Here is a 72,089-nt window from a genome sequence, read left to right on the forward strand (position 1 = left end):
TGTCCAAACGGACGGTTTAAATTACATGGTTTATACTTATACAAAATTATCACTTTAGAACACCCCACACTATATGAAATAGTTAATATAAGTGTATTAAGTTCGTACAAAAAGTCTCAAGTCTCTAGCATTGGTCATTATTTTTATAACCCAAAACATTTGCAAAAACACACGCTTAAAATCGTATTTACAGCATCAACTTCTGTGATTTTTAGAAAAATCATCGCAACTCTAAATCAGTCACCGCCAATTGGAGATGCGGCGTTTTTAAGTGAAGAATCTACAGAAAAATTCCTATAACCTGGTTCGAGTCAGATCAGACCCAGTTACAGAAAATGTTAACAGTGGTTCGTGCAGTTTTCAGAATTCAAACAGCATTTTTATTAAAATGTACCAAACTTTGAACGAGCGTAAAAGTCTAAAGAAAATTCGAATCGACCTGATTCTTGAGTCTAAATTCAATAGCTTTTCGACGCCTACAATCCTATCAACCCAGGTTTTTAATTACACCTCGTTAACCGTGTCAAAAATGCACTTTTTCAGCCAATCCCGAAATGTACCTTATTTTAATCCTAACTTTTGACCCGTTCGCCCAATTTACGCAATATCTATATGAAAATTTAACTAATTTTCGAGAGTAATTCATCTAACAACTTATCATAATCAGTTACTAAGATTTACCTGCTCAAAATCAGATAAGCAGTTACGAATTTTTATATCAAAATCTATTTACGCATAGTTTTTGATCCGTTAATCGAAATCAAACGATTCTTAAACCAAAAGTTATTAATTTTTCAAGAGCAATACATTTATACACATATCATAAACTGAAAATATCATGTTCATATCAGTAGCATACCATTAAAATTCGTGATCATTCATAAAAATGAGTTAAAACTTCAATTAAACATAACATGAGCATACGGTAACGAAAATTCGAAATTCCAAAGCCCAAACTTATTGGTTTTTCAAGAGGATTCTGATTATCTCATAATATTATACATTCAACAAGTTCAAGTTTCTGACCTCACACAAAACAAATTCGTGATTCATCAAAAAGTCATCAAACGATCAAATTAACGAATAATATCATGCATACATACAAGGACTTGAGCACTAGACACTATATCTTTCCTAATATGTAACAAAAACATGAAAACCCAAAAATTAGAGTTTTTAAAACCTACCCTAATCAAGAAATTGTTGGTATGGATGTGCAGAGCTCTTCGAGAGGAATCCGAATATGTAAACGATTTTATGATCAAGCAAGTATTGAAGGTGTTCTTGAGGTTTGAATATCGACGATGATGATGATGAATAGTATATGGGTGTTCTTGAGGTTTGAAGTGTCTGTGTGTGTTATGATAAATGAAATGAAATGAAATGAATTGGATCAGGATATAATATAGATAAGATAGAGTCACGGGTTTAAGTTAGGTAAAACTCAGGGGTATAGATACATTACGGGTGTAATAATTAAATAAACACGGGTTATAATTTTAGTAGTCACGAGTTTAATAGTAAGAAAATATAGATATAATATATAGTCAAGGGTGATAATTAAGTTTTTATCCGTTAGTTAAAATCCAATGTATCATATCTTAATATGATTCAATAATTTGTAAATTTTATATTTATAAAATATATATATATATATATATATATATATATATATATATATATATATATATATATATATATATATATATATATATATATATATATATTGTTCGAAACCTTTTATATTTAATTCCAATCAATTATTTAAATTAATAATCATACACTTTGTTGTCTTAAAATATATTTTTTTTTCGTTTTCACTAATCGCGGTGTTTAATTTATAATTAGTATATTCTAAAAAAAATGGAGTGGAAAAATCATTGAATCTAAGAAATAGTTGTTAAGTTTTTAATGGAAAGTTAATGAAAAAAGTCGGGTTATTACACTACATTATAATTATAATTGCTAATTGGTTTTGTTTAGTTATTAAAGGGTATGCTACACATGGACAACATCAATGAGTTGTTGGTTTATATAAATTGCTAATATTTTTTACATGCGTCGCACACAAAAGCAAATCCTAGTAATAGCTACTTACTTAATTAGCTTACACCATGAATAGTACAGAATCATCGGAATGTGTTTGTTAATGAATTTAATGATTTCGTCGAATTAAGAGTGAATTACCCGTCTTCTTTCACACCCACATCACAGAATCTTCCATATATTACAAGATACCTCCAAAGTACAAAATTAACAGGCATCAGTCCATGATTTTTTGAGAAAGACGACAACAAATAGTTAGGTTGATATTCTGGAGAAGAAGATGATGCATTTATCATGTTATTCCTGTGTGCATAGCAGAAGCTATGAATTAACGATAACATGTTAGTGGAAGGACTATTTCCGTGCAATTGTGCATTATGTAGAAATTCATTGACAATCAATGTAATAACATTATGTAGAAATTCATTGACAATCAATGCAATAACGAATAGATAAGGACAACCGCTATAATTTGATGTATCAAAGAGACTAATGATATGCTATTCGGCTAGCGTACATAGATTTCTACAGAAAAGTATATTCGAATGAAGAACCGATCACCATAAACTTGAGCAACATTTATATCTAAAATTTAATACTCCGTACGATTTTGCTAGCAGTATTAGGGTGTCATTATACTCGTGTTATTTTACAATTTGATAACCGTCACTTAGAAAGTGATTAGTAATCGGCATGTACAATCATGTATGCATGTTAACAGCTGGCCTAAGCGCTATCCTTAACAATTTCCATGAGAATTTTACTAATTACGTGGAAGTCGTTAGTACGTTTTGAAGTACCGTAAACTTAGATAACCGTCAATTTTTTATAAGTGATAAGTGTATCACATAATATAATCGCTGTATAAAACGATAAAATAAAACGAAATAAAAATAGGTAGCGCCCACCTTATCTTCTTCTTTCCGCTAGTTTACCCGAAAACAACCTCCCATCCACGAAAACGAAAAGAAATTAAAATTACATTTTTTTTCCACATAATCATCATCTTTTTCATATACTTTGAAAGATACTTCCCCATGCTCCTATACTTAGAATCAAACTTTGTTACAAAATTAATGTCTCGATTCATTAATCTATTGAGATTTCAGCTCATGATCTAGCTTCACTGGATTAGTTATAGAGAAGCTAGAGGATGAATCATTGTGTTCCTGATTCCAAAACCGATTACTTGCTACAAGCTTCTTCAATTTCAAAAAGGCACAAGAAAACATCAATGTATTGTTACATTTTTTAGAACATATATCAATTTATAATAGTTACTTATATATTAATTTATTTCAAACTCCTTTTAACATGTTTAACTGTTAATTATGCAGGGGAGATCAAGATATAATGGAATTGTTATGGCAAAACGGTAAGGTTGTAATGCAAAGCCAAAACCAGAGACCCGTAATTAGTAGTAGTAATAATAATAACAATAGAAGATCGGAAATGACGTCATCGAATAGAGATTTACGATTGATTGAAGATGAAACGACGCCGTGTGGTAATTTATTCATGCAAGAGGATGAAATGGTTTCATGGCTTCATTATCCTAATGAAGATAATAATTTAGATCTCTATCTTCATAATAACGATATTTTGTATCCAATTCTTCCGTCATCTGCTCCGGCACCATCGATAGTTACCATTCCACCTCCACGGCCGCCGGTACCGCCGTTAAAGCGTGTGGAGTATGAGAATGATCAAACGAAATTGCAGTCAGCGGCAACGGCCTCGTCGGCGATAGTTAGTGTTGATCAGTCTCAACGGCCGCCGGTACCGCGCGAGGAAGATGAACAGAATCAATCCAATTTCGTGAAATTTTTACAATTCACAAGACCTAATAACGGAAATTGCACCGTTACGGTCGACGGAGATGGATCGGACCCGGCTAATTCGAATAAGGCGTCGGAGGACGTGACACGGTTAACGGTAGTGGAGTCAAACGGTAAACCGGCGGTTGAACCGTCGCAATCTAGGGTTTCGAGAGTGACGGATAGTGGCGCGCTTTTTTCTGGCACGAATATGAGTAGTTTTGGAGGAAGAGAACCGGAAACTTTTGATTTATGTGCGTCCTCGTCACCAAGAACCGGCGGTTCAGGAGCTAGTGCGAGTGTTGAACCGGTGTTGAATAAATCGCCGCAGGTGACGGATGATCGGAAACGGAAAGCACGAGATACAGACGATACTGAATGTTACAGCGAGGTAAAACATCAACTGATTATTTACTTTTTTGTGCAATTATTGGCATGAAACCCAGTAATAACAATAACTAAGAGGTTTATTTTTTATCTTTTCACTTTAAATTATTATTGTTATAAAATATCTAGATTAGATTGTGTTATAAAATATCTAGATTGGATGTTAATTTTATTATTATTATATTTCTTGCATAGTAATATTTTATACTATAAATAGACATGTATGGTAACCATTTAAGGTTTACCATTTCTCTTGAAATATCAATATTTCTTCTCTCTTCTCTCTTTTTCTCTCTTTGTTCTTATAACCATTAAAGGTAGTTATAAGCCTACTGAATTATAACACGTTATCAGCACGAAGAGCTTAGTGTAATCAAAGGATATCTCAAACGATCACGAGTCACTGATCAAGGTATGAAATTATTAATAATTTTCAGACTCGAATATATCAAACTTTGGACTACTAACATTTTGAACTACTAATTTTTATTAAGTTCTTAGTGCATTTATATTGTTCTTATTATATGGTTGGCTCTGCCACCTAAATTATATATGGTCGACACTGTCGCCTAACTATCATTTATGTTTACTAACTTTTATTAACTTCACTAACATTTATATTTATGTTATTTAAGTTATATATGGCCGGTTATACCGCCTAAATTATATTTTCTGTAATCTAACTCTTATTAACTTCACTAACATTTATATTTATGTTAATAAGACCTCATGATTGTACGCAACACGTCATTTGACAACACGGTACTTTATGTACGCAACACGTCATTTGACAACACGGTACCATGGGTCGAGATTAATTCCGATCAATACGAATATGATGAGGTCTTTATATGTTATCTAACATTTATGATTACTTATGCAATTAATCATTATTTATTTCATGCATACTAATGTTTATTCTTAAATTTATAATTAATCTTAAAAGTTAAAATAAAAAAAGTAGTTTGTATTTTTATTAAAAGTAAATCTTAAAAGTTAAAATACAAAAGTAGTTTGTATTTTTATTAAAAGTAAATTTTAATAGTTAAAATAAAAAAAAAGGAATGGTAAAATAGAGTAGCTTTTTGTCAAAAATGAAGTATTGAAAATGAAGTGGTCTCCTTCTATAATTAAAAAAAATATACTTTCATCAAATGAATTTTTTTGTGGCTGACAATTCCAAACACGAGTCAGTGTTTAGTTTATCAAGAATACCTCTTGCTTTGGAGAAAGGTCACGATCACGATATCGGGTATTGTGAAAGAATTAAAAAAATTTAGTCAAGTGGCCTTTTAAAAACTAGAAAGTTTTTTTAAACAAAAAGTTTTTTATATATTTATAATTTACGGGTAACGTAAAAAAAAGGGAAGTTTTTTTAAAAAAAAAAACAAAGAAAGTGTTTAAATGAGTTTTACAGAAAGGGGGAAAGCAAAGTAAAAAAAAACTTTTTTTTCCAAACTTGTCAAATGTTTTGTTAAAAACGTGACCGTTGAAAAAAGGAGGTTGAATAATAAAACTTAAAAAACAAATTATTTTTAAAAGAGTGTGCATCAAAATGACCCGTTTAATAATGGGGAGTTAAAAAGATAGTCAAATTGTTTCAACGAACAAGGGTTCAATTGAATGTTTCTTAAAAAAAAAATTCCAAATTTCCAGTTATTTGATTTAAAAAAAAAAATCCGCGGGTACGGGTGATGGATCCAATGAATCCGCATCCACGACCCGCGGGTGCTATCCCTAATTGTGACAAGTACAAATCAACTAAAATGACGTTGGATCATGCTAAAATCACCAACATATTTTGTGCATCGTATTAGACGAAGTATAAGCTCAAAAGTTGGATATTTGTTTGCAAGTAACAAACTCAAAAGTATATTACCATTTCTAAAGACTCTTTTTATGATTAAAGAAACTCAGTAATCCCACATATTCCCACCTATATTAGTGTATTGAAAACAGTATCGTTTGCAAGTTTGCAACAATGCATTTTCTAATACTCCGTAGTTAATTGCTTCACATCTTGAGTTTGGCTGTAAGAAGGAAACATATATACTCACATATTTCGTACGAAAGTATTAATGTTACAATTTTTTTTTTTTTTTGTGTGTTATCATTCGTACGTTATACTCACAGGTTTTTTAGGCTAATCATTCGCGTGAAAAACTATAGTTAAGTTGCAATCTTTGCTAACAAGACAATTCACACTACCGTTATAAATGTCTATTTCAACCAACTTGCTACATTAAGCAGTTTTTGACAGTCACGTCCTCAATCATGACATAATTTTTATGTACATAGCTTCTACTGAAAATTAATATGCAAGGTACAACATATAACTATATGGTCAAATTTATTTGAGCCTTCGGAGTCACAAGTATATGATGTATATATATATTACTCAATTAACAAAATAGAAAATCGAAATTAATTCATATGAATAGTAAAACGAAATTAATTAATTTACTATTCACATAAAAAGCGCATATTATAAAAGCGCATATGATTAAAAGCGAATATGATGAAAAGCACAGCGCATATGATCAAAAGCGCATATGGTGAAAAAACACAGCGCATATGATTAAAAGCGTATATGGTGAAAAATATATATGATCAAAAGCGCATATGGTGATTAATGAAAAAGCACATATGATGATTAATGAAAAGTATATTGTGAAAAAGAATCACAAATGTTTCTTGAAAGAATTCAAGGTAAAGATATATGAACCAATTCATCCATCATGTGAACCATTTTGATATTTCATGGTTCTAATAGACGCATCTAGCGGATGGTCTCATATTTGTATGTTATCAAGCCATAATATGGCATTTGCAAAGTTTCTTGCACAAATTATTAAATTGAGAACACATTATTCTGATTACACCATTAAAAAGGATGAGACTTGATAATGCTGGTGAGTTAACATCTCAAGCATTTAATGATCATTATATATCTACAGGGATTGTTGTTGAACATCCAGTTGCTCATGTGCATACACAAAATTGGTTTAGCTAAATCAATAGATAAACGCTTGCAGCTAATAACTAGACAATTGATAATGAGTACAAAACTCTCAATATTTATATGTGGACATGTAAATTTACATGCTGCGACATTAATTCGCATTATACCATGTGGAAGTCATAAATATTTAACTTACTACTTGATTTTGGCCAAGAGCCAAATATTTTCCACCTTAGAACATTGGTTGTGCAGTGTATGTTCCAATTATATCACCACAACACGATAAAATGGTTTTTTCAAAGAAAGATGGTAATATATTTTGGATATAAAACATCTTCAATCATAAGATATACTAAACCCATGATGGGTGATATTTTTACAGCACGTTTTGCTGATTATCATTTTAATAAAACATTGTTCCCTAGATTAGGGGGAGAAATAAAAAAAATAAAGAAAATGATGTTTCATGATGTGAACATCAATTAAGGTATATTGAACTCACACAAAAGAATGTGAAACGAAAGTTCAAAAATAATGCATATGCAAGAACTTGCAAATCAATTACTTTATGCATTTACAGATATAAAAAAAGGTGACTAAATCATATATACCAGCGATAAATGCTCCAGCTCGAACTGAAATTCCAAAAGCTGGCAATAATGTCACTGTTGAGTCTTTGCCACGCATTAAACGTGGAAGATCAATTGGTTCCGAAGATAAAAATCCCCGAAAAAGAAAATCAGCTGATAATGAGGTAAAAGAAAGTGTTAAAGAAGAACCACAAATTAATATTCCTTCTGCAGAGGATATTGATAAATGTAAATACATAAATTGCGATAAATTATGCAATATTATGGAACCGAAATGAAATGAAAAATCTTGATGAGATATTTTCATATAATATTACAATGACATCATGAATAAAGATGATGATCTAGAACCAAAATCTGTCACTGAATATCAAAATAGACATGATTGAGCTCAATGGAAAGGAGAAATACGAGCTGAATTAGAATCGCTCAATAAAAAAAAGTTTTCGGATTAATCGTTATCACTTTTAAAGATGTGAAACGTATGGGATACAAATGAATTTTTATCCGAAAAAGAAATGTGCAAATGAAGTTACAAGGCAAAACTAGACTTGTAACTCAAAATTTCCCACAAAGACCGAAAATGAATTATGAGGAAAACTTATCCTCCTGTAATGGATACAATTACTTATTAGATACTTAATCAACCTGGTAGTTACTTAAATGCATCTCATGGATGTTGTAACTACTTATCTGTATGGATCACTTGATAGTGATATACATGAATATACCTGAAGGGTTTAAGGTATCATAAGCATCTAATGCAAAATCCAAGGGAATGTATTCTATTAAATCACAAAGATTTTTATATGGGTCTATACAATTGGGACGTATGTGGTATAACTGATTAAATGACTACTTGATAAAAAAAAGGGTATACATATAAACTTATTTTGCATGTATGTTTTATAAAAACAATGTTCGGATATGTGATCGTAGTTGTTTATGTCAATGTTCTTAACATCATATGAACAAATAAAGAGATCTATGAAATCATTCAACTTCTAAAGAATTATTTTGAAATGAAAGATCTTGAAAAAACCAAGTATTACCTTGGATTGCAAATTGAGCATATGCCTAATGGTTTACTTGTACATCAAACAACTTATACCGAAAAGATTTTAAAACATTTTTTTAAAAGACAAACTCATTGTTGTTAGATCACTCAATATTGACACTGATCTATTTCATTCCTGCGAAGATCATGAAAATCTTAACAGATCGGAAGTTCCATATTTTAGTATAATTGAGGTTCTTATGTATCTTATAGATTGTACAAGACCTGACATTTCTCTTGCAGTTAATTTGTTGGCAAGATTCAGCTCAAATGACAATGGGGCGGGATCAAACGCATATTTTGATACCCTTGAGAAACTGCTTATTTAAAATTATTTTATTCTAACGCTTCAAAACAAGATTTAGTTGATTATGTATATGCAGGTCATTCATCAAATCCTCATAAAAATAAATCTCAAACTCGATATGTATTCCTAAATGGAGATACCACAAAATCATGGCGTTCTTAAAACAAACACTTGTTGCAACATTATCAAATCATGACGAAGTGATTGCATTATATGAAACTACTCGAAAATGTGTTTGGTTGAGATCAATGACACAAATCATTATTGATTCTTGTGGACTAGAACGCTATAAAAGACTAACAACTATCTTCACCAATAACTATATATGAAGATAATGCAGCTTGCATAATACAAATGAAAGAAGAGTATCAAAAGTGACAGAACAAAATATAAATGTTGATGAGGACGGTCATAAGTTTGATGGAAAAGAATGGTATGTTGGTAAGGCTCAGAAAAGACTACAAGGGAATAGGAATTGAAACAAGGGTTTGAGCAAACCATGAAGGAGAATGTAGACAAATCACAGGGGCTAAACTTGTACATAAAAGATTTAGATGATACAGTTTCAGATGAAAACCTCAGATTCTTCTCATATACTCAAGATCTCGTAAAAGACAACCAGATTAAAATGAGATACGTTCAATCAACAAACTCTGATGATCTTTATACCAAAGCACTACCAACTGCTATTTTCAGAACACACGTTCATAATATTGGCATGAGGCATGTTCAGAAGATGTAACAACTCAGGCGTTGCCTACTTGAGGGGGAGTCAACTCTATGCTGCACTCTTTTTCCCTTAGCTAAAGTTTTATCCCAATGGGTTTTCTTTAGCAAGGTTTTTAACGAGGCAGTACTAGTTATTCTCTAATAAAATTGTCATCCAAGGGGGAGTGTTATAAAATATCTAGATTGTGTTATAAAATATCTAGATTGGATGTTAATTTTATTATTATTATATTTCTTGCATAGTAATATTTTATACTATAAATAGACATGTATGGTAACCATTTAAGGTGTACCATTTCTCTTGAAATATCAATATCAATATTTCTTCTCTCTTCTCTCTTTTTCTCTCTTTGTTCTTATAACCATTAAAGGTAGTTATAAGCCTACTGAATTATAACAATTATTTTTTTATTTTATTTGATGAACTTATACGGATAAAAATATATTCAAAAATCAATCGATTGCTAAAACTTTTATCGAAAATTTCTCTCTGTACTAATTTAATAGGTTTGTTTTTCTTTTTGGTTATCTTAAATAAATAGTTAATTTCTAAATATAGATATAAATAATAAGATAAAGTTTTTTTATGTCTTTGTTTTATTAATGTAAAATAAAAATAAGGTAAAAATTAAGGGGGGTAAAATAGAAAAATGAACAAAAAATTACAAATGATAATATTTCTTAATTTATGGTTTTTTTTTTTTTTTTTGGATTATAAATTTAGTACGGAGGGAGTATAAAGTTGGACATAAAAAACCAGGAAAAAATTGGACATAAAAACCCTATAAAATCTAATCATGACTGTTAATGTAGGACGGATGAAGTATCATTTGAAATGAAGAGATTATACTATATTATATTATATTATACCTAAAACACGCGTCAGATTTCGTCGTTTTACTTCTATCGGATTGTCATTTTGAGTTAGCGTTCACACTGCAAACGGTCCCTCAACTTCGGCTCAATTTACACAACGGTCCTCAACTTTACACTTTTTTAGGGGTAAAAAACGTAAATATATAATTTTATTAAAATAAAAGAAACTAATTTCACCCGAATTTTTAACGGGTCATATATTCTCGCTCGGTTCGAGTTAAATTTTTCCGAGACCACCGTTCAGCTCGAAAAGATCTAATGAACACAACGGGACTAACTAATCGCGAAATGGACATCGTTAAAAAAACACCAGATAACGGGCCATATATTCTCCCTCGGTGCGAGTTAAATTTTTCCGATACCACCGTTTAACTCGAAATAATTTTACGAACACAGCGCGACTAACTATACGCGAAACGGACATCGTTAAAAAAAACTAAATATTTCGGGCTATATTACATACATATACATACACGTCCAACAAACAACCCAACTTACTTTATATATTAGGTACCGAACAACGTATATCCAAATTCGTCCACACGTTGAATACAACCGCAGCAACGCGCGGTCGAATTTTTTTCTAGTTAGGTAACAAATATGACCGTCGAATATGAGGAAATGATTAAATAATCGGAAGTGGTAGTTTAAAAAAAGTAACGCCAAAAAGAAAAATATGTAAACATACTTTTTAGACAAAGTTAAAACGCCAAAAAAAGTAACAATAACTCCAACCCCAGATGTAGGGATGGTGCCCGCGGGTAACGAGTACGGGTTCTATATACCCGCAACCCGTCCGTCGGGTTGTTTTTCTCCTCTTTGAGACCTCTTACCCACCCGCGTGTAAAAAATCTTCACCCATGCCCGTATACAACTTTGTTAAATTCCCTTTAGAATAGTTATATAATTTTATTAGTTATAAACTATATGTACAAGCTACATGTCTAAAATGACGTGAAAATTAAGTTTTTTTTACTTATATATACAATTATATTTTTAATCATTATTGCATTACAAGTAAAATCATTTTTAAATTTGATAATTGTATGTATAAACTCGTGGGTAAATTAAAAAAAAGTCTCATGAATTAGCGGATCGGGTTTTACCCGCGACCCGTCAACGGGTATAATATTTTACCCGTACCCATACCAATACCCGCAGGTAGTATTTAATGATTTTACACGCTCATCACGGATCGAGTATTCGCGGATCACGGGTTTTTTCTCGCCCATTGACATCCCTACACTGATGGCCTATGTAATATTAATAATACTGATGTTGTTATATACAATAGTTTTATCATATTAAGACCACCATTAATAGTTTCGTCATGGGTCAAAGTGATAACATCACACCACTAAACCCGCTAGTAACGCAGCTTAATGCACTAAATTAAATGCTGGTGTGATAGCTTCCATCACTAGAAGCTTTTTGAGCGTGAACCATATTTCAACCAATCACATTTTAGATAATTTAACATAAACAAATTATAATTAAATGGGACATAAACTCTCATTACTTCATCACCACTACAAACTTTTACTCCATCACATTTGTCACATCATCATTATACCTTACAAAAATCCGCATCACACCTCATCACGTTTATCACCATTAAAAATGATCTAACGAAAACTTCATTTATCATATGTTTATCACTCTTTAATTCAATTAATATTGTAAAATACACATTAATTCAATTTTAATATTTATTTATTTTATACATATATATTAGTTATAATTGTGGTTATCATATGTTATATACAAAATTCTTATGGATTATAATTATATTTCTGTTATAGAACATGTTTATTATTATTATACATATTTATGTACGTATTGATGCTTATTGTTTTTTCTTCTCGTGGTCGGAAAAACGACATCCCATTTAATATAGGGTAAAAGAATGATATTATTGCCTTTTTTTGCCGAAAAACGACATTTTTTATAAAAAACGACCTTCGTCAAAAAGATGACGATTCGCATTAATTACAAACGAAAAGCTACACTGCTCAACAAACATACGTAACACTAACAAATCCAAACAAACGAAAAGAGTCAAAGACAAACAAACCTGCCGAAACAAAAGAGGCGAGTAAAAACTAGCCACCGACAAAAAAAAAACGGATACTATTATTGTTGTAGGAAAGTCACAGTTTAGTAGTTGCATTTTACTGTGCAGTATATACTCCGTATAAGTTAACAAAACCCTTATAAAATCCTCACAAATATGGATAATATTATCCATATGTGATATGTGTATATGAAATGTTACCATGTGTTTAGACCTACATGATAGTGTATGTAGCATTTTGTCTTTGTAGATTCCACATGTAGGTATAACAAGATCATAACATATATCCTTTATAATTTAGTTAGTCTAGTATATAAATGAATAGCAAAGGAATTCTGACCTATAGTAAATTAAAAGGAGTTTCATTATTTTAAACTTATGAGTTCGAGTCACGTGGTATAGTAAAAATGAGTGCGTTTGTCCGTGGCAAAAATCAATAAATATAAATAAATACATAAATATTCAGGATCAGGTGGTTGTAGTTTGTTTCATCAAATTATTGTGTCGTTATGTAGCAGAAGTGGACGAACCTATAACAATGCTCTTTGGAGAGCTTAACAAACGATATTGCCACGTCGAACGACTACTTCACACGTGGTTATAACTGTTGACACGTGTACCTTGTAAGACCACGCACAAACTCCACACATGCACCACCTTCATACTTTTTTGGAGATCCATCAATTAAGTTGCACTAGACGACAACTTTATAAAAATTTTGTACTGAACATTTTAACGTAATATTCAATTTTGAGATATCTTATTTATGTATATTACTTCTATAATCTACACAGTATATAGTTTAGACGTAAAGTTCTTCTTAAAGACAGAATATTTTGAATAAGATGTACGTGACAATTAATCAGTCTCCGTTTCTGATTATTTTAATAACCACTCAACCAACAATATGCTACTTGTGAGATTTGAAATTGAGACTCATTGTGAAATGTAAGAAAACGGGTATAAAACTGAAAATCTGGATTGGTTCCTGAATCGTGAAACGCTTTTGTAATTAAGTACGTTGCCCCTCACAAGCTTCGGGTTTACACGAAATCCTAATTGGTATAAGACAAGAACGATTTTGTTTTCAGACAAGAAGAAATTAAAATCAAGTATAAGAGAACTGTATGTTTTTTGTATATGTATTCTGTTTGAATGCAAGTCTGTCAAAACCGAAATTAAAAGTAGTTAATTACAGTTAATCATGAAGGGAGGCAACCCTTCAGTTTTGGCGAGAAAAACCGGTTGATAAAAGTCACACCTTTTGGCGGGGAAAGTTGTTGGAAGACATCTTTTCCTTAAAACGTATAGTGCCAAGGGCTCTGCCCCTTGGACCCGTAAGGGGCGCTGCTCCTTGACCTCGCAAGGGGGCGCAACCCCTTTGACCCCCGCAATTTCCGCGACAGCCGCTAGTCAACTCTTACGGGCGTGTACTCCACACTTTCTGAACTCCATTAATAAGTATAACTGACTAACTCTTGCATTCAAGTAAATCCCAATCAATTAAAATAAATGTTATAATCACAAACATGAAATATTACACGAACTTTAAATAATTTTGAGAATGGTTAATTAATCCAATTGATATATAGTGAAAAACATATACATATATAGAGATTTCATGTTTAGACATAAATTTCTTAAATGAGGGAAAACTATATGCGCACAGTGTTGTAAATCTCCCGAGATCTCCCCCGAGATCTCGTTTTTAGAAGGCAACCAAGACGAGATGTTCATCTCCCGAGATTTCTCGGTCAACGGGGTCAAACTTAGCCAAAGCCACGATTTTTCGGATTTTCTTGCTAATTTGTAAGATTTTCTTGAAAAATTCGTAATTTCTAAGATTTTCTCGCTCATTTCTTGGATATTTTTGTAAAATCTCGTAAAAACGTATATAAAATATACATATATTTATGTTTTTATGTATATTTTTATTAAAAAAACTATAAAGTCAACGTAAATCAACAGCCGAGATCTTCCCGAGATTATTCCGAGATGCCGATATCTCCCTAAAAAGTCCAAACGAGATCTCCTCGAGATCCGAATTCTCCAACCTTGTATGCACGTAGTTGCGTTTTAGCACGGTCTCTGCATATATAAGTGTGTACATATATGAAGATAGCTTTTATTATGCTAGCAAATTTATAAGCATGATCCAGAGCACTCCCAACGTATATGTTAAACCATTGCCAATCACTCATCCCCAATATTGGCACCATTGGCATCACTTAGCCAATCTTTTCTCGCCAACCATTTCGTCAAAATTAAGCATAATTCATCACGGATGTCTGGGTTTTAAATACTTGTACATTTTGCTTTTAAATTTGTATTATGATTTAATTAGTTAATATAGTGGTTGAGGAAGGGTGTGATGGTTGGGAGTAATATGTGATGAGTTAGTGAATAGGAAGAATTGAAAAGAAATGGTGATGTGGCGCTGATGAGGCAGAATGACGTCATGATTGAGAATGGTCTGATTATAGGTATAACTTAACGTTGTATGTAATTACATTATATGGAGGCGAATTATCAAACGTAAATAATGAAACAGATTGGTCATCATACATAGCATGCGTATGCTGCTCAAAATGTATCATATGTTCACTCAATTAAGTGGCAAAAAAAAAGTGTGGCCAATGTATGCTTTTTCTGCATCATACCTAATATCATTACCCACAATGTGTAATCCAATCTTCACACACAAAATAAGGTGCATTATGCTTCACTTCTTGCATGCACTGCACGTGGGTCAATTTCTACTTTGTGCAGGTTTCTAACTTTAGACTTGTATAGTACTATTGCATTCAAATTCTATGGTCTCAATAGGATTATATATGTATATTCTTTTATATCAGTCCTTTTTGTTTTCATTACCATAATGTTCAGTTTTGTTTGCTCCAAGTTGGGATCTTTTGTAATTCGATTGAATGTTAAGTTACCTGCTTCCTCCAAAATTCACAAACACACTTGATTTGCCAATTCTTGCAGGTTGTTTTTCCAATTTGGGATTGTAGAGTACAACTACTTCAATTCATGCATTAATGTTATGTCACAAGTACCATATTACCATGTGTATGCTTTTACTTTCCTTCATTTTGCTTTTCAACTTTAATCCAGCATGCCTCATTAATCTGTGTGATTAATTACTAGATGAACCTCGGTTATTAATGTAAACTTGATTGCTTCGGGGTAGTATTGAGTACGTAGTAATAAGAATCATACAATTAGCTGTGAATATATTATGTTAAAGTATATAATAAATTTGGTAGTTTTTCCAATGTTTGAAGTTATATAATCCATATGTTATCTTCAATGAAGGATATCGAGTTTGAGTATCACGATGCAAAGAAGCAATCACGTGGATCAACATCCACTAAGAGAGCTCGTGCTGCAGAAGTCCACAATCTCTCAGAAAGGGTTTGTACTTGTAATGAGTTTCATGTTATGTAACTAATTTTGACAGTTACTGTATATGTAACTAATATTGATATGTGTGCAGAAACGTAGAGATAGGATTAATGAAAAGATGAAGGCATTACAAGAACTAATACCTCGTTGCAACAAGGTCTAGTTAAAAGTTTTCTGTAACGATTTTTTGAAAAAGTTATAGTTTACCTACAAAATCCTGTTTAACAATTCAAATTCCAGTCGGACAAAGCTTCAATGCTTGATGAGGCAATTGAGTACTTGAAGTCACTTCAAATGCAAGTACAGGTAAATAGCATTATATTCATTTGCTCCATTCCACACTCATATGTTCATTAGTTTAAATTATAACAATCTTCATTTAGCTGAGTGGTTACCGCCCTTCTAGTCTCGACTTCGACTCTCACCTGGGATTTCATAATGCAATTTGCTTTGCAGTTGGTTATGAAGTCCTTTGGAGGCATCGATGACTAAGTCTGTCCTATGGTAGTTGTTCAGGGGGTGCTTCCTAAGGTTGGCTACACGCAGAGCCTGTCCTATGACAGTTGTTCAGTGGTACATCCTTGACACGTGGAACGGATATGATCGGGTGTTGGTAACTCCTTTGGTTGTCCCCCGTCAGTGACTCCAATCTTGCTGTTAAAAAAAAAACAAAAATTTTTAAATTATGGCCTCTTTTTTTATCTATATGCTTGTAATTTCGCCGGTTAGGTGAGAAGACGGGTCAAATGGTTGACATATATGACTGTTTATGCAGATGATGTCCATGGGATACGGCATTGTTCCCATGATGTTCCCAGGTGTCCAAAGATACATGCCAGCAATGGCTGCTGTGGGAATGGGTATGGGTATGGATCAAGTAGCAATGACCCGACCCATGGTTCCATACCCACCCGTTCTTCCAGCTTCAGCCATAATGCCAAATCCTGCTGTTGCAGCCGCTCAAGTTCCACGGTTTCCAGTGGCACAAGTTCCCATAATGGGCCCACAAAGAAGTCAAGGAGCTAACCCGTCAGATCCGATGATGATGATGAACTCATTTCCGTTACAAAATGTAAACCAACCACGGGTCCCGTACGCAGATCCATATCAACAATACGTTGGTCTCACACAAACAAAAATGCCACAACCCCAGGCACGTTAACTCTTATTTGAATAACCTTTTTGTGTGTGTGTGTGTGTGTGTGTGTGTGTGTGTGTGTGTGTGTGTGTGTCATCTTAAGTTTTCACTTATATATTCATATTGTTGATTGTTGATTGTTGATAATAGTATTACTTAAATACAATATTTTTATAGTGGCTAATTGTTTCATAAAAAAGTCCTTTTTGATATAATGTTATCAGTTGATAAACCATTTGAAACTTCTTAAGCATTTCAAATAATTGATGATCTAATATTATAACTTCGAACAACAGAAAAGCATCAAAACACCTCTTGTTATTAACCATTTTAATACAATTTCATTATCTTATCCTTATTACTCTTACCATAAACTCAGTTGCAAAAATCACATTGAAAGCCTCATCACTAACATGTACATATTTGTGCAGACTCTAACAGGTGTTGCAAGTAAGCCAAGCAGCAGCAAAGACGTTAGGGATCCTGAAAATCGCCCAACTGGTAAGCTTCGCCATTGTTGGTAGTAATATCATATATGAACTTGAAGATGACAACAGAGATCAATCTTTGTGCCGTTGCAGGTGATGTTCAGGGAAATTCGGGCTCTTAGCCGACTAAATTTTGTAGTTAAAAGTGCAACACGATATAAAATTCATTATAAGGTGGCACTGTTACGCTATATATAATAGTTAATCTGTAATTATACCATATTATAGATGCAAAGGTAGTTCCTTTAAGCACCACATTGTGTATAGATTAAAAGAAATGTAATAGATATTACTTAGGCTGCGTTTGATAAAACCGAATGATTAGCGTTGAATGGTTTATAATCTGAATGATTCAAAGTCAATGAATAAACTTGATTCTGAATGAAATAAGTTATTTAATGATCATTTTGAATGAACGATATGAAATGGGTAAAAAATACCTTATTGTTTTACACGAATTAAATATCCAATATACCCGTTTGTTAAGTATTTTGGATATGATTTGAGAATATTGTAGAAAATTTATGTGTTTATGGTAGGAGTGTTTCAACTCTATATGTCATTCAGATGTCAGAAACAAACGTGCTGAATGCTAAATGGTTTAGCATTTAGCGCTGAACCATTAAGTTAGGAGGTAAACAAATTGACTATTTGGTTATTTTCCATGACTTGCTTCAAAATACCCCATATAGTATAACTAGAATAATCAGTTACATTAAATGGCATCTGGAACAAGAGAGCTGGAAAATCTTCCATTCTACCACACCAAAAATGATTATACATATCTTTAACAACTTTGAGCTAATAACAAATTATTAGGGCAAGCTACATTAGAGGATAATATCCTTCATCAAACATCACTTCACATACATATAACTGTTACTTGCCAAACTCAGTTACCCTTGACAAGATCTAGCAACAAGAAAACAACAGATAGATATTATACATTACATGGGAAATCAAGAATTCACCAAGTAAAAAATTGAGCTATGAATGAACCATACCTTTTCCGTAAACAGGCGAAATACTTCTTGTTCCATAGCCTTGTCAAGTTCCTGTAAAATTTGAATAAAAGTTAGGGGTTACTTGTGTTCATCAAGAATTCGATTTATCCCTTTGAAAGCATAGAAATAAAGAGTATAAAGTGATCTTAAGTATGATACTACTTACTGTTTCAGCGTTAGCAGAGCAATCTATGTTGCATATGATTTTTTGTAGCTCTTTGTCTTTCAACGCTTCGAGAATCTCAGTAGACGTAGCTGCAGCCAAATCCCATAATTATAATATATCTCAACCAAATGGACCTTTTGTTGAATTACTAAGGTCATCTTGTGGTTGAGAGGTTAATATGCATGCATACTGGAGGTAGTAAACGAGAAGAGGGGTGTTGGGTAACGGGTCGGGCCGTGTTCGGTTGACAAGGAACAGAAGTTTCTAGAATAAAAAATAATAAAAAATATAGAAAAAAAGGTGGTGTCGACTCTAGCAAAATTATATCAGCTCCTTGATTATCTGACATTTGTAATGAATTCTAGGTAGTTTTTTAAGTATTAAAACTAAGTTTGATCCACTTTCAACCTGTTTGGCGTCTTTAATCTTAAACAAATGTAGTCCAATTTTACATTTTTACCTATTAAAGATACCATATTACCTGAAACCACCTATGCAACCTCTAATGCATACAAATTTAAGTAGGATTCCAAGAAGACAGTAGAAATTGGCAGCTATGAATAATCTTCTAGAATCTTATAGTTAGAAAGCATACCTATGGACTCTAGTTGGGACTGTGGTAGCACATCATCGAAATTATCGATATAACACGGTCTGTCAACATCAATTGGTAGAATAGGTGCACCTGAAAATTGAGTTAACAAGTGTTAGATCGTCAATTCAGTTTACGCTAGCAAGTAAATTCCTCATATTGTTGACCACAAGAGGAACATCTTAGTTTTTTCTAAAAAAATAAAAAAATTGTAAATTATTTAGTATGAAGATTAAAAAGTAATAAAGAAAAAGGTACCAATTTATACAATTTAACCCTTTTACACCAATACAGTATCAAAGTTGGTTCACAAGGTAAGCGTCAAAGGATTATAACAAGACAAATTCTAAGACAAAGTTACCTCCCATCGGGTTGTTTTTAACCTTGTGTGTCACATATTAAAACAGTTTCAGCATCAAACGCAACAAAATTCCGTGTCAATTGAGTGAGGTGGCCAGAGACATTAGAATACAAGAATGACAAGACGTCGCATCGCTAACTACTGTGAAAAAAATACTTGATTACATGGAAAGACATGATTCGTGTGCAATCAACAGACTCTATTTAACCTAATGCAGGGTACACACTGTTTTGCCATACATGTAATGGTGCATATGTAATATCAGCAATACATATTCCAGATGACTATTCTCATCAGATGCATTACTCGGTTTACAAGATACTTTAATAAGATATCAGTAACAGTATATTAAAGTCAGAATAGGCATACCATTAACCACTAATAAATATGTTTAGATATTAAAATGGTGGTTCAGTAATAATAACGATAATAATCTATTAAAGATTCACCTTATTACAAAAAATATCTCAATGTTCACTATTCACATCTACTTCTTTGTGAGTTCAGAGTCAAACATTATTAGGACCATGTATATGTTTACTCCTTAAGCATTTACTGGATTCTTTTATTTTGACATATCAACTCATGAACGCACCCAAAAAGGATGCAGATGGACTGATTAAGCAGTTCGGTTTTTTAATAGTTATCATTTACGTTATGGAGATTATCCTAAACCACAACGTAGCACAACATATCAAGTACTTGACATTAATGCGAGCGTGTAGTTTTTCAGTATACTACAAAGGTCAAAAACACATGTTTCCCTGTGGTAGAAAAATCAATAAGCAATTTAACCTTACTTGTATCATTCTCATTCTCAGGAGCTGGTTTAATACATGGATTTTCTGCACCAAATAGAATATATCTATATTAGCCAATACGAATGTGAATATAAGTTACTCATAAAAACATCACAAAACAGGCAAAGTACAACTTTGACTTGTATGCTTTTATTTTAAGTAATATAATCCTTCATTTCATATATAATATATATAAGTAACCACATAAATTAACAAGAATACATCGTTCTATTTAATTCATCTACATATCTACCTCACAGTCAATGCCTACCCTACAAACACAAAACTATGAATTCACACACTCATTTTTCCTTCCCCATCCAATGCTACCAGTATATCCACTTCAAAACTAGGACAAAAAATGCATTAAACTTCCTGAACTTTCTACAATGTCATGTCATATGTGATTATTCAATTTTTTTTAACTTTAATTAGTATTCATATGAATGCTCAAACTCTAATTACTCCCACCCAATCTTCATTAAAGTATAACACAAAACCAAAGCAGAGTTTTTCATACTCATATATACTGATACCAATTACAGTGGTTAAAACAGGTATATCTGTACATCATCACTCACAACTAGCACAACTGTAAGCATTCAAGTTCAATAAACCCTAAATAAAATAGACATAAGCCATAACTACCTGATAAAAACATCATTTCTCATAACTATCAACAATTATTACATGTACAACTAATCAAATAGAAATTAATTAACCGAGTTACACTAATAAAACATATGGAAAAAATAGGACAATTACCTTTATGTTTCTTAAAACAAGTGAGCGAACAACTGCAAACCTCAAACAAGTTAAAAAAAATAAAAAATAAGAAAAGATGATTACTTAGACATATGGTAACGAATTATGAACCCTAATTAGTAGGAATGAACACTTACTATGGAATGAAACAGGTAGGGCACTTGTATTTCGATTCAGTATTTTCACATATTTTACAGCATTTTTTGGGCGGTGCTTTAATCGATTCTTTCGATTTTTTATTTGGCTTCCTCCTCATTCTGATTCCGATGAAGACGTTATGTAAGTCTATCGATTTTTAGTGACCGAGGAAGCAGAGATTTCGGCAGTCGGGGGCGAAGGAGGGATTATTGTATAACCAAGAACAACAGGTTCTTATACGTTTTTATACTCGGTAACTTTTAATTTAACAATTCATTTATTGATTTTTCTATCGGTAGATAGATTTTTCTAAACTCGATTTTTTTTACCTCAGGCTTTTAAGACTCTAATTTAGCATGAATATGTTAATAAAAATAATTTATTATTTTTAATATTTAATTTAACAAGTAACAAATTATGAATAATTATTACTAGAAAAAAATACGACCGCGCGTTGCTGCGGTTGTATTCAACGCGCAGTCGAATTTGGATATATGTTGTTTGGTACCTAATATATCTAATAGGTTGAGTTGTTTGTTGTACGTGTATATATATGTATGAAATATGGCCCGAAATATTTAGTGTTTTTTTTAACGATGTCCGCTTCGCGCGTTGTTAGTCCCGTTGTGTTCGTAAGATTTTTTCGAGTTGAACGATGATTTCGGAAAAATTTAACTCGCACCGAGCGATATGAAATATAGCCCGAAATATTTAGTGTTTTTTAACGATTTATGTTACGCGCGTAGTTAGTCCCGTTGTGTTCGTCAGATTTTTTCCAAGTTGAACGGTGGTCTCGAAAAAATTTAACTCGCACCGAGAGAGAAGATAGGGCCCGTTAAAAATTCGGGTGGAATTAGTTTCTTTTATTTTAATAAAATTATATATTTACGCTTTGTACCCCTAAAAAAGTGTAAACTCGAGGGGGGCGTTGTGTAAATGAAGCCGAAATTGAGGGACCGGTTGTAGGGTGAACGAAAACTCAACGACAATCCGATATAACTGAAACGACGGAATCCGCCATGCCTTTTAGTATATAGGTATAATAATTAATTAATAAAATATTATATTATTATTATTATTATTATTATTATTATTATAATATTATTATTATTATTATTATTATTATTATTATTATTATTATTATTATTATTATTATTATTATTATTATTACACATAATATGAAAATAAGAATGGCCAAATGCTTGTTGGCAGTTTTATTATTATTATTGATGAGATTGATCATTCATCAATTGTCTCTCTCATTATTTTTTATTAGAAAAAATTATGTTGTTGGCACCTGTGATTTGTTAAATTAGCATCATAATACCTAAACATTTTTTTTACATAATTGGTACCTCAATTTTGTTTAACTATCGTGGTTGACACCTAACTTAACTGAAGTCAAAATTTAAAGGTCTACCTCCAGCCTTTTTCTTTGACACAAAACCATCCTCCATGATAACCTTAAATATAAATTTATTTATTTATTTAATCCCTTTTGATCTTTTCTTCCGACTTTTGTTGCACTTCTCCTCAGGAGCTTCCCAGTAGATTAGTAGAACCATACTTCTTGACTCCCAAACGTTCGTTTCTTTCAATTCTCATTTCATACATTTATTTATCATAGTAGATAACAACCTTTATATGTTCTAAGATTTATAATGCAAACACGTCTTAAACTTCCGAAGACATGTAAGAGAAGAAGACCCACGGTTTACAAGTATTGAAACGAGTATCACCGGTATCGCCGACCATATTTACAATCCGATGGTACCACTACTATTTTGTTGGTCGGAGGTAGGTTTTGCCTCGCCTATTAGTTACCGCCGTACCCCCGCTATTATGTCCGCAACCGGCGGTGGTCTCGTCTAGAACCAGAGATCGTGTCTGACATGGTTTTGGTCTGCCGATTGAATGACTTTTCTTTTTGGGTTCGGTTATACGGAGTAATTAAAAAAGGGTTGGTGACAACGAGAGTGAAATATTGAATTGAATTTACATTTATACTATAAAATACTGATAATGCTAAAAACGAACATATATTTCATAGCATTATTCCTCAAGAAAGACAAGCTTTTAGTTGCAATTGTTCTATTTACAAGTGATATTCGTTTAAATAATAAAAGGTGAAGACAAAAGACAGATTCGATGAATTGAAGACGCAAAGGTTCAAAAAGCTCAAAAGTACAAAGTACAATCAAAGAGGTTCCAAATATTGATGAGAAACGTCTCGAAATTACAAGAGTACAAGATTCAAAAACGCAAAGTACAAAATATAAAATTGTACGCAAGGACGTTCGAAAATCCGGAACCTGCACATGAGTCAACTCTCAACGCTCGACGCAATGGACTAAAAATTACGAGTCAACTATGCACATAAATATAATATAAAATATATTTAATTCTTAAAATTAATATATATATTATAATATATTTATAAATCGTCGGCAAGAAAGAAGCCAAAGGAGGGTGAGCTGTATTTTCAAACTCCGCGACTCGCGGAGTTTGAAGGCAAAAATTGCCGCGAGTCGCGGAGTACCCCTGAACTCAATTCCCTATAAAGCCAAACGAATTCTGATCATTTTTATCATCAAAATTCAATCTCTCTCTATATATGTATACGTAAATATATTTATATTTATATTTTAATTTTAATTTTAATTATAATTCTAATAATAAGGTTATGTTAGCGAATGTTGTAAGGGTGTAAGTCGAAATTATGTCCGTGTAACGCTACGCTATTTTTAATCATTGTAAGTTATGTTCAACCTTTTTACATTAATGTCTCGTAGCTAAGTTATTATTATGCTTATTTAATCCGAAGTAATCATGATGTTGGGCTAATTACTAAAATTGGGTAATTAGGCTTTGTACCATAATTGGAGTTTGGACAAAAGAACGACACTTGTGAAAATTAGACTATGGGCTATTAATGGGCTTTATATTGTTTAACTAAATGATAGTTTGTTAATGTTAATATAAAGATTTACAATTGGGCGTCCCTATAAATTACCATATACACTCGATCGGACACGATGGGCGGGGTATTTATATGTACGAATAATCGTTCATTTAACCGGACACGGGAATGGATTAATAGCCACTAGAATAATTAAAACAGGGGTGAAATTATGTACAAGGACACTTGGTATAATTGATAACAAAATATTAAAACCTTGGGTTACACGCAGTCGACATCCTGGTGTAATTATTAAACAAAGTATTAAAATCTTGTTACAGTTTAAGTCCCCAATTAGTTGGAATATTTAACTTCGGGTATAAGGATAATTTGACGAGGACACTCGCACTTTATATTTATGACTGATGGACTGTTATGGACAAAAACCAGACGGACATATTAAATAATCCAGGACAAAGGACAATTAACCCATGGGCATAAAACTAAAATCAACACGTCAAACATCATGATTACGGAAGTTTAAATAAGCATAATTCTTTTATTTCATATTTAATTTCCTTTATTTTATATTTAATTGTGTAGTGACCCGAACTTTTCCATGTTTATATATATTAATTGAGATTGATATTTACATGATTAAATGTTTCCAACATGTTAAGCAATCAAACTTGTTAAGACTTGATTAATTGAAATATGTTTCATATAGACAATTGACCACCCAAGTTGACCGGTGATTCACGAACGTTAAAACTTGTAAAAACTATATGATGACATATATATGGATATATATATATAGTTAACATGATACTATGATAATTAAACATATCATTAAGTATATTAACAATGAACTACATATGTAAAAACAAGACTACTAACTTAATGATTTTTAAACGAGACATATATGTAACGATTATCGTTGTAAAGACATTTAATGTATATATATCATATTAAGAGATATTCATACATGATAATATCATGATAATATAATAATTTAAAATCTCATTTGATATTATAAACATTGGGTTAACAACATTTAACAAGATCGTTAACCTAAAGGTTTCAAAACAACACTTACATGTAACGACTAACGATGAGTTAACGACTCAGTTAAAATGTATATACATGTAGTGTTTTAATATGTATTTATACACTTTTGAAAGACTTCAATACACTTATCAAAATACTTCTACTTAACAAAAATGCTTACAATTACATCCTCGTTCAGTTTCATCAACAATTCTACTCGTATGCACCCGTATTCGTACTCGTACAATATACAGCTTTTAGATGTATGTACTATTGGTATATACACTTCAATGATCAGCTCTTAGCAGCTCATGTGAGTCACCTAACACATGTGGGAACCATCATTTGGCAACTAGCATGAAATATCTCATAAAATTACAAAAATATGAGTAATCATTCATGACTTATTTACATGAAAACAAAATTACATATCCTTTATATCTAATCCATACACTAACGACCAAAAACACCTACAAACACTTTCATTCTTCAATTTTCTTCATCTAATTGATCTCTCTCAAGTTCTATCTTCAAGTTCTAAGTGTTCTTCATATATTCTACAAGTTCTAGTTACATAAAATCAAGAATACTTTCAAGTTTGCTAGCTCACTTCTAATCTTGTAAGGTGATCATCCAACCTCAAGAAATCTTTGTTTCTTACATTAGGTTATCATTCTAATACAAGGTAATAATCATATTCAAACTTTGGTTCAATTTCTATAACTATAACAATCTTATTTCAAGTGATGATCTTACTTGAACTTGTTTTCGTGTCATGATTCTGCTTCAAGAACTTCGAGCCATCCAAGGATCCGTTGAAGCTAGATCCATTTTTCTCTTTTCCAGTAGGTTTATCCAAGGAACTTAAGGTAGTAATGATGTTCATAACATCATTCGATTCATACATATAAAGCTATCTTATTCGAAGGTTTAAACTTGTAATCACTAGAACATAGTTTAGTTAATTCTAAACTTGTTCGCAAACAAAAGTTAATCCTTCTAACTTGACTTTTAAAATCAACTAAACACATGTTCTATATCTATATGATATGCTAACTTAATGATTTAAAACCTGGAAACACGAAAAACACCGTAAAACCGGATTTACGCCGTCGTAGTAACACCGCGGGCTGTTTTGGGTTAGTTAATTAAAAACTATGGTAAACTTTGATTTAAAAGTTGTTATTCTGAGAAAATAATTTTTATTATGAACATGAAACTATATCCAAAAATTATGGTTAAACTCAAAGTGGAAGTATGTTTTCTAAAATGGTCATCTAGACGTCGTTCTTTCGACTGAAATGACTACCTTTACAAAAACGACTTGTAACTTATTTTTCCGACTATAAACCTATACTTTTTCTGTTTGGATTCATAAAATAGAGTTCAATATGAAACCATAGCAATTTGATTCACTCAAAACGGATTTAAAATGAAGAAGTTATGGGTAAAACAAGATTGGATAATTTTTCTCATTTTAGCTACGTGAAAATTGGTAACAAATCTATTCCAACCATAACTTAATCAACTTGTATTGTATATTATGTAATTTTGAGATACCATAGACACGTATACAATGTTTCGACCTATCATGTCGACACAGCTATATATATTTCGGAACAACCATAGACACTCTATATGTGAATGTTGGAGTTAGCTATACAGGGTTGAGGTTGATTCCAAAATATATATAGTTTGAGTTGTGATCAATACTGAGATACGTATACACTGGGTCGTGGATTGATTCAAGATAATATTTATCGATTTATTTCTGTACATCTAACTGTGGACAACTAGTTGTAGGTTACTAACGAGGACAGCTGACTTAATAAACTTAAAACATCAAAATGTATTAAAAGTGTTGTAAATATATTTTGAACATACTTTGATATATATGTATATATTGTTATAGGTTCGTGAATCAACCAGTGGCCAAGTCTTACTTCCCGACGAAGTAAAAATCTGTGAAAGTGAGTTATAGTCCCACTTTTAAAATCTAATATTTTTGGGATGAGAATACATGCAGGTTTTATAAATGATTTACAAAATAGACACAAGTACGTGAAACTAAATTCTATGGTTGAATTATCGAAATCGAATATGCCCCTTTTTATTAAGTCTGGTAATCTAAGAATTAGGGAACAGACACCCTAATTGACGCGAATCCTAAAGATAGATCTATTGGGCCTAACAAACCCCATCCAAAGTACCGGATGCTTTAGTACTTCGAAATTTATATCATATCCGAAGGGTGTCCCGGAATGATGGGGATATTCTTATATATGCATCTTGTTAATGTCGATTACCAGGTGTTCACCATATGAATGATTTTTATCTCTATGTATGGGATGTGTATTGAAATATGAAATCTTGTGGTCTATTATTATGATTTAATATATATAGGTTAAACCTATAACTCACCAACATTTTTGTTGACGTTTTAAGCATGTTTATTCTCAGGTGATTATTAAGAGCTTCCGCTGTCGCATACTTAAATAAGGACGAGATTTGAAGTCCATGCTTGTATGATATTGTGTAAAAACTGCATTCAAGAAACTTATTTTGTTGTAACAAATTTTTATTGTAAACCATTATGTAATGGTCGTGTGTAAACAGGATATTTTAGATTATCATTATTTGATAATCTACGTAAAGCTTTTAAACCTTTATTGATGAAATAAAGGTTATGGTTTGTTTTAAAATGAATGCAGTCTTTGAAAAACGTCTCATATAGAGGTCAAAACCTCGCAACGAAATCAATTAATATGGAACGTTTTTAATCAATAAGAACGGGACATTTCAGTTGGTATCCGAGCGTTGGACTTAGAGAACCAGAAAATTTGCATTAGTGTGTCTTATCGAGTTTGTTAGGATGCATTAGTGAGTCTGAACTTCGACCGTGTTTTCTTTAAAAAATGATTGCTTAACATTTTTGTTGGAAACTATATATTATTAACATGTGAATATTATGTGATATATTAATCTCTTAACGCGTTTGATATTATGTGATAGATGTCTACCTCTAGAACAAGTCCCATTGACTCACCTAATAATAACGAAGAGTTAAATGTAAATTGGAATGATTCGTGGACTGATTCACAAGTTCCCGAAGAGAAACCGGAAGAAGAGTCGGAACCGGAAGAAGAATCGGAACCGGATGAAGAAATAGAACCGATGGGGGAAATAATAAAACGGTTAAGTAAAAGAAAATCCTCAACCAACCGACCAAGGTTAATTATGGTCAATGGTGTTTCCGCCAAGGAAGCAAAATATTGGGAGGATTACCAATTCTCCGATGAATCGGATTCCGACGAGAATTCCGATGATGTTATAGAAATTACCCCAACTGAATTTAAAAAGGCAAAAGAAAATAATAAGGGAAAGGGCATAAAAATAGAGAAATCTAATTCCAACCCCGATGAACTTTATATGTATCGTCAACCCCCGAAGTCCTTAAGTTGTAACAATGACCCGGGAACCTCTAAACCACCAGGTTTTTCTAAACCAATGTGGAAAACGACGGCTCGTATTAGGGGAACATCATATATCCCTAGAAACTTGGCAAAACGAACCAAAACCGAAGAAGAAGAAACAAGCGAGTCGGAATAAGATAGTTGTATTCGTGTGGTGTAATATATGTAATATAGTGTGCTTATGCTTTATGATATATATGTAAAAATTGCTTGTATTAATAAGTATTTTTTTTATGAATCTAACTCTTGTCTATTTTACAGTATAAAAACACAAAATGGATAGACAACCCAATATTTTAAGAGACCTACCTGGAGACATGATTGATGAAATCTTGTCTAGAGTCGGTCAGAATTCTTCGGCACAACTATTTAAGGCGAGACCAGTTTGTAAGACATTCGAAGAACGTTCCAAGAATGCCTTGGTTTATAAAAGGCTTTCATTCGAAAGATGGGGGATATCACATTGGGAAATCCATAAGTTACGATGTGTTTACTTTGACGCATATATTGCGGGGAACCCAAATGCTATTTTACGCAATGGGTTAAGAAATTATTTTGACTCAATATATCCGAATATTGGACTTCGTGATTTAGAAAAAGCGGCTAACATGCAACATAAAGAAGCATGTTATGCTTACGGATTAGTAATGTTCGCTTCTCACCAAAGTGAGAACAAGAACATCGGGCTACAACTATTAAACAAAACGTTCCCACAAGTGACGGAGTCGGTAATTGGGGTAAGAAATGAGGTTTTTAGATTGTTACGGGACTGTTGGACATTACGTAACCCTCGTCCCTTTGACGACGTTACAACACGCTGTCTTATCAACGGCCATAACGGTTATGTTCCACAAGACCAAGGATGGGAAGTAATCCTAGTAAAACCAGAATGCATGACTTGTTTCTGGACGTATGAATTACGTGTCTTTATTGCCTTTGCTGAACGACTTGTGTACTAGCTAGAATTATCTTCACAACCATCTTGTATCAAATTTATTGTGTGCTATATTTCATGCTATATGTAAAATAAGCGGTATTGTAAGTTTGTAAAATATTGTGTAAAAGTTTGAACGCGAAATATTATTATAATCAGTTTTTCATATAGAATTGTAGTAGTTGAATTGTATATTAGCTACTAAGTATGAACTTAACGGGTAGGTACTACCCAAATTTAAACTTATAAAACGCTAATATGAAGAAAAAGCTTTTATAAATGAGTTCATATTATGCTACGAAATACTATTAACTACTCTTAATATTCTGTATGATTAACTTGTTCCATTTGACTATTTTGAAGGAAATGGCACCGACTACTCGACACACCGTGAATATGAATGAAGAGGAATTCCGTACTTTTCTAGCTTCAAACATAGCCGCAGTACAGGCTGCGCTACATACCAACAATAACCTTGGATCTAGCAGTACAGGAAATCGTGTAGGATGCACCTACAAAGAATTCACTGCCTGCAAACCTTTGGAATTTGATGGAACCGAAGGACCGATCGGATTGAAACGGTGGACCGAGAAGGTCGAATCGGTGTTTGCCATAAGTAAGTGTACTGAAAAGGACAAAGTGAAGTACGCTACGCATACCTTCACAGGTTCTGCGTTAACATGGTGGAATACCTATCTAGAGCAAGTGGGACAAGACGATGCGTACGCACTACCATGGTCAACATTCAAGCACTTGATGAACGAGAAGTACCGTCCCAGAACCGAGGTCAATAAGCTCAAGACAGAACTTAGAGGGTTACGAAACCAAGGATTTGATATTACCACGTACGAAAGACGATTCACAGAATTGTGCCTATTGTGTCCGGGAGCATTCGAAGATGAGGAAGAGAAGATCGACGCGTTTGTGAAAGGATTACCGGAAAGAATCCAAGAAGATATAAGTTCACATGAGCCCGCCTCCATACAACAAGCATGTAGAATGGCTCACAAACTAGTGAACCAGATTGAAGAAAGAATTAAAGAACAGACTGCTGAAGAGGCCAATGTGAAGCAAGTCAAAAGAAAGTGGGAGGAAAACGGTGATAAGAATCACCAATACAACAACAACAGCAATTACAACAATAATCGCAACAATTATCCCAACAATCGCAACATCAATCGCAACTACAACAAACGGCCCAACAACAACAACAACAACAACAACAACAACAACAACAACTACAACAATCATCCCAACAACAATAATAACCGCAACAACAACAACAATCAGAAGCAGCTATGCCAAAGGTGTGAAAAGTATCACTCGGGGTTCTGCACCAAATTTTGCAACAAGTGTAAAAGAAATGGTCATAGCGCGGCGAAGTGTGAGGTCTACGGACCAGGGGTTAATAGAACGAAAGGAACAAATGGTGTCGGAACGAGTAATGGCGGAGCAAGTAGTGTCGGAGCAAGTTATGCCAATGTAGTTTGTTATAAATGTGGAAAACCGGGCCACATTATTAGAAATTGCCCGAACCAGGAGAACACGAATGGACAAGGCCGCGGAAGAGTTTTCAATATTAATGCGGCAGAGGCACAGGAAAACCCGGAGCTTGTTACGGGTACGTTTCTTATTGACAATAAATCTGCTTACGTTTTATTTGATTCGGGTACGGATAGAAGCTATATGAGTAGAGATTTTTGTGCTAAATTAAGTTGTCCATTGACGCCTTTGGATAGTAAATTTTTACTCGAATTAGCAAATGGTAAATTAATTTCAGCAGATAATATATGTCGGAATCGAGAAATTAAACTGGTTAGCGAAACATTTAAGATTGATTTGATACCAGTAGAGTTAGGGAGTTTTGATGTGATAATCGGTATGGACTGGTTGAAAGAAGTGAAAGCAGAGATCGTTTGTTACAAAAATACAATTCGCATTATACGAGAAAAAGGAAAACCCTTAATGGTGTATGGAGAAAAGGGCAACACGAAGCTACATCTTATTAGTAATTTGAAGGCACAAAAACTAATAAGAAAAGGTTGCTATGCTGTTCTAGCACACGTCGAGAAAGTACAAACTGAAGAAAAGAGCATTAATGATGTTCCCATTGCAAAAGAATTTCCCGATGTATTTCCGAAAGAGTTACCGGGATTACCCCCACATCGATCCGTTGAATTTCAAATAGATCTTGTACCAGGAGCTGCACCAATAGCTCGTGCTCCTTACAGACTCGCACCCAGCGAGATGAAAGAACTGCAAAGCCAATTACAAGAACTTTTAGAGCGTGGTTTTATTCGACCAAGCACATCACCGTGGGGAGCTCCTGTTTTGTTTGTCAAGAAGAAAGATGGTACATTCAGGTTGTGTATCGACTATCGAGAGTTGAACAAACTTACCATCAAGAACCGTTACCCACTACCGAGAATCGATGACTTATTTGATCAACTACAAGACTCGTCCGTTTATTCAAAGATTGACTTACGTTCCGGGTATCATCAAATGCGGGTGAAAGAAGATGATATTCCAAAGACTGCTTTCAGAACACGTTACGGTCATTACGAGTTTATGGTCATGCCGTTTGGTTTAACTAATGCACCAGCTGTGTTCATGGACCTTATGAACCGAGTGTGTGGACCATACCTTGACAAGTTTGTCATTGTTTTCATTGATGACATACTTATTTACTCAAAGAATGACCAAGAACACGGTGAACATTTGAGAAAGGTGTTAGAAGTATTGAGGAAGGAAGAATTATACGCTAAGTTTTCAAAGTGTGCATTTTGGTTGGAAGAAGTTCAATTCCTCGGTCACATAGTGAACAAAGAAGGTATTAAGGTGGATCCGGCAAAGATAGAAACTGTTGAAAAGTGGGAAACCCCGAAAACTCCGAAACACATACGCCAGTTTTTAGGACTAGCTGGTTACTACAGAAGGTTCATCCAAGACTTTTCCAGAATAGCAAAACCCTTGACTGCATTAACGCATAAAGGAAAGAAATTTGAATGGAATGATGAACAAGAGAAAGCATTTCAGTTATTGAAGAAAAAGCTAACTACGGCACCTATATTGTCATTGCCTGAAGGGAATGATGATTTTGTGATTTATTGTGACGCATCAAAGCAAGGTCTCGGTTGTGTATTAATGCAACGAACGAAGGTGATTGCTTATGCGTCTAGACAATTGAAGATTCACGAACAAAATTATACGACGCATGATTTGGAATTAGGCGCGGTTGTTTTTGCATTAAAGACTTGGAGGCACTACTTATATGGGGTCAAAAGTATTATATATACCGACCACAAAAGTCTTCAACACATATTTAATCAGAAACAACTGAATATGAGGCAGCGTAGGTGGATTGAATTATTGAATGATTACGACTTTGAGATTCGTTACCACCCGGGGAAGGCAAATGTGGTAGCCGATGCCTTGAGCAGGAAGGACAGAGAACACATTCGACTAAAATCTATGAATATAATGATTCATAATAACCTTACTACTCAAATAAAGGAGGCGCAACAAGGAGTTTTAAAAAAGGGAAATTTAAAGGATGAAATACCCAAAGGATCGGAGAAGCATCTTAATATTCGGGAAGACGGAACCCGGTATAGGGCTGAAAGGATTTGGGTACCAAAATTTGGAGATATGAGAGAAATGGTACTTAGAGAAGCTCATAAAACCAGATACTCAATACATCATGGAACGGGGAAGATGTACAAGGATCTCAAGAAACATTTTTGGTGGCCGTGTATGAAAGCCGATGTTGCTAAATACGTAGGAGAATGTTTGACGTGTTCTAAGGTCAAAGCTGAGCATCAGAAACCATCAGGTCTACTTCAACAACCCAAAATCCCGGAATGGAAATGGGAAAACATTACCATGGATTTTATCACTAAATTGCCAAGGACTGCAAGTGGTTTTGATACTATTTGGGTAATAGTTGATCGTCTCACCAAATCAGCACACTTCCTGCCAATAAGAGAAGATGACAAGATGGAGAAGTTAGCACGACTGTATTTGAAGGAAGTCGTCTCCAGACATGGAATACCAATCTCTATTATCTCTGATAGGGATGGCAGATTTATTTCAAGATTCTGGCAGACATTACAGCAAGCATTAGGAACTCGTCTAGACATGAGTACTGCCTATCATCCACAAACTGATGGGCAGAGCGAAAGGACAATACAAACGCATGAAGACATGCTACGAGCATGTGTTATTGATTTCGAAAACAGTTGGGATCGACATCTACCGTTAGCAGAATTTTCCTACAACAACAGCTACCATTCAAGCATTGAGATGGCGCCGTTTGAAGCACTTTATGGTAGAAAGTGCAGGTCTCCAATTTGTTGGAGTGAAGTGGGGGATAGACAGATTACGGGTCCGGAGATTATACAAGAAACTACCGAGAAGATCATCCAAATTCAACAACGGTTGAAAACCGCCCAAAGTCGACAAAAGAGCTACGCTGACATTAAAAGAAAAGATATAGAATTTGAAATTAGAGAGATGGTCATGCTTAAAGTTGCACCTTGGAAAGGCGTTGTTCGATTTGGTAAACGAGGGAAATTAAATCCAAGGTATATTGGACCATTCAAGATTATTGATCGTGTCGGACCAGTAGCTTACCGACTTGAGTTACCTCAACAACTCGCGGCTGTACATAACACTTTCCACGTCTCGAATTTGAAGAAATGTTTTGCTAAAGAAGATCTCACTATTCCGTTAGATGAAATCCAAATCAACGAAAAACTTCAATTCATCGAAGAACCCGTTGAAATAATGGATCGTGAGGTTAAAAGACTTAAGCAAAACAAGATACCAATTGTTAAGGTTCGATGGAATGCTCGTAGAGGACCCGAGTTCACCTGGGAGTGTGAAGATCAGATGAAGAAGAAATACCCGCATCTATTTCCAGAAGATTCGTCAACACCTTCAACAGCTTAAAATTTCGGGACGAAATTTATTTAACGGGTAGGTACTGTAGTGACCCGAACTTTTCCATGTTTATATATATTAATTGAGATTGATATTTACATGATTAAATGTTTCCAACATGTTAAGCAATCAAACTTGTTAAGACTTGATTAATTGAAATATGTTTCATATAGACAATTGACCACCCAAGTTGACCGGTGATTCACGAACGTTAAAACTTGTAAAAACTATATGATGACATATATATGGATATATATATATATAGTTAACATGATACTATGATAAGTAAACATATCATTAAGTATATTAACAATGAACTACATATGTAAAAACAAGACTACTAACTTAATGATTTTTAAACGAGACATATATGTAACGATTATCGTTGTAAAGACATTTAATGTATATATATCATATTAAGAGATATTCATACATGATAATATCATGATAATATAATAATTTAAAATCTCATTTGATATTATAAACATTGGGTTAACAACATTTAACAAGATCGTTAACCTAAAGGTTTCAAAACAACACTTACATGTAACGACTAACGATGAGTTAACGACTCAGTTAAAATGTATATACATGTAGTGTTTTAATATGTATTTATACACTTTTGAAAGACTTCAATACACTTATCAAAATACTTCTACTTAACAAAAATGCTTACAATTACATCCTCGTTCAGTTTCATCAACAATTCTACTCGTATGCACCCGTATTCGTACTCGTACAATATACAGCTTTTAGATGTATGTACTATTGGTATATACACTCCAATGATCAGCTCTTAGCAGCTCATGTGAGTCACCTAACACATGTGGGAACCATCATTTGGCAACTAGCATGAAATATCTCATAAAATTACAAAAATATGAGTAATCATTCATGACTTATTTACATGAAAACAAAATTACATATCCTTTATATCTAATCCATACACCAACGACCAAAAACACCTAAAAACACTTTCATTCTTCAATTTTATTCATCTAATTGATCTCTCTCAAGTTCTATCTTCAAGTTCTAAGTGTTCTTCATATATTCTACAAGTTCTAGTTACATAAAATCAAGAATACTTTCAAGTTTGCTAGCTCACTTCCAATCTTGTAAGGTGATCATCCAACCTCAAGAAATCTTTGTTTCTTACATTAGGTTATCATTCTAATACAAGGTAATAATCATATTTAAACTTTGGTTCAATTTCTATAACTATAACAATCTTATTTCAAGTGATGATCTTACTTGAACTTGTTTTCGTGTCATGATTCTGCTTCAAGAACTTCGAGCCATCCAAGGATCCGTTGAAGCTAGATCCATTTTTCTCTTTTCCAGTAGGTTTATCCAAGGAACTTAAGGTAGTAATAATGTTCATAACATCATTCGATTCATACATATAAAGCTATCTTATTCGAAGGTTTAAACTTGTAATCACTAGAACATAGTTTAGTTAATTCTAAACTTGTTCGCAAACAAAAGTTAATCCTTCTAACTTGACTTTTAAAATCAACTAAACACATGTTCTATATCTATATGATATGCTAACTTAATGATTTAAAACCTGGAAACACGAAAAACACCGTAAAACCGGATTTACGCCGTCGTAGTAACACCGCGGGCTGTTTTGGGTTAGTTAATTAAAAACTATGGTAAACTTTGATTTAAAAGTTGTTATTCTGAGAAAATGATTTTTATTATGAACATGAAACTATATCCAAAAATTATGGTTAAACTCAAAGTGGAAGTATGTTTTCTAAAATGGTCATCTAGACGTCGTTCTTTCGACTGAAATGACTACCTTTACAAAAACGACTTGTAACTTATTTTTTCGACTATAAACCTATACTTTTTCTGTTTGGATTCATAAAATAGAGTTCAATGTGAAACCATAGCAATTTGATTCACTCAAAACGGATTTAAAATGAAGAAGTTATGGGTAAAACAAGATTGGATAATTTTTCTCATTTTAGCTACGTGAAAATTGGTAACAAATCTATTCCAACCATAACTTAATCAACTTGTATTGTATATTATGTAATCTTGAGATACCATAGACACGTATACAATGTTTCGACCTATCATGTCGACACATCTATATATATTTCGGAACAACCATAGACACTCTATATGTGAATGTTGGAGTTAGCTATACAGGGTTGAGGTTGATTCCAAAATATATATAGTTTGAGTTGTGATCAATACTGAGATATGTATACACTGGGTCGTGGATTGATTCAAGATAATATTTATCGATTTATTTCTGTACATCTAACTGTGGACAACTAGTTGTAGGTTACTAACGAGGACAGCTGACTTAATAAACTTAAAACATCAAAATATATTATAAGTGTTGTAAATATATTTTGAACATACTTTGATATATATGTATATATTGTTATAGGTTCGTGAATCAACCAGTGGCCAAGTCTTACTTCCCGACGAAGTAAAAATCTGTGAAAGTGAGTTATAGTCCCACTTTTAAAATCTAATATTTTTGGGATGAGAATACATGCAGGTTTTATAAATGATTTACAAAATAGACACAAGTACGTGAAACTAAATTCTATGGTTGAATTATCGAAATCGAATATGCCCCTTTTTATTAAGTCTGGTAATCTAAGAATTAGGGAACAGACACCCTAATTGACGCGAATCCTAAAGATAGATCTATTGGGCCTAACAAACCCCATCCAAAGTACCGGATGCTTTAGTATTTCGAAATTTATATCATATCCGAAGGGTGTCCCGGAATGATGGGGATATTCTTATATATGCATCTTGTTAATGTCGATTACCAGGTGTTCACCATATGAATGATTTTTATCTCTATGTATGGGATGTGTATTGAAATATGAAATCTTGTGGTCTATTATTATGATTTAATATATATAGGTTAAACCTATAACTCACCAACATTTTTGTTGACGTTTTAAGCATGTTTATTCTCAGGTGATTATTAAGAGCTTCCGCTGTCGCATACTTAAATAAGGACGAGATTTGAAGTCCATGCTTGTATGATATTGTGTAAAAACTGCATTCAAGAAACTTATTTTGTTGTAACATATTTTTATTGTAAACCATTATGTAATGGTCGTGTGTAAACAGGATATTTTAGATTATCATTATTTGATAATCTACGTAAAGCTTTTAAACCTTTATTGATGAAATAAAGGTTATGGTTTGTTTTAAAATGAATGCAGTCTTTGAAAAACGTCTCATATAGAGGTCAAAACCTCGCAACGAAATCAATTAATATGGAACGTTTTTAATCAATAAGAACGGGACATTTCAGTTGGTATCCGAGCGTTGGACTTAGAGAACCAGAAAATTTGCATTAGTGTGTCTTATCGAGTTTGTTAGGATGCATTAGTGAGTCTGAACTTCGACCGTGTTTTCTTTAAAAAATGATTGCTTAACATTTTTGTTGGAAACTATATATTATTAACATGTGAATATTATGTGATATATTAATCTCTTAACGCGTTTGATATTATGTGATAGATGTCTACCTCTAGAACAAGTCCCATTGACTCACCTAATAATAACGAAGAGTCAAATGTAAATTGGAATGATTCGTGGACTGATTCACAAGTTCCCGAAGAGGAACCGAAAGAAGAGTCGGAACCGGAAGAAGAATCGGAACCGGAAGAAGAATCGGAACCGGATGAAGAAATAGAACCGGTGGGGGAAATAATAAAACGGTTAAGTAAAAGAAAATCCTCAACCAACCGACCAAGGTTAATTATGGTCAATGGTGTTTCCGCCAAGGAAGCAAAATATTGGGAGGATTACCAATTCTCCGATGAATCGGATTCCGACGAGAATTCCGATGATGTTATAGAAATTACCCCAACTGAATTTAAAAAGGCAAAAGAAAATAATAAGGGAAAGGGCATAAAAATAGAGAAATCTAATTCCAACCCCGATGAACTTTATATGTATCGTCAACCCCCGAAGTCCTTAAGTTGTAACAATGACCCGGGAACCTCTAAACCACCAGGTTTTTCTAAACCAATGTGGAAAACGACGGCTCGTATTAGGGGAACATCATATATCCCTAGAAACTTGGAAAAATGAACCAAAACCGAAGAAGAAGAAACAAGCGAGTCGGAATAAGATAGTTGTATTCGTGTGGTGTAATATATGTAATATAGTGTGCTTATGCTTTATGATATATATGTAAAAATTGCTTGTATTAATAAGTATTTTTTTTTATGAATCTAACTCTTGTCTATTTTACAGTATAAAAACACAAAATGGATAGACAACCCAATATTTTAAGAGACCTACCCGGAGACATGATTGATGAAATCTTGTCTAGAGTCGGTCAGAATTCTTCGGCACAACTATTTAAGGCGAGATCAGTTTGTAAGACATTCGAAGAACGTTCCAAGAATGCCTTGGTTTATAAAAGGCTTTCATTCGAAAGATGGGGGATATCACATTGGGAAATCCATAAGTTACGATGTGTTTACTTTGACGCATATATTGCGGGGAACCCAAATGCTATTTTACGCAATGGGTTAAGAAATTATTTTGACTCAATATATCCGAATATTGGACTTCGTGATTTAGAAAAAGCGGCTAACATGCAACATAAAGAAGCATGTTATGCTTACGGATTAGTAATGTTCGCTTCTCACCAAAGTGAGAACAAGAACATCGGGCTACAACTATTAAACAAAACGTTCCCACAAGTGACGGAGTCGGTAATTGGGGTAAGAAATGAGGTTTTTAGATTGTTACGGGACTGTTGGACATTACGTAACCCTCGTCCCTTTGACGACGTTACAACACGCTGTCTTATCAACAAATCAATTATGGAGAATCTGGAACCTTTAAGTATGGAAGACCGAATGAGAGCTAAATGCACTGGCCAAGGTCACGCAATTACTCATCCAGACATTAATGCGCCAGATTATGAAATCAAAGGACAAATTCTACACATGGTGACTAATCAATGCCAATTTAGTGGTGCACCAAAGGAAGATCTAAATGAACATCTACGTACCTTTAATAGGATCTGCACACTATTTAAAATAAGAGAAGTAGAGGATGAACAGATATATCTCATATTATTTCCCTGGACTTTAAAGGGAGAAGCCAAATATTGGTTGGAATCGTTACCTGAATGGGCGATCGATACATGGGACGTTTTAGTTGAAAAATTTATTAAACAATTTTTTCCTGCATCTAAAGCCGTAAGACTTCAAGCAGAAATTGTTACGTTCACACAGAAACCGAATGAAACTCTATATGAGGCATGGACAAGATTTGGAAAGTTATTAAGAGGATGTCCGCAACATGGTTTAGACACCTGTCAAATAGTACAAATATTCTACCAAGGATGCGACATCACTACAAGGAAAGACATCGATATAGCAGCTGGTGGTTCCATTATGAAGAAAACCGAAACTGATGCTTACAAAATTATTGATAACACTGCTTCCCACTCACATGAGTGGCACCAAGAAAAAGATATCGTTAGATCATCTAAAGCAGCTAGAGCCGATTCTAGCCATGACTTAGATTCCATTTCTGCAAAGATAGATGCTGTCGAGAGACGAATGGAAAAGATGACTAAAGATATTCACTCAATACGAATTAGTTGTGAGCAGTGTGGAGGACCACATTTGACAAAAGATTGTCTCAGTATTGAATTAACAATGGAACAAAGAGAGAATATTTCATACATAAACCAAAGGCCTGGAAATAATTATCAGAATAATTATCAACCGCCAAGACCGATCTACAATCAAAACCAGAATTATAACTGAAATATTCCATACAACAACCAACAAGGTCCTAGCAATCAACAAGTATCCAATAATACTTACAACCAGCAAAGACCTAATTTTCAAAACAAATCACCACAACAAACCGATGATAAAAAGCCGAATTTAGAAGATATGATGACGAAGCTAGTTGAAACTCATACGCAGTTTTTCACATCTCAAAAACAAACTAATGAACAAAATGCTCAAGCATTTAGAAATCAACAAGCTTCTATTCAAAATCTGGAACAAGAAGTAAGTAACCTAGCAAGGTTAATAGGTGAAAGAAAACCGGGAAGTTAACCTAGTGATACAAATGCTAACCCCCGGAATAAAACAGCTAAAGCCATTACCACAAGAAGTGGTACAACACTTAAACCACCTGAAATACCTGTAACTTCTGATGAAACTATTCCTACTCCACAAGAACCACAACCTGATCAAGATAAGGAAAAAGAACCGGTAGTTGAAAAGGTTAATGAAGATAACACAGTTAAGGCTAAACCTTATGTTAAACCATACCAACCACCACTTCCTTACCCGAGTAAAATGAAGAAAGAGAAACTTGAAGCCGAGCAATCTAAATTCTTGGATATGTTTAAACAGATAAATGTAAATCTTCCTTTCATTGATGTGATTTCAGGAATGCCTAGATATGCTAAATTCTTGAAAGATCTAATCTCAAATAGAAAGAAAATGGAAGAACTCTCGGCTGTTACTATGAACGCTAATTGTTCAGCAGTGCTGTTGAATAAGATACCAGAAAAATTATCTGATCCAGGAAGTTTCACAATTCCATGTTTTCTGGGTAGTCTTAGCTCAATAGAAGCATTGGCAGACTTAGGTGCTAGTATAAATTTAATGCCGTATTCACTATACGCTAAACTAGACCTTGGAGAATTGAAACCAACAAGAATAAGCATACAACTAGCCGATAGATCAATAAAATATCCTAGAGGGATAATGGAGAACATGCTAGTTAAAGTTGGTACTTTAGTATTTCCAGTAGATTTCGTTGTTCTGGACATGGAAGAAGATTCTCAAGTTCCTCTCATATTAGGAAGACCATTCTTAAACACGGCTAAAGCAATGATAGACGTGTTCGGTAAGAAATTGACCCTAAGTATAGAGGACGAGAGTGTTACCTTTTCAGTTGATAGAGCAATGCAACAACCACAATCTGCAGATGATACATGTTATTATATTCAAACTATAGATGCACATGCAGAATTGTTAGAAGAATTTCCAGAATTACAAGGAACAGGAGAATGTTCTTTAGGAGAAGGTAATGAACTAATTGATGAAGTTGAAATGTTAGCTACACTTATAGCTAATGGATATGAACCAACAACAGAAGAAATTCAAATGCTAAAAAAAGAAGACAGATATCGATATAAATCATCGATAGAAGAACCTCCGAAATTAGAGTTAAAGCCACTTCCAAACCATTTGGAATACGCTTATTTACATGGTGAATCTGAATTACCTGTAATAATATCATCTTCTCTTACTGAAAATGAGAAATCACAACTCATTTCTGTGTTGAAAACTCATAAACCAGCCATTGCATGGAAGATTCATGATATTAAAGGAATAAGTCCTTCGTATTGCACACATAAAATCCTTATGGAAGAAGGTCATAAAACGTATGTGCAACGCCAATGAAGACTAAATCCTAATATGCAAGATGTAGTTAAGAAAGAAATTATTAAACTGCTAGATGCAGGTTTGATATATCCAATTTCTGATAGTCCATGGGTAAGCCCAGTTCAATGCGTGCCTAAGAAGGGTGGCATGACTGTCATTACAAATGAAAAAAATGAGCTTATTCCTACAAGGACTGTAACAGGATGGCGTGTGTGTATTGATTATAGAAAATTAAATGACGCCACCAGAAAAGATCACTTTCCCTTACCTTTCATTGATCAAATGTTGGAAAGGCTAGCCGGAAATAGTTACTATTGTTTTCTTGATGGATTTTCCGGATATTTTCAAATTCCAATAGCACCCGAAGATCAAGAAAAAACCACATTCACGTGCCCTTATGGTACTTTTGCTTACAAACGCATGCCATTTGGACTTTGCAACGCCCCTGCAACCTTTCAAAGGTGTATGATGGCGATTTTTCATGACATGATAGAAGAATGCATGGAAGTTTTCATGGATGACTTTTCAGTCTTCGGTGATACATTTGAAAGATGTCTAGCTAATCTTGAACGAATGCTTATTAGATGCGAACAATCAAATCTAGTTCTTAATTGGGAGAAATGCCATTTTATGGTTAAAGAAGGCATCGTTCTTGGACATAAAATCTCAAAGGAAGGAATTGAAGTGGATAGAGCTAAAGTAGATGTAATTGCTAAACTTCCACATCCCACCAATGTTAGAGGAGTTAGGAGTTTTCTAGGGCATGCCGGTTTTTACCGACGTTTCATAAAAGATTTTTCTAAAATTGCCACTCCTATGAATAAACTCCTAGAAAATGATGCTCCATTCATTTTTTCAGATGAGTGTATCAAATCTTTTAATATTCTTAAAGATAAACTAACTAATGCGCCGATCATGATAACACCAAATTGGAATCTACCATTTGAACTAATGTGCGATGCAAGTGATTTTGCAATGGGAGCCGTTTTAGGACAAAGGATTGAAAAACGATTTCAACCTATATATTATGCTAGTAAGACGTTACAAGGAGCACAAACAAATTGCACAACTACTGAAAAAGAACTCCTTGCTATTGTCTTTACTTTTGACAAATTTCGTTCATATCTCGTTCTAGCAAAAACGGTGGTCTATACCGACCATTCTGCTCTTAGATACCTATTTTCGAAACAAGATGCTAAACCAAGATTAATCCGTTGGATCTTACTCTTACAAGAGTTTGATATTGAAATCCGAGATAAAAAAGGAGCAGAAAATCTCGCCGCTGATCATCTTTCTCGTCTTGAAAATTCCGAATTAGAAGTTCTAAATGAATCGGCCATACAAGACAACTTTCCTGATGAATATCTATTGAAGATAGATTATAAAGAAATTCCATGGTTTGCAGACTATGCAAACTACTTAGTTTGTGGATTCCTTGAAAAAGGATTATCGTATCAAAAATGAAAGAAATTCTTCAGTGATATAAAACACTATTTTTGGGAAGATCCACATCTGTTTAAAAGTTGTCCGGATGGAATAATACGCCGATGTGTATTTGGAGATGAAGCTAGTAAAATTTTAAACCATTGTCACACAGGACCAACAGGAGGGCATTATGGGCCTCAACTAACAGCAAGAAAAATTTATGATGCTGGATTCTATTGGCCTACAATTTACAAAGACGCACACCTTCTTTGCAAATCCTGTGATGCTTGTCAAAGGGCGGGAAAAATAAGTCAACGTGATGAAATACCACAAAATGTCATCCAAGTATGTGAAGTATTTGACATTTGGGGTATTGACTTTATGGGTCCATTTCCAAAATCTCATAATAATCTCTACATTCTCGTTGCCATTGATTATGTATCTAAATGGGCGGAAGCACAAGCTCTCCCAACTAACGATGCACGAGTTGTAGTCAACTTTTTAAAACGTCTTTTTGCAAGGTTTGGAACACCGAAAGCTTTAATAAGTGATCGGGGAACTCATTTCTGTAATAATCAACTTGAGAAAATTCTTAAAAGATATGGAGTAACTCATAAAATCTCCACCGCATATCATCCACAAACAAGTGGACACGTTGAAAATACCAACCGAGCTTTAAAACGTATTCTAGAAAAAACCGTAGGATCAAATCCGAAGGAATGGTCCATTAAATTGGAGGATGCACTCTGGGCTTTTAGAACAGCCTACAAAACTCCAATTGGAACCACACTGATGTTTATGCGAGGTATATATAAAATACTATTATATTTTACAAGAAAATACTATTAAATACGATACAATTTTACACAAGATATTTATTTATTTAGAGAATGTATATACTTAAACCTTGCTACAACACTTATAGGCAGTGTACCTAATCGTACAGTAGTGTAGTTTTTAGTAAGTCCGGTTCGTTCCACAGGGAATCTTTTTAAACAAAGCTTAACGCTATATTAGTTTACTTTTATAAAAATACAAATATATATATAAGTAATATTATTATTATAAAGGGGGGTTTTTACAGTTTAATGACCGGTTTGTCGATTTTAAAACTTTAGTCGCAGTTAAAACTAAATGTAAAATAATAAATAAATACAAGACTTAATTTAAAGCGTAAAGTAAATAACGATAATGAAATTGCGATTAATAAAAGTGCGATAAAATAAACTTGCGATAATTAAAAAGTACGATAATTAAAAGTGCAATTAAATACAATAACAATAAAAATGCGATAATTAGAAGTGCAATTAAATATAAAGTAAAGGAAATAAAATATGAAATAAAATAATTATGCTTATTTAAACTTCCGTAATCATGATGTTTGACGTGTTCATTTTAGTTTTATGCCCATGGGTTAATTGTCCTTTGTCCTGGATTATTTAATATGTCCATACGGATTTGTCCATAATAGTCCATCAGTCATATTTATAAAGAGCGAAAGTCTTCGTCAAATTATTCTTATTCCCGAAGTCAAATATTCCAACTAATTGGGGATTCGAATTGTAACAAGGTTTTAATACTCTGTTTAATGAATACACCAGGTTATCGACTGCGTGTAAACCAAGGTTTTACTACTTTGTTAACAATTACACCAATTACCCTTGAATGTAATTCACCCCTATTTCAACAAGTCTATTAACTATTAATCCAGTTCCGTATCAGGTAAAATGAATAATTATTGGTATTTATAAATATCCCGCCCACCGTACCCAGTCAAGCGTATGTGGTTATATATAAATACGTCGAATTATAAGTTTGTATATTAAATTAACAAGGTATTGTTTAGTTAATATAAAACCCATTAATAGTCCATTGTCTAATTTCCACAAGTGTTGTTCTTTTATCCAAACCCCAATTATGGTACAAAGCCCAATTACCCAATTTTAGTAATTAGCCCAACATCATGATTACTTCGGATTAAATAAGCATAATAATAACTTAGCTACGAGACATTAAATTAAAAAGGTTGAACATAACTTACAATGATTAAAAATAGCGTAGCGTTACACGGACAGAATTTTGACTTACACCCTTACAACATTCGCTAACATACCCTTATTATTAGAATTATAATTAAAATTAAAATTAAAATATAAATTATAAATATAAATATTACGATATAGATAGAGAGATGGATGGATTATGATGATGAAAAATGATCAGAATTCGGTTGGCTTTATAGAGAATTGAGTTCAGGGATACTCCGCGACTCGCGACATTTTTTGCCTTCAAACTCCGCGAGTCGCGGAGTTTGAAATTCCAGCTCACAAACTTTGGAGTCTTTCTTGCCGACGGATTTTTATTATTTATATAATATATAAATAATTATAAGAATTATTTAAATATTATATTATATTTATGTGCATAGTTGACTTGTAATTTTTAGTCCGTTGCGTCGAGCGTTGAGAGTTGACTCTGGTCCCGGTTCCGGATTTTCGAACGTCCTTGCGTACAATTTTATATTTTGTACTTTGCGTTTTGAATCTTGTACTCTTGTAATTTCGAGACGTTTCTTATCAATAATTGGAACCTCTTTGATTGTATTTTGTACTTTTGAGCTTTTTGGTCGTTTGCGTCTTCAATTTGTCGAATCTGTCTTTTGTCTTCACCTTTTATTATTTAAACGAATATCACTTTTAAATAGAACAATTGCAACTAAAAGCTTGTATTTCTTGAGGAATAATGCTATGAAATATATGTTCGTTTTTAGCATTATCAAATATTCCCACACTTGAGCGTTGCTTGTCCTCAAGCAATATCGTCTTGAAATACCAGAATCACTTCTTTATTCTTCACACTTTGTACATCAGTGATTTCTATACGGCGGTATAAACAATGGTAGTAACAATATGGTTTACAGTCCCACATGATTATAAAAATTTAGATCTATTAAGGAAATTGGATCTTTATGAAAACATTTGATCTTTTGAAAATTAAATCTAGTTTTTACCCTAGATAAGTTTTCCGGAATAACCCTTCACCGGTGTTTGCAAAATATTTTTGTGGGTTTGGTGGGTTTCAGATTTGAAAATTTTAGCTCAAAACTTATGGTTTTGTGTCACCTACTTGCTAACCTTGTATTTGGAAAGCAACACGTCCAGTTTACTTGTCCCGTATATTACCTTTCGGTAAACTACCGTCCGGTTGTAAAGGAAAGCGTTGAACAAGCAACTGTTAAGGCAATGTCCCCTGACATGCTTTTAATTATGGTCTATAACGTGTCGGACGCAATTACTATCCTTGGTAGGAGCAATAGTAAAGCTCACCCTTATGATTTTTCGGTCTGGCACAAGGTCCTGTCTTTGACCACTATGCAACCACCGTTCTTACGGTTGACACCCGATTTGGTTCAGGTGACCTAATGAATTCTAGGTGAATTCCTAGGATTTTACGTTCAATGGTAATGAACGCATTGAAAATGGTTTTTCAGAAAACAAATCGGTTTATAATTTTGATCAAAATATTTTCTCGTTCAAGCTCGAGTTTAGATATCATCGAATTCCATGAGTTTGAATTCTCAATCTTTAAGGTCAATCTCTAGGATTGAGTAATATCAGGCTTAAAAGCTGATTTTTGATCTTTTAAGGAGATTATCCTTTCTGGGGATCTGATTCATTAGTCTTATCCAGTTAATTTGCATGGTGCCCCCCATTGTACGAGATAAATCCTTCTCATGGTTAGGATAAATCTGACCACTTGGCAACCCTGTTTAATGCTGAGGTCCGTGGATTTCCTGCTGATTTTAGTGATGACTTTTCTAGATTTTTCGTCAACCTACAGCTGGTCTGGACGACAACTTCTTGACCTAAATCAAGAAGCGCGTGTCTTTTTTGGAAGACTTTACTTCCTTTTAATGATGGAATTGATTCATCGTGTAGATCCATCTTTCTTACAGTAAATCAGGTAAAACTTTTTAGTTTAGCCCAAAGCAAAAGTATTTTCAGTTATTTGTACAAAAATATGTGATATATGTTTTGAATAACTTGGAGAATTTTCCCACACTTGGCTTTTATTTTCCTTTTTATTGTCCTCTATTCCATTTTAAATGAATTTTAACATTTTGGTTTGTTTCTCAATTTATGTCCTTTCCGAGGTTACAATAATTTCGGTGTTAAAACCTAGTTTTATCGTTCATAAATATGTATAAACATGATTTTGAGTTCATTTAATTGAAAATTTTGAAATTTTTTACTAGAATTGGGTAGTCAGTATATAAGACTAGGGCTGTTCTTTATTATCAGAGAGCACTAGATTCTAATACAACTACTGCTTTACTAGTATTTTTAATGGTAACCCAGTGTTTAAGATAAAAATTTTAAAATCCGAAAGAATTTAACCCCTTCCCACACTTAAGATCTTGCAATGCCCTCATTTGCAAGAAATCAGTAACAATTTAAATTATTGAGGGTGATTTGTGTGAAAATGATTAAATTTTACCAAAGTTTCCAAATATATTGGCGTTTGTTTGATGAATGATAAATGGTGCACATCATTTGTTCATTCCGTCTTGTTGTTATTTCACATATATTTTGCATCTTGTCGTCAAAATTAGTTGCTTTTGCTGAACTTAATGCCAGTCTTTGAAAATGCGTTGTTTTACCCTGTTGTGTACATAAGATAAACTGCAAACATATATACATATTTTTGAAGTTTGGTATATTACCCCACATTCAAAAATTATTAAAATCTAAGAATAAAAGTTAGAAAATTATAAAAACTATTACAATATTAAATAAGTATTAAACGTATCAACATTACAAATTACAAAATAAATAAAACTAAGTAGACTAGGGATGATACTGATACCAATAGGGGTTCCATGCATAACCATAGGTGCTATAGAATGCTTCGGCTGGGTTATACGTAGGATACGGTGGTTGCATCTCTATAGACCAGGGAGGGAATATGGGTTTTGGAGTAGGAATATAGTTTCTACCTATATGTTGGCAATGAGCTATGATTTGGTTTTGATGAACTTGCCAATCTTCAAATGCTCTCTGTCTAGCATTTTCGTACTCCTGTGAAGCTATAAACCTTTGCATTTCTTGCATTTCATTTTGTAACATCCCGTTTTTCTTCATACATGTCTGAGGTACTTGATTGATCTTTAGAATGTTCATACTTGGTTGTATAATAGTATAAATATGATTGTACGATGAGTGCATGAAGTGTACCAAGCGTACACGTGTTGCTTGTTCGAATGTCGAAGAAAACTGGACGTTGTTTGAGTTACATGATGTGTACGTACCTTTTCGATCCCAAATAAAGTTTGAGTTGACATTTCAAAACCTTACCATTAGAAAGGAAATCTTATTACGTTTCCAACGATATTTGATTCATCGAAAACGGAGTTACGGTCAAAAAGTTATGGCAAAACAAGTTTGCTGAAGTTCGGATGAAACAGGCAATTGTCACGGCGCGACAAATTGCTCCGCGGCGCGACAAATGCCTATGTTGAAGGTCAGAAAGCTTGAAAAACATGTTCTAAAATCACCCTTTGGGCCACGGCGCGACAAATTGCTCCGCGGCGCGACAATAGGCACGTTCTGGTACTTTTTAGCCTTTTAATGAGTTAAATGAGGGGCAATGCTGGTATTTCACATATGGACGGGTCTTTGGCCATAAAACTGATCCTAATCTTATCTAAACCTCATTTCCTTCTCATTTCTTCCCTCCCACTCACACCCCAAACCCTAGAGAGAGAGTAAAGGGTTTAGAGAGAGAAAGCTCGAATCGGGGATGAAGAAGAGTGATTCGGGTCGGGTCTCAAGAGTTAAAGTTGTTCTCCTCATTCACGGCTACGTTGTGATAGTGATGGTAAGTTCTAACTCCGAAATTCATCTTTATGATTTAATATTCAAGTTAGGGTTTTTAGATTTTTAGTTGTAAAACCCATTTAGATGATGAAGTGGGTTTATGGAAACTAGTTATTTTTGATACATGGCGGGTTTTGGGTTGATTGATGTTTTGGCCATGATTAGGCTTTGGTTTTGGGTGTACTCACTTAGTTTAGTGATTTTGGAAGCGTTGGAACCCTTTTGGGTGTATTCGAGTTGACTAATTTTGAAATGGGTCAAAATTAGGGTTTATGTGTCAAAGTGGGTTTCGAGTGATGAAATTATGAGTTTGGGTCTTGCGTATGTTGGTTAAACGTTAGAACATTTATGTTGACTTGGTTTTTGGGTGTAAACCCTAATTTAGGTCAAAACGGGTCAAATGGGCATTTCGGGACAAGTAAGCTCGATTCGTTGTCAAATTAAGTTTTAAATCAAGTTTTGGTAAATCAAGTAGGTAAATACTTGATTTAAGTGTTAGTGGTCGTCTTGGAAATATAATCACTAGTCGTTAGTGATTTTGGGGCGTTTTATGACTTTGGTCAAAATGAGCAATTTGAATTGGGTCGAAATTGAGGATGACACTAATTTGGATTAATTGGATGTTAAACACTTTTGTTGAGTGTTAAATGATGCTTTTCATGTAATTACTCGCGAGAAGTGATTTTAGGTTAAAATTTGGTGTTTTAGCAATAAGGTCAAACTTGGTCAACCATGAAACGGGTTTTTGGGCAATATACAAGATAGTATGCATTTAATGGCTAAAGTTGATGTATTTGGGTATTTCGGGAACGCGGGAACTAGTCTCGTTAGTTTTGGACCTTCGGGTGTCGTTAAATGTATAAAAAGGTGTATTTTGCACTTAGGTGTCTAAATGGGTGGATTGTGGAGGTAGGTATAAACCCTTGGTTAAGGGTGTTTGCGTCAAATTCTCTTGAAGGGAATGTGTGTTGATTGTGTGAATACCTATATGTATATTATAGGTAAAAGCTTGCTCGGTTGCGTTTGGTGGCGACTTTACATACATGACTTGTGCATGCATCTCGAGGTGAGTGGAATAATTATGCGTGTACGTATATAATGTATTTATTTGTGTGATATGAATGTGGAATTGTCACGGTGTTCAAGACACCACATTCTAAGTAACGAGTAGCATTGTCGCGGTGCTCAAGACACTACTCATTGTTTGATTGACATGTGGTATTGTCGCGGTGTTCAAGACATCACATTGTCATGGGAGTGGAATTGTCGCGGTGTTCAAGACACCACTCATTGTTTTGATTGACATGTGGAATCGTCGCGGTGTTCAAGACGCCACATTGTCATGGGGGTGAGTTAGACTCGGTGTTCAAGACATCACCCGGGGGATTAGTGATTACGCGGTGTTTAAGTAACACTAATGGATGTTATGAACTCCGATGGTCTTTCAAGTACCGTTCCCTTGTACGATTGGTTAACCATGGTTGAGTGAATTTGTATTTAGCATATTAAATTGTGAACTGTATGCTATTGTTGTTGCTAGCTTCTTGTGAATTGTGGATAGTAGTTTATGCATGATGTTTGCATGGCTGTCGAATTGCTAGCTTGTATGCGGTATTGTGTAAGTGTTTGCAAGTAAGTAGATTATATATGTATATGTATAATTATTGCATTCACTAAGCGTTAGCTTACCCCTCTCGTTGTTTACCTTTTTACAGGTATTGTGATTGTGAAGCTAGCTAGTTGATAGACTAGTTGCGTAGTAGCGCTTGGGCTCTATGGGGTAGCTTTCGGATATGGATGTGGATTGGGGATTTTGTAGATCCTCGGGATTATGCTCTTGGTATCGGGTTGGGCTATTGTGTCTTAACCGTGGTGTTGTATAAATGTTTCGAGGTCGCATCGTTTGGTTGTGTCGAGTCAAACCTTGTATGTGAAATACATTCTCGTAAGGATGTATGGTGTCATTGTAAACCAAGAGTCGAGATAAAATGTTTAACGTGTTATTATGATAAATTGTATATGGATAACTATTTCGAAATGGTTTGTATACTTGGGTGATATTGGGACCTAACAAAAAAAAAAAAAAAAAGTACTCCGTTTTTGGTTAAACGGTTTGGGGTTGTTTCAATTTCCCCCTCCTACATTACCTTGCTGTTGGTTTCTCTCAACCTGTGGATGTCTACCATGGTATTATACTGCGGCGTTATTTCGCCTCTTCAAAACTTTCGCACCATGGTATATGATAATGCTAAAAACGAACATATATTTCATAGCATTATTCCTCAAGAAAGACAAGCTTTTAGTTGCAATTGTTCTATTTACAAGTGATATTCGTTTAAATAATAAAAGGTGAAGACAAAAGACAGATTCGACGAATTGAAGACGCAAACGACCAAAAAGCTCAAAAGTACAAAAGACAATCAAAAAGGTTCCAATTATTGATAAGAAACGTCTCGAAATTACAAGAGTACAAGATTCAAAACGCAAAGTACAAGATATTAAATTGTACGCAAGGACGTTCGAAAATTCGGAACCGGGACCAGAGTCAACTCTCAACGCTCGACGCAACGGACTAAAAATTACAAGTCAACTATGCACATAAATATAATATAATATTTAAATAATTCTTATAATTGTTTATATATTATAATAAATAATAAAAACCGTCGGCAAGAAAGACTCCAAAGGGACTGAGCTGTAATTTCATTCTCCGCGACTCGCGGAGTTTGAAGGGTATTTCACCGCGAGTCGCGGAGCCCCAAATTCAGAAACCCCCTATAAAGCTCGCGCATTCTGATCGTAAAATATCATCTTTTTCTTCTTCTCTCATATATACGTAAAATATATATATATAATTTATATTTTAATTTTAATTTTAATTATAATTCTAATAATAAGGATATGTTAGCGAATGTTGTAAGGGTGTAAGTCGAAATTCTGTCCGTGTAACGCTACGCTATTTTTAATCATTGTAAGTTATGTTCAACCTTTTTACATTAATGTCTCGTAGCTAAGTTATTATTATGCTTATTTAATCCGAAGTAATCATGATGTTGGGCTAATTACTAAAATTGGGTAATTGGGCTTTGTACCATAATTAGGGTTTGGACAAAATAACGACACTTGTGGAAATTAGACTATGGGCTATTAATGGGCTTTATATTTGTTTAACTAAATGATAGTTTGTTAATGTTAATATAAAGATTTACAATTGGGCGTCCCTATAAATTACCATATACACTCAATCGGACACGATGGGCGGGGTATTTATATGTATGAATAATCGTTCATTTAACCAGACACGGGAATGGATTAATAGCCACTAGAATAATTAAAACAGGGGTGAAATTATGTACAAGGACACTTGGTATAATTGATAACAAAATATTAAAACCTTGGATTACACTCAGTCGACAACCTGGTGTAATTATTAAACAAAGTATTAAAATCTTGTTACAGTTTAAATCCCCAATTAGTTGGAATATTTAACTTCAGGTATAAGGTTAATTTGACGAGGACATTCGCACTTTATATTTATGACTGATGGACTGTTATGGACAAAAACCAGACGGACATATTAAATAATCCAGGACAAAGGACAATTAACCCATGGGCATAAAACTAAAATAAACACGTCAAACGTCATGATTACGGAAGTTTAAATAAGCATAATTCTTTTATTTCATATTTAATTTCCTTTATTTTATATTTAATTGCACTTCTAATTATCGCACTTTATTTATTATTATTGTATTTAATTGCACTTTTAATTATCGTACTTTTTAATTATCGCAAGTTATTTTATCGCACTTTTATTATTCGCAATTTCATTATCGTTATTTACTTTATGCTTTAATTTAAGTCTTGTATTTATTTTTAATATTTTACATTTGGTTTTAACTGCGACTAAAGTTTTAAAATCGACAAACCGGTCATTAAACGGTAAAACCCCCCCCCCCCTTTATAATAATAATATTACTTATATATATATTTGTATTTTTATAAAAGTAAACTAATATAGCGTTAAGCTTTGTTTAAAAAGATTCTCTGTGGAACGAACCGGACTTACTAAAAACTACACTACTGTACGATTAGGTACACTGCCTATAATGTTGTAGCAAGGTTTAAGTATATCCGTTCTCTAAATAAATAAATATCTTGTGTAAAATTGTATCGTATTTAATAGTATTTTCTGCTAAAATTAATAACTATTTTATACCACTCTGCTACCACATCAAGTATTTTTGGCGCCGCTGCCGGGGACACTCTTAAACGCCGGAAGCGCAACGCTAATATAAAAAAAAAAAGATTTTTTGTTTACTTTTATTAAAATTCGCTTTTGTAAAAATACGTTTTGAATATTCGAAAATATAAAAAGAAAAAAATAAAAATTTATATATTTTTAAGAGTTTGTTAAAAGTTTTATAAGTTTCTTTATTTTTATTTTAGTTTATAAAAATATAAGTTTTATTTAAATATCTTTTATTTATATTAAAACAGAAAATTAGAAAACATAAAAGAAAAAAAAATATAAATAAAGAAAAACGCGTCGAATTTAAAGTAAGCTGTCATCTGAATTTCTGAACCCCGCGACTCGCGGGGTTTGATGCTTTAAATACCGCGACTCGCGGAGGGGACCTGACACACGACAGAAGCCCTAATCCTGCATTTATTACGGAGTATTATTAATTATTATTAATTAAATTGTATTAGGGTTAAATAATTAATTAATTTAGTAGTTAATTTAAGTTTTAATTAATTTGTATTATTTAGTTTAATTAGTTTAATTAATTTGTAAAATTAGTAGTTTTAATAAATAATTAATATAAAAATAATATTTTTATAAAAATTGTACTTTTTACAACTTTTTGTATATTTTTATATTTTGTCCCTTTTTAATCGTTTTAGCGTAACTTTTGTATTTTTAGCTCATATTTAGTTTTAAACTTAGTTTTTGCCATAGTTATTTTTACTTCTAGATTTTTAGGCTTTGCCGTAGAATTCCTTAAGTGCTTTTTCTTTAGACTAAGATTTAGGTGCTTTAGAATTTTGCGACGCCTTTTTAAGTTTTAGTTTCTTTTTAAGTTATTTTCATTTGGGATTTAGTTTTCCTGTAAGCTTTAATATTTTTAGACACCTTTTACCTATGTATCAATTATCATTCCAATTAGTAATCTCAATTTGCGATTATAATTTTAAGTTAGTTGTAGTAATAAGGTTAGGTTAGTCAAGTATTTTTAAGTTTTATAAGTTTCTTTTATTTTTCCGTCACCTTTTATTTTTCAACCATTTTTCTTTTTCGATCTTTTTCCGACGAACTCTTTTTCTTTCTTATTTCTCGCTATTCTAGTTTTAGGACATAGATTTTTATTCTACTTCTTATCTAAATTTCTTAAAATTACGAAAATTTATTTTAAGTGGTTAAATTGATAGACATCAAAATTTTCTGGTTCGTAGTAATAGTTGGATTTGTACGTGGACCGGGTTATTGGAGCCAAACAGTCCTTAATTATATTGAGACCAAACGAATCCTGCCCCTCTGCTGCATCTTTTGGCTATTCGAAACGTGGGCAAAATCAGAAAAGTCTATTGGTTGGATAACTTATTATAATTTTTCTTTCCTTTTAAAAACTAATAGGATATTCAGTGAATGCACCGAGCAAGACGTTCACCACCTTTTGTACGTTCACCACCTGTAACTAGATCAAGACATTTAGCAAATATAACCGCCGTTGATTTTTCTTTAGAATCGTCATCCAGTCAACCAAGTACTTCAGTTCAAATTTCCGATAATCCATTTTTTGAACCCGACCTCACAATTGAGAATCCGGAGAATATTCAGGAACGGTTCGTAGATCCTGAACCATTAAACTTTTCTCCGGAACCACCAATAATTCAAACAGAGATTGTTGAGGAACGAACCATTAAATCAGAATCCTCTAGTGATTCCGATTCAACAAATTCAATTATGGAGAATCTGGAACCTTTAAGTATGGAAGACCGAATGAGAGCTAAACGCACTGGCCAAGGTCACGCAATTACTCATCCAGACATTAATGCGCCAGATTATGAAATCAAAGGACAAATTCTACACATGGTGACTAATCAATGCCAATTTAGTGGTGCGCCGAAGGAAGATCCAAATGAACATCTACGTACCTTTAATAGGATCTGCACACTATTTAAAATCCAAGAAGTGGAGGATGAACAGATATATCTCATGTTATTTCCCTGGACTTTAAAGGGAGAAGCCAAAGATTGGTTGGAATCGTAACCTGAAGGGGCGATTGATACATGGGATGTTTTAGTTGAAAAATTTCTTAAACAATTCTTTCCTGCATCTAAAGCCGTAAGACTTCCTGCATCCAAATGAAACTCTATATGAGGCATGGACAAGATATGGAAAGTTGTTAAGAGGATGTCCGCAACATGGTTTAGACACCTGTCAAATAGTACAAATATTCTACCAAGGATGCGACATCACTACAAGAAAAGACATAGATATAGCAGCTGGTGGTTCTATTATGAAGAAAACCGAAACTGATGCTTACAAAATTATTGATAACACTGCTTCCCACTCACATGAGTGGCACCAAGAAAAAGACATCGTTAGATCATCTAAAGCAGCTAGAGCCGATTCTAGCCATGACTTAGATTCCATTTCCGTAAAGATAGATGCTGTGGAAAGACGAATGGAAAAGATGACTAAGGATATTCACTCAATACGAATTAGTTGTGAGCAGTGTGGAGGACCACATTTGACAAAAGATTGTCTCAGTATTGAATTAACAATGGAACAAAGAGAGAATATTTCATACATAAACCAAAGGCCTGGAAATAATTATCAGAATAATTATCAACCGCCAAGACCGATTTACAATCAAAACCAGAATTATAACCGAAATATTCCATACAACAACCAACAAGGTCCTAGCAATCAACAAGTATCCAATAATACTTACAATCAGCAAAGACCAAATTTTCAAAACAAACCACCACAACAAACCGATGATAAAAAACCAAATTTAGAAGATATGATGACGAAGCTAGTTGAAACTCAAACGCAGTTTTTCACATCTCAAAAACAAACCAATGAACAAAATGCTCAAGCATTTAGAAATCAACAAGCTTCTATTCAAAATCTGGAACAAGAAGTAAGTAACCTAGCAAGGTTAATAGGTGAAAGAAAACCAGGAAGTCTACCTAGTGATACAAATGCCAACCCCCGGAATGAAACAGCTAAAGCCATTACCACAAGAAGTGGTACAACACTTAAACCACCTGAAATACCTGTAACTTCTGATGAAGCTATTCCTACTTCACAAGAACCACAACCTGATCAAGATAAGGAAAAAGAACCGGTAGTTGAAAAGGTTAATGAAGATAACACAGTTAAGGATAAACCTTATGTTAAACCATACCAACCACCACTTCCTTACCCGAGTAAAATGAAGAAAGAGAAACTTGAAGCCGAGCAATCCAAATTCTTGGATATGTTTAAACAGATAAATGTAAATCTTCCTTTCATTGATGTGATTTCAGGAATGCCTAGATATGCTAAATTCTTGAAAGATCTAATTTCAAATAGAAAGAAAATGGAAGAACTCTCGGCTGTTACTATGAATGCTAATTGTTCAGCAGTGCTGTTGAATAAGATACCAGAAAAACTATCTGATCCAGGAAGTTTCACAATTCCATGTTTTCTGGGAAGTCTTAGTTCAATAGAAGCATTGGCAGACTTAGGTGCTAGTATAAATCTAATGCCGTATTCACTATACGCTAAACTAGACCTTGGAGAATTAAAACCAACCAGAATAAGCATACAACTAGCCGATAGATCAATAAAATATCCTAGAGGGATAATGGAGAACATGCTAGTTAAAGTTGGTACTTTAGTATTTCCAGTAGATTTTGTTGTTCTGGACATGGAAGAAGATTCTCAAGTTCCTCTCATATTAGGAAGACCATTCTTAAACACGGCTAAAGCAATGATAGACGTGTTCGGTAAGAAACTGACCCTAAGTATAGAGGATGAGAGTGTTACCTTTTCAGTTGATAGAGCAATGCAACAACCACAATCTGCAGATGATACATGTTATTATATTCAAACTATAGATGCACATGCAGAATTATTAGAAGAATTTCCAGAATTACAAGGAACAGGAGAATGCTCTTTAGGAGAAGGTAATGAACCAATTGATGAAGCTGAAATGTTAGCTACACTTATAGCTAATGGATATGAACCAACAACAGAAGAAATTCAAATGCTAAAAGAAGAAGACAGATATCGATATAAATCATCAATAGAAGAACCTCTGAAATTAGAGCTAAAGCCACTTCCAAACCATTTGGAATACGCTTATTTACATGGTGAATCTGAATTACCTGTAATAATATCATCTTCTCTTACTGAAAATGAGAAATCACAACTCATTTCTGTGTTGAAAGCTCATAAACCAGCCATTGCATGGAAGATTCATGATATTAAAGGAATAAGTCCTTCGTATTGCACACATAAAATCCTTATGGAAGAAGGTCATAAAACGTATGTGCAACGCCAACGAAGACTAAATCCTAATATGCAAGATGTAGTTAAGAAAGAGATTATTAAACTACTAGATGCAGGTTTAATTTATCCAATCTCTGATAGTCCATGGGTAAGCCCAGTTCAATGCGTGCCTAAGAAGGGTGGCATGACTGTCATTACAAATGAGAAAAATGAGCTTATTCCTACTAGGACTGTAACAGGATGGCGTGTGTGTATTGATTATAGAAAATTAAATGACGCCACCAGAAAAGATCACTTCCCCTTACCTTTCATAGATCAAATGATGGAAAGATTAGCCGGAAATAGTTACTATTGTTTTCTAGATGGATTTTCCGGATATTTTCAAATTCCAATAGCACCCGAAGACCAAGAGAAAACCACATTCACGTGCCCTTATGGTACTTTTGCTTACAAACACATGCCATTTGGACTTTGTAACGCCCCTGCAACCTTTCAAAGGTGTATGATGGCGATTTTTCACGACATGATAGAAGAATGCATGGAAGTTTTCATGGATGACTTTTCAGTCTTCGGTGATACATTTGAATCATGTCTAGCTAATCTTGAACGAATGCTTCTTAGATGCGAACAATCAAATCTAGTACTTAATTGGGAGAAATGCCATTTCATGGTTAAAGAAGGCATCGTTCTTGGACATAAAATTTCAAAAGAAGGAATTGAAGTGGATAGAGCTAAAGTAGATGTAATTGCTAAACTTTCACATCCCACCAATGTTAGAGGAGTTAGGAGTTTTCTAGGGCATGCCGGTTTTTACCGACGTTTCATAAAAGATTTTTCTAAAATTGCCACTCCTATGAATAAACTCCTAGAAAAGGATGCGCCATTCATCTTTTCAGATGAGTGTATCAAATCTTTTAATATTCTTAAAGAAAAACTCACAAATGCGCCGATCATGATAACACCAAATTGGAATCTACCATTTGAACTAATGTGCGATGCAAGTGATTTTGCAATGGGAGCCGTTTTAGGACAAAGGATTGAAAAACGATTTCAACCTATATATTATGCTAGTAAGACGTTACAAGGAGCACAAACGAACTATACAACTACTGAAAAAGAACTCCTTGCTATTGTCTTTGCTTTTGACAAATTTCGATCATATCTCGTTCTAGCAAAAACGGTGGTCTATACCGACCATTCTGCTCTTAGATACCTATTTTCAAAACAAGATGCTAAACCAAGATTAATCCGTTAGATCTTACTCTTACAAGAGTTTGATATTGAAATCCGAGATAAAAGAGGAGCAGAGAATCTCGCCGCTGATCATCTTTCTCGTCTTGAAAATCCCGAATTAGAAGTTCTAAATGAATCGGCCATACAAGACAACTTTCCTGATGAATATCTATTGAAGATAGATTATAAAGAAATTCCATGGTTTGCAGACTATGCAAACTACTTAGTTTGTGGATTTCTTGAAAAAGGATTATCGTACCAAAGCCGAAAGAAATTCTTCAGTGATATAAAACACTATTTCTGGGAAGATCCACATCTGTTTAAAAGTTGTCCCGATGGAATAATACGCCGATGTGTATTTGGAGATGAAGCTAGTAAAATATTAAACCATTGTCACACAGGACCAACAGGAGGGCATTATGGGCCTCAACTAACAGCAAGAAAAGTTTATGATGCTGGATTCTATTGGCCTACAATTTACAAAGATGCACACCTACTTTGCAAATCCTGTGATGCTTGTCAAAGGGCCAGAAAAATAAGTCAACGTGATGAAATGCCACAAAATGTCATCCAAGTATGTGAAGTATTTGACATTTGGGGTATTGACTTTATGGGTCCATTTCCAAAATCTCATAATAATCTATATATACTCGTAGCCATTGATTATGTATCTAAATGGGCGGAAGCACAAGCTCTCCCAACTAACGATGCACGAGTTGTAGTCAACTTTTTAAAACGTCTTTTTGCAAGGTTTGGAACACCGAAAGCTTTAATAAGTGATCGGGGTACTCATTTCTGTAATAATCAACTTGAGAAAGTTCTTAAAAGATATGGAGTAACTCATAAAATCTCCACCGCAAATACCAACCGAGCTTTAAAACGTATTCTAGAGAAAACCGTAGGATCAAATCCGAAGGAATGGTCCATTAAATTGGAGGATGCACTCTGGGCTTTTAGAACAGCATACAAAACTCCGATTGAAATCACACCTTTTAGACTTGTTTATGGAAAAGCATGTCATCTTCCAGTAGAAATTGAACACAAAGCATTTTGGGCTTTGAAATCATGTAATCTTGATTTACATGAAGCTGGACGTCTACGATTAAGTCAACTAAACGAATTAGAAGAATTAAGACATGAAGCATACGAAAATTCGTTAATCTATAAATAAAGAACGAAGAAATGGCATGATAAAAGAATCAGAAGTTCAAAAGAATTTAAAGAAGGAGACAAAGTTCTTCTTTTCAATTCACGATTCAAGCTATTTCCTGGAAAATTGAAATCAAGATGGTCTGGACCATTCATAGTCAAAAGAGTTTTCCCATACGGAATGATAGAATTAATAAATTCAAATGGGATTGAATTTAAAGTTAATGGTCACAGAGTTAAACATTACATACATGGTCCGATGGAAGTCGACAACGAAGTTAATCACAATTTCGACACCACAGCTAACTAAGTGTGGGGAGAATCAAGTCTTTAAAGGATAATATGTATTTATGTTAGAGTTAGATTATCTGTTTTCGTGTAGTTCTCGAAAATGGAACCCGAATGGTCTTTCCCTAGCAGACCCTAAAGAACTAGTCTTCTCCCCCCATTCTGAATTTTTATTTTTTTAGGTTTTTACAAAATGAAGACTGCCTGTGAACTAAACCATGGTCTAATGCTACACGCTTTGATCACTAAAAGTAATAATTACATACTACCAAGTGAATTAGTATCAGTAATCAGAGAAAGAATGGACGGAGTTAGAAAAGAATCCAGATGCGAAGATAATAAGTTACAATTTGGTAAAGGAAAATCAAAATCCGCAGCGAAAAGAAGAGCACGACACCTAGAACGATGTCACAAATGCGGAAAATGGTCACATGGAGGTAAATGTTCAAATAATCAAACCAATTCAAATACCGAATTTGTTACTTTATGCAGAGACGGACCGTTCATATGTTTAAAAGAAAAGACACTGAATGCTCGAGGTTACGCCTATGTAGCTATGGAAAACCAATTAAATCGACTATCTTATGAATGGGATAGATCATATAACTAAGAAATCCATTTCACAGGTATGTCTGTACAGTTTTTATTTTTATTTTTATTTTTAACCTTTTGATAATAAACGCTAATTTGTTCGCTAAAAAGTATTAAATTGGTATTGAATAAAATTAGGTTTGGCGACCGAAATTATTGATATCATTCAAAAATTTATTACATCACTGCGAAATTTAACGTTTATTCTGAAGGTATAAATATCTTTAATCAATCAACCCAAAATATTTCAAAAATTCGTCATGAGTTAAATTAGGTTTTGGAACCGAAATTACTTTACCGAAAAGAGGGGCGCATATTTTTGATAATATTTGATTGATTAAAGTGGGATAAAAAGACAAAAAGATTTTTAATTTTATTTTTACCATGTTTTTAAAATTAATATTTAAATCTTAAATTAATATTGTAAACTTTGTAAAAACAATATTTTTAAAATTGTAAATATTTGAAAAATTAATATAAGTTTGGTGTGAATTTATAATATGAATTTTTAAATTAAGTTTGGTGTGAATTTTTAATTATTAAAATATGAATTTTTAATGTTATGCATTTTAAATTGTAAGTTCGGTGTGAATTTTTAATATTAATTTTGAATTTTATATTTAAATTGTGTGAATTTAAAAACAAAAATTTACTTTATCTCATTAAGTTAAAAATATGATTTTTAAAATTCGTCGTAAGTTGAAGACTAGGTCTTTGAACCGAAATTGCTTTACCCGAGGGAGGGACGAGAACTTTTATTATCATTGTTTTTAATCTTATTGAATTAAAGTATGCCAAAAACATTGAAAAAAACCCAAAAATCTTAGCTTTTAAAACAATCGCTACAAAAAGACAAATTTTAAAATTTTGTCGAGGGACGGACTAGGACATCGATCCGAAACGACCTCGTCCTAAATAACAAGGGAAACAAAATTTTAAAATTAAATACTTAATTGTTTTATAAGTTAATGATTATAAAAAAAAAAAAATATATATATATATATATATATATATATATATATCAAACTCCGCGACTCGCGGAGTTTGAAGGGTTATTCACCGCGAGTCGCGGGAGGACCGGAAATCAGAAAAAAAAATAAAGAGCTGAAACTGATCAGTTCACTCCCCACAACAGCAAAACACTGCGAAAACTGCTCGAAAATACCCGAAAAATACACCCCAAAATCACAATTTTTAACCGTTAATCACCAAATTTTTTACTAAAATCATGTTGAGAAGGATGCTATCTAGGAATTACTCAAGAAAAACGGTAAATTTCTACACCTAAACACCATTTAATCCGAAATTTTGTGTTCTTGAGCAATTTTTTCCCCAATTTGATTTTGATGCTTTTTAGTGTAATTATGATTAAATTGTTTATGTATTATGCTTGTATAACCTAGATTGATGCTATTTAACATGATTAGAAGCCTTAAACTTCAAATTTAGAGTAATCTAGGGTTTGTGTTCTTGAGCAAATTTGGGGCTTTTTGATATAAACAGGTTATGGCCGATTTTTGTCATGAATTGTTGCTAAATTAAGTAGTGTAACATGTTTAGGTAGTTAAATGATCCAAACTTTGAGCTTAAACATGATTTTGAGAATTAAAGTGGACTTTTTCAAGTCTAAAATTCATGAACTTGATTTTTGAAAGATAATGCCATTTGAGACTTGTTTAATTGCTAGTAATGATTATTTTGACATGTTATTTGAGTTGAATGCTTATGAACTTGGCGAACATTTTCGTATACGCTTATTTGAAAAAGTGTAGATTTGATAAAAATGTGAAAATGAGCTTAAGTTTGATATAAATTGATCATGTCATTGTAATTATTTTGATTGATGATTTTGCTGACACTAATGCATATTTGGATGCACAAAAATTGTGTTTGATGTGTTTTGCAGACTGAAAGGGGTGAATCTTCATCACAAGCCCGCAATGCTCCTGCTGAGAATGTGGAACAACAGGAGGTGAATAACTACTACAAGCAGGATATACCTCATCCAGTCATGACCTTTTCTGATATGCACTTGGAAGAGTTGCACCCGAACCTGAGATTTGACAGACTTTGGATAGATTATCCAAAATACCAAAGGGGTTTGCATACTCTTCATTCTAAGGTTGTTGAGGTACCGAGGGTCATAGAATGGGGACCCTTAGAAGCTGTAGAATTGGCCGGGCCAATTAGGGAATTACTTGTACAGAGGTATGGTAATTCTACTTTTAATGACTGGGTACGTTTATTCACCATGCGTAGACCTGTATATAAAGTATGGTGTGAAGAATTGTTATGTAGTATAGAGTTGAATGATCGGGTAGCTAGTTTAACCGATCGTTCTTTTATTAGATTTTTGTTAGGCGGTTCGATGCGCCACATGTCTTTACTGGACATGACTCAGGCTTTACGTATATATACGCCTGAGGAGTTAGCATCTGCCGATTGTAGAGGGTTAATACTAAACGGTAGGAAGATAGATGAAAATTTTGATACACACGGTGTGTGGAGTCAAATGACAAGCCATCACCGTTTCAAAGGGGGAAATTACTCTTATTTGGATATAGATAGAGCCGAATTAAGAGTGATTCATAGATTTTTAGCTAATTCGATTACACAAAGGGGTAAGAACAAGGAAAAAGTAAATGAACAGGATTTGTTTTACCATATGTGTATTCGAGACCCACAAAGCACTGTAAGTATACCATATTGTGTGGGTTATTATTTATCAGCTATGGTTCGGGGGATGCGACCGCATAGCATAATAGGAGGTGGTATTTTTATTACTTTGATTGGTGAATATCTCGGTGTGGATATAAGTCGGGGGGGATTATTAGTAGAAGAACCGGAACCCCGCGATACTATAGGTTTAAATGTATACCATGGTGCGAAAGTTTTGAAGAGGCGAAATAACGCCGCAGTACAATACCATGGTAGACATCCACAGGTGGAGAGAAACCAACAGCAAGGTAATGTAGGAGGGGGGAATGAGATGCAAGAAATGCAAAGGTTTATAGCTTCTCAGGAATACGAAAATGCTAGACAGAGAGCATTTGAAGATTGGCAAGTTCATCAGAACCAAATCATAGCTCATTGCCAACATATAGGTAGAAACTATATTCCTACACCGAAATCCATCTTCCCTCCCTGGTCTATAGAGATGCAGCCACCGTATCCTACGTATGACCCTGCCGAAGCATTCTATAGCACCTATGGTTATGCCTGGAACCCCTATTGGTACCAATATCATCCTTAGTTTACTTATTTTTTTTTATTTTGTAATTTGTAATGATTGATACGTTTAATACTTTTGTTAATATTGTAATAGTTTTTATAATTGTCTAACTTTTATTCTTAGATTTTAATAATTTTTGAATGTGGGGTAATATACCAAACTTCAAAAATATGTATATATGTTTCCAGTTTATCTTATGTACACAACAGGGTAAAACAACGCATTTTCAAAGACTGGCATTAAGTCCAGCAAAAGCAACTAATTTTGACGACAAGAAGCAAAATATATGTGAAATAACAACAAGACGGAATGAACAAATGATGTGCACCATTTATCATTCAGCAAACAAACGCCAATATATTTGGAAACTTTGGTAAAATTTAATCATTTTCACACAAATCACCCTCAATAATTTAAATTGTTACCGATTTCTTGCAAATGAGGGCATTGCAAGATCTTAAATGTGGGAAGGGGTTAAATTCTTTCGGATTTTAAAATTTTTTTACTTTATACACTTGGTTACCATTAAAATTTTTTACTTTATACACTTGGTTACCATTAAAAATACTAGTAAAGCAGTAGTTGTATTAGAATCTAGTGCTCTCTGATAATAAAGAACAGCCCTAGTCTTATATACTGACTACCCAATTCTAGTAAAATTTTTCAAAATTTTCAATTAAATGAACTCAAAATCATGTTTATAAATATTTATGAACGATAAAACTAGGTTTTAACACCGAAATTATTGTTACCTCGGAAAGAACATAAATTGAGAAACAAACCAAAATGTTAAAATTCATTTAAAATGGAATAGAGGACGATAAAAAGGAAAATAAAAGCCAAGTGTGGGAAAATTTACCAAGTTATCTTAAACATATGTCACATATATCTGTAACAAATAACTGAAAATACTTTTGCTTTGGACTAAACTAAACTGTTTTACCCGATGAAAGAAAAGAAAAGATGGATCTACACAATGAATCAATTCCATCATTAAAAGGAAGTAAAGTCTTCCGAAAAAGACACGCGCTTCTTGATTTAGGTCATGAAGTTGTCGTCCAGACCAGCTGTAGGTTGACGAAAAATCTAGAAAAGTCATCACTAAAATCAGCAGGAAATCCACGGACCTCAGCATTAAACAGGGTCGCCAAGTGGTCAGATTTATCCTAACCATGAGAAGGATTTATCTCGTACAATGGGGGGGCACCATGCAAATTAGCTGGATAAGACTAATGAATCAGATCCCCAGAAAGGATAATCTCCTTAAAGATTAAAAATCAGCTTTTAAGACTGATATTACTCAATCCTAGAGATTGACCTTAAAGATTGAGAATTCAAACTCATGGAATTCAATGATATCTAAACTTGAGCTTGAACGAGAAAATATTTTGATCAAAATTACAAACCGATTTGTTTTCTGAAAACCCTATTTTCAATGCGTTCATTACCATTGAACGTAAAATCCTAGGAATTCACCTGGAATTCATTAGGTCACCTGAACTAAAATGGGTGTCAACCGTAAGAACGGTGGTTGCATAGTGGTCAAAGACAGGACCTTGTGCCATACCGAAAAATTATAAGGGTGAGCTTTACTATTGCTCCTACCAAGGATAGTAATTGCGTCCGACACGTTATAGACCATAATTAAAAGCATGTCAGGGGACATTGCCTTAACAGTTGCTTGTTCAACGCTTTCCTTTACAACCGGACGGTAGTTTACAGAAAGGTAATATACGGGACAAGTAAACTGGACGTGTTGCTTTCCAAATACAAGGTTAGTAAGTAGGTGACACAAAACCATAAGTTTTGAGCTAAAATTTTCAAATCTGAAACCCACCAAACCCACAAAAATATTTTGCAAACACCGTTAAAGGGTTATTCTGGAAAACTTATCTAGGGTAAAAACTAGATTTAATTTTCAAAAGATCAAATGTTTTCATAAAGATCCAATTTTCTTAATGGATCTAAATTTTTATAGTCATGTGGAACTGTAAACCATATCGTTACTACCATTGTTTATACCGCCGTATAGAAATCACTGATGTACAAAGTGTGAAGAATAAAGAAGTGATTCTAGTATTTCAAGACGATATTGCTTGAGGACAAGCAACGCTTAAGTGTGGGAATATTTGATAATGCTAAAAACGAACATATATTTCATAGCATTATTTCTCAAGAAAGACAAGCTTTTAGTTGCAATTGTTCTATTTACAAGTGATATTCGTTTAAATAATAAAAGGTTAAGACAAAAGACATATTCGACGAATTGAAGACGCAAACGACCAAAAAGCTCAAAAGTACAAAAGACAATCAAAAAGGTTCCAATTATTGATAAGAAACGTCTCGAAATTACAAGAGTACAAGATTCAAAACGCAAAGTACAAGATATTAAATCGTACGCAAGGACGTTCGAAAATTCGGAACCCGGACCAGAGTCAACTCTCAACGCTCGACGCAACGGACTAAAAATTACAAGTCAACTATGCACATAAATATAATATAATATTTAAATAATTCTTATAATTATTTATATATTATAATAAATAATAAAAACCGTCAGTAAGAAAGACTCCAAAGGGACTGAGCTGTAATTTCATTCTCCGCGACTCGCGGAGTTTGAAGGGTATTTCACCGCGAGTCGCGGAGCCCCAAATTCAGAAACCCCCTATAAAGCTCGCGCATTCTGATCGTAAAATATCATCTTTTTCTTCTTCTCTCATATATACGTAAAATATATATATATAATTTATATTTTAATTTTAATTTTAATTATAATTCTAATAATAAGGATATGTTAGCGAATGTTGTAAGGGTGTAAGTCGAAATTCTGTCCGTGTAACGCTACGCTATTTTTAATCATTGTAAGTTATGTTCAACCTTTTTACATTAATGTCTCGTAGCTAAGTTATTATTATGCTTATTTAATCCGAAGTAATCATGATGTTGGGCTAATTACTAAAATTGGGTAATTGGGCTTTGTACCATAATTGGGGTTTGGACAAAATAACGACACTTGTGGAAATTAGACTATGGGCTATTAATGGGCTTTATATTTGTTTAACTAAATGATAGTTTGTTAATGTTAATATAAAGATTTACAATTGGGCGTCCCTATAAATTACCATATACACTCAATCGGACACGATGGGCGGGGTATTTATATGTATGAATAATCGTTCATTTAACCAGACACGGGAATGGATTAATAGCCACTAGAATAATTAAAACAGGGGTGAAATTATGTACAAGGACACTTGGTATAATTGATAACAAAATATTAAAACCTTGGATTACACTCAGTCGACAACCTGGTGTAATTATTATACAAAGTATTAAAATCTTGTTACAGTTTAAATCCCCAATTAGTTGGAATATTTAACTTCAGGTATAAGGTTAATTTGACGAGGACATTCGCACTTTATATTTATGACTGATGGACTGTTATGGACAAAAACCAGACGGACATATTAAATAATCCAGGACAAAGGACAATTAACCCATGGGCATAAAACTAAAATAAACACGTCAAACGTCATGATTACGGAAGTTTAAATAAGCATAATTCTTTTATTTCATATTTAATTTCCTTTATTTTATATTTAATTGCACTTCTAATTATCGCACTTTATTTATTGTTATTGTATTTAATTGCACTTTTAATTATCGTACTTTTTAATTATCGCAAGTTATTTTATCGCACTTTTATTATTCGCAGTTTCATTATCGTTATTTACTTTATGCTTTAATTTAAGTCTTGTATTTATTTTTAATATTTTACATTTGGTTTTAACTGCGACTAAAGTTTTAAAATCGACAAACCGGTCATTAAACGGTAAAAAAACCTCCCCTTTATAATAATAATATTACTTATATATATATTTGTATTTTTATAAAAGTAAACTAATATAGCGTTAAGCTTTGTTTAAAAAGATTCTCTGTGGAACGAACCGGACTTACTAAAAACTACACTACTGTACGATTAGGTACACTGCCTATAATGTTGTAGCAAGGTTTAAGTATATCCGTTCTCTAAATAAATAAATATCTTGTGTAAAATTGTATCGTATTTAATAGTATTTTCTGCTAAAATTAATAACTATTTTATACCACTCCGCTACCACATCAGTATACATTTAAACCTATTGTATCGCGGGGTTCTGGTTCTTCGACTAATAATCCCCCCCGACTTATATTCACACCGAGATATTCAGCAATCAAAGTAATAAAAATACCACCTCCTATTATGCTATGCGGTCTCATCCCCCTAACCATAGCTGATAAATAATAACCCACACAATAAGGTATACTTACAGCGCTTTGTGGGTCTCGAATACACATACGGTAAAACAAATCCTGTTCATTTACCTTTTCCTTGTTCTTACCTCTTTGTGTAATCGAATTAGCTAAAAACCTATGAATTACTCTTAATTCAGCTCTATCTATATCCAAATAAGAGTAATTTCCCCCTTTGAATCGGTGATGGCTTGTCATTTGACTCCATACACCATATGTATCAAAATTTTCATCTATCTTTCTACCATTTAGTATCAACCCTCTACAATCGGCAGATGCTAACTCCTCAGGCGTATATATACGTAAAGCCTGAGCCATGTCTAGTAAAGACATGTGGCGCATCGAACCTCCTAACAAAAATCTAATAAAAGATCGATCGGTTAAACTAGCTACCCGATCATTTAATTTTATACTACACAACAATTCTTCACACCATACTTTATATACAGGTCTACGCATGGTGAATAAACGTACCCAGTCGTTAAAAGTAGAATTACCATACCTCTGTGCAAGTAATTCCCTAATTGGCCCGGCCAATTCTACAGCTTCTAATGGTCCCCATTCTATGACCCTAGGTACCTCAACAACTTTAGAATGAAGAGTATGCAAACTCCTTTGGTATTTTGGATAATCTATCCAAAGTCTGTCAAATCTCAGGTTCGGGTGCAAATCTTCCAAGTGCATATCAGAAAATGTCATGACTGGATGAGGTATATCTTGCTTGTAGTAGTTATCCACCTCCTGTTGTTCCGCATTCTCAGCAGGAGCATTGCTAGCCTGGGATGAAGATTCACCCCTTTCAGTCTGCAAAACACATCAAACACAATTTTTGTGCATCCAAATATGCATTAGTGTCAGCAAAATCATCAATCAAAATAATTACAATGACATGATCAATTTATATCAAACTTAAGTTCATTTTCACATTTTTATCAAATCTACACTTTTTTAAATAAGCATATACGAAAATGTTCACCAAGTTCATAAGCATTCAACTCAAATAACATGTCAAAATAATCATTACTAGCAATTAAACAAGTTTCAAATGGCATTATCTCTCAAAAATCAAGTTCATGAATTTTTAGACTTGAAAAAGTCCACTTTAATTCTCAAAATCATGTTTAGGCTCAAAGTTTGGATCATTTAACTACCTAAACATGTTACACTACTTAATTTAGCAACAATTCATGACAAAAATCGGCCATAACCTATTTATATCAAAAAGCCCCAAATTGCTCAAGAACACAAACCCTAGATTACTCAAAATTTGAAGTTTAAGGCTTCTAATCATGTTAAAAAGCATCAATCTAGGTTATACAAGCATAATACATAAACAATTTAAGCATAATTACAGTAAAAAGCATCAAAATTAAATTGGGGAAAAAATTGCTCAAGAACACTAATTTTCGGATTAAATGGTGTTTAGGTGTAGAAATTTACCGTTTTTCTTGAGTAATTCCTTGATAGCATCCTTCTCAACATGATTTTAGTAAAAGATTTGATGATTAACGGTTAAAAATTGTGATTTTGGGGGTGTTTTTCGGGTTTTTTCGCGCAGTATTTTAGCTGTATGTGTTTTTGTGGTGTGTGGTTTGAGCTGTTCTGCATTTTTATTTTTTTCTGATTTTTGGTCCTCCCGCGAGTCGCGGGGTTTTTACTCTTCAAACTCCGCGAGTCGCGGAGTTTGTTATTTTTTTTTTATTTTTTTTATATCTTATACTAATTAAAACAATTAAGTAATTAATTTTAAAATTTTGTTTCCCTTGTTATTTAGGACGAGGTCGTTTCGGATCGATGTCCTAGTCCGTCCTTCGACAAAATTTTAAAATTTGTCTTTTTGTAGCGATTGTTTTAAAAGCTAAGATTTTTGAGGTTTTTTTTAATGTTTTTGGCATACTTTAATTCAATAAGATTAAAAATAATGATAATAAAAGTTCTCGTCCCTCCCTTGGGTAAAGCAATTTCGGTTCAAAGACCTAGTCTTCAACTTACGACGAATTTTAAAAATCATATTTTTAACTTAATGAGATAAAGTAAATTTTTATTTTTAAATTCACACAATTTAAATATAAAATTCAAAATTAATATTAAAAATTCACACCAAACTTACAATTTAAAATGCATAAAAATAAAATTCATATTTTAAAAATTAAAAATTCACACCAAACTTAATTTAAAAATTCATATTATAAATTCACACCAAACTTATATTAATTTTTCAAATATTTACAATTTTAAAAAATATTGTGTTTACAAAGTTTACAATATTAATTTAAGATTTAAATATTAATTTTAAAAAACATGGTAAAAATAAAATTAAAAATCTTTTTGGCTTTTTATCCCACTTTAATCAATCAAATATTATCAAAAATATGCGCCCCTCTTTTCGGTAAAGTAATTTCGGTTCCAAGACCTAATTTAACTCATGACGAATTTTTGAAATATTTTGGGTTGATTGATTAAAGATATTTATACCTTAAGAATAAACGTTAAATTTCGCAGTGATGTAATAAATTTTTGAATGATATCAATAATTTCGGTTGCCAAACCTAATTTTATTCAATACCAATTTAATACTTTATAGCGAACAAATTAGCGTTTATTATCAAAAGGTTAAAAATAAAAATAAAAATAAAGACTGTACAGACTTACCTGTGAAATAGATTTCTTAGTTATATGATCTATCCCATTCATAAGATAGTCGGTTTAATTGGTTTTCCATGGCTACATAGGCGTAACCTCGAGCATTCAGTGTTTTTTCTTCTAAACATACGAACGGTCCGTCTCTGCATAAAGTAACAAATTCGGTGTTTGAATAGGTTTGATTATTTGAACATTTACCTCCATGTGACCATTTTTCGCATTTGTGACATCTTTCTAGGTGTCGTGCTCTTCTTTTCGCTGCGGATTTTGATTTTCCTTTACCAAATTGTAACTTATTATCTTCGTATCTGGATTCTTTTCTAACTCCGTCCAATCTTTCTCTGATTACTGATACTATTTCACTCGGTAGTGTGTCATTATTACATTTAGTGATCAAAGCGTGTAGCATTAGACCATGGTTTAG

At 33.4% G+C, this 72,089-nt stretch overlaps 2 protein-coding genes and 1 long non-coding RNA gene across 3 annotated transcripts; 2 read left to right on the forward strand and 1 right to left on the reverse strand.

Annotated features, from left to right (window-relative positions):
* The first annotated feature begins 3,199 nt into the window (after positions 1-3,199).
* On the forward strand, positions 3,200-17,415 carry LOC139870126 (transcription factor PIF1-like). The gene is made up of 6 exons (XM_071857976.1): positions 3,200-3,282; positions 3,384-4,254; positions 16,164-16,262; positions 16,345-16,410; positions 16,494-16,559; positions 17,029-17,415. The coding sequence occupies exons 1-6, from the start codon at positions 3,200-3,202 to the stop codon at positions 17,413-17,415; spliced, it is 1,572 nt and encodes a 523-aa protein (XP_071714077.1).
* Positions 17,416-17,560: 145 nt separating this feature from the next.
* LOC139869981 (uncharacterized) lies at positions 17,561-18,284 on the forward strand. The gene is made up of 2 exons (XR_011766512.1): positions 17,561-17,892; positions 17,973-18,284. It is a non-coding gene; the product is annotated as an uncharacterized lncRNA (long non-coding RNA).
* A 272-nt stretch (positions 18,285-18,556) lies between these two features.
* LOC139873456 (uncharacterized) lies at positions 18,557-21,895 on the reverse strand. Its single transcript, XM_071861382.1, has 7 exons — positions 21,705-21,895; positions 21,568-21,599; positions 20,803-20,847; positions 19,645-19,734; positions 19,050-19,138; positions 18,884-18,934; positions 18,557-18,791 (listed from the first exon to the last, which is right to left on the reverse strand). The coding sequence occupies exons 1-7, from the start codon at positions 21,821-21,823 to the stop codon at positions 18,759-18,761; spliced, it is 459 nt and encodes a 152-aa protein (XP_071717483.1). The 5' UTR covers positions 21,824-21,895; the 3' UTR covers positions 18,557-18,758.
* Positions 21,896-72,089: the final 50,194 nt, after the last annotated feature.

Source organism: Rutidosis leptorrhynchoides, chromosome 10 (genome assembly GCF_046630445.1).
Source record: "Rutidosis leptorrhynchoides isolate AG116_Rl617_1_P2 chromosome 10, CSIRO_AGI_Rlap_v1, whole genome shotgun sequence".
Lineage (NCBI taxonomy): Eukaryota > Viridiplantae > Streptophyta > Magnoliopsida > Asterales > Asteraceae > Rutidosis > Rutidosis leptorrhynchoides.

What these genes read in the sequence shown, in the direction of transcription:
- LOC139870126 (XM_071857976.1), top strand. Translation starts at nt 3,200, where the DNA reads ATGAATCATTGTGTTCCTGATTCCAAAACCGATTACTTGCTACAAGCT. An exon ending in AGGCACAAGAAAACATCAAT is followed by an intron (nt 3,283 to 3,383) that starts GTATTGTTACAT and finishes TTAATTATGCAG; the next exon opens with GGGAGATCAAGATATAATGG. An exon ending in ATACTGAATGTTACAGCGAG is followed by an intron (nt 4,255 to 16,163) that starts GTAAAACATCAA and finishes TCTTCAATGAAG; the next exon opens with GATATCGAGTTTGAGTATCA.
- LOC139873456 (XM_071861382.1), bottom strand. Translation starts at nt 21,823, where the DNA reads ATGAGGAGGAAGCCAAATAAAAAATCGAAAGAATCGATTAAAGCACCG. An exon ending in TTGTTTTAAGAAACATAAAG is followed by an intron (nt 20,848 to 21,567) that starts GTAATTGTCCTA and finishes TATTTGGTGCAG; the next exon opens with AAAATCCATGTATTAAACCA. An exon ending in GCTCTGCTAACGCTGAAACA is followed by an intron (nt 18,935 to 19,049) that starts GTAAGTAGTATC and finishes CAAATTTTACAG; the next exon opens with GAACTTGACAAGGCTATGGA.